Below are 69,634 nucleotides of genomic sequence, written 5' to 3'. Positions count from 1 at the left end.
AGGTCGGTAGTATTAAGTAGCCATCTCAAAAAGAGATAAAGTAGCCCTTCTCAAAGAAGGCAGGTAGTAAGTAGTATATTTCTCAAACAAATGCAGATATAGAACCCCAAACAGAGGTCTCAAATAAAAACTTCAATGATAGACAGGTAGTTTAGGTTATTGCGGACCAGAAAACATCAGGTTGTTGTAGACCAGATAAACAGTATAGGTTAATATGAACTAGATATGCAGTATAAGTTACTATGGACCAAATAACATCCATTGAGTTGTTTTTCTCGTGATGGAGAAGGAAAGCTAAGGTGGTCATGCTGCCGGAGATTTGGAGAAATTTAATAACAATCACCTGTCGCCAAATCTGGTTAGAAAGGAATCGAAGGAGATATGAAGGCTCTAAGCAAGTACCAAGATATGTGGTGAGTAATTGCTTGAGAGATGTTTCAGATGGCACCCGTATCAGTGGCGTGAGGATTAAAATAGTTCAAGAACTGATGCTTCCAAAGACGGTGAATTTCATAATAGATAGCCCCAAACCGAGAAGGATAATTGAGGTAAGGTGGAAGCAGCCCCCAGAAGGTTGGTGCAAATTAAATATTGATGGTTCCTCACTGGGAAATCCAGGGCCAGCAGGGTCGGGAGGAGTATTTAGAGATCATTATGGAGTTGTAGTCAAATGCTTTGTCACTTTCCATGGCATTAAAACCAATTTCTATGCAGAGATGGAGGCATTTTTTATTGGAATCAAAGAGGCTAAAAAACTAACCACCAAGAAGCTGTGGGTGGAAAGTGATTCAACAGCAGTGGTAACAACAGTGCTTTCTGCTAATCCTCCAGGAAGATTTTTATAAGAATGGTGGATAGCAATAGATTATCTAAACACAATAACTTGGAGGATAATGCACTGTTTCAGAGAGGGAAATGGTCCAGCTGATTCCCTTGCAAACCATGTGGCCAACTCCAAAACGTCATGGTCTATGAGCACAATGCCAAGATGGATTGGAAATCAAATCACATGGGAAGCTATGGGGCGACCTCACTACAGGTTTTTGTAATCCCATTGGGAGCAGTTTAATACTCTGAAAGACTTGTAACATCTATTCATTACATCAATACATACTTTGCTGATCTTTAGCAAAAAAAACAACATCAGGTTGCTGGGGACCAAACAATATCAAGTTGTTGTAAACCAAGTAAATATGAATTGTTGCTGAGGATACAAACAAATAAATAATAGTAATCTTCAGATAAAAAATAGTCTTGAACTGATGACTTGAGCAGATAAGAGAATAATAATCTTCAATAGCAGGTAAAAGAATAACATTCTTCAATCTCCCATTTGAACAAAACCAGCTCTAGCGAACCAGATTTGGGGATACAATGAAGATTGGCATCAAACTTTGAACTAGCTCCAGTGAACATGGTGGAGGAATACCAGTAATCAATAGCAACAAACCTTCGACCAAGAGGTGGAAATCCAGCAAGTCAATAGTAGCAAAAAAAACATGAAAGTAGCAAATTGATTAGGGTTTGATAACCAAGGGAACCATCAATAATCGAGAAGCAAACGACACCATGAAATTCCAAGGAATAACCAGCGATGATCTCCCCAAGTACAAGCTCTAATAGCTACATCGACCTGCAGCTAATAGAGATTCAAATCTCTGAATATGTCACATGAGGTACTTGTAGTCTCAGATCTGAAACTTGGCTACAATCTTTAGATAGAAGATGGCGTAGAAGCTGGTACTTGGGGACTTGGGTCGCCTAAGGGATTGTGAACACCCCACAAAATATCAAGATGAAAGGCCGATTAACTCCAATCTTGAGGCTGCTAGTATCGTAGTCAGAACAAACAAAGCAAACCACCATCACGAGATGACTTTTAATGGTAGTAGACTTTCAAAATATCAATCGACAAACTACGTGATCAAGTGAAGAAGAACAACCTCCGTGAGCAGCACATAAGACGATGAGTAAAATACTTCAACCTCTAGACAAAAGAACAAACAAGAACAACACGATGCAGGTAAGCATAAACCGATTTTTTTTTTTCACCACAGTATTCAAACACCAGGCAACATTTTCTTCTTTTTCTTCATCGCTTTGATACCATGTAACGAAAGATAATATAAACCAAAATCTAAAGAAGAAGACAAGAGATGAAGGAGAAAAGGGGACTAACTAGAGAAGAAAGTCCATGCTAATAGTCCCTCCCCAATGTCTTTATTTATACTTATCAGATTACATAACTCTAGACTCCTATATATAATAGGCATATGAGACGAAGTCTAAATACAACTCCAAGCCTAAAATAGAAACTAAACTAAGGACTCACAACTACACCACGATAGGGACACTCCCCCTATCGTGAGTAGTCTTTAACATAATCCTTTTGCATGCACCTCAAGGACTTTGCTCAGGTAACATTCACCTGCAGCTACGATGAAGACTAGATCCTTACATCAACGAGGTAATGCAAGTGTTGTTGCAAGCCAAGAATTCGATGCGAAGAGTTGTTGTTCACCTTCAGATGGAAGCATCCCTCACTCTCTATCCCCTCGTTTCAAGCTATTATGGCAGTGGATTTTATGGACGGGCCTATCTAAAGGTCATCCATGGATAGACCACCTATTTGTAGAACATAGTAGATCTAATGGATGCTCAAATTTTATAGTAGATCTAATGGATGCTCACTTTTTAGTTCAATTGGAGTTGGCCAAGTGAAAAAATAAAGTTTTAAATAAAATCTAAGAATATCAAGAGAGTGCATGGCAATGCTTTTACTACTAAGATGTATAATAACAATTAACATATATGAGAGAATATGATTGAATTGAAGTATGGAATTTGGCAAGTGATCAATCCAGACCATTCTTTACATATCCCTATTATTAGAATGGCCACATCACTACTAATCCACGTGGCAAAACTAAGTTGGTCACGTATAAATACTCTATGGATGGAACCATCTACAATACCTTAGCCTTATATTATTTTGCTTCTATTTGATTCACAATATCAAGGGAAAGACTAGAAAGACATAATGTAAGAATTATTCTCTCCTTTTCAATTGCACCACCATATAGGTTATTTGTTAATGCAAAATTTCAGAATTAGAGAATGTACTGGATTTATCTGTTAATATATATATAGTTTGTAATTAACCAAAAATAAAAAACAAAAAATAGTTTGGTGAACCCACAATGGCAAGGAGTTTCTATGAATTCCCTATCCAATAGCTCCTATTTGAATCATCATGGAACTGGGGCCTGATATATTATTGTGTTTTTCATGTGCTTGACCCGTTGTGAAAGGTTTAGATAAGGGTATTAAACGGTTCGGTTTGATTATGTTCAGAGTGTAGTAAATACAAAATCGAAACTATTAAATTATTTTTTAAATAGTTCCAGTTAGTGAAATTGAAATCATTTATTAAATGGTTTCGATTTCCCAACTTGTAAACGATTTTGATTTCCTTATAACAAACCCGACAGTTAAAACGATTAAAAACTTATCGAACCATTTATTAAATGGTTGCACTTTTTCTGCAAACCAGAATCAAACTATTTATTAGACTGTTTGATGGTTCCAATGTAAACATTTCGTTTTGATAAACAATTTTGATTGACATTTAACATCCTTAGGTTTAGATTTTGTGCCACAATGTGTTTACACTAGTAGAGCCCAAAAATTAAAAAATAAATAAATAAAACAATCCCATTAGACTGAAGAAGAATACCATCTGGGTAAGGGAAAACCCAGTTGTTTGACGCGTACTCTTCAACAGCCAAAAATTTTCTCCCACCAATATGATTTACTTGACTTATTTTTTTGGTTTCTCTGACCATTTTAGTGATATTTTGAGAGAGAGAGAGAGAGAGAGATTGCCAAAGATTAATGGGAACCATAATTCTAAAATGTTTTGGTTTCTCTGAAAAAACATTGAAGGGAATGGCTGTCTTGATAGGCATACTAGGATCAATTTGGATCTTCTGCTGCCGGGCAGCCATGCAGTCGGCGTGCGATCTCACACAGGCAGGGTGTGGATCCCACCCGGGCAGGGTGCTCAGCATGGGTGAGGTGGGTGAGGCGGTCATTTTACCCCGACCTGTGTGAGGCCATATGACTGCCCAGCAATGGAGGATCACGATCCTAAGGTTCAATTTGAGTAATGGAAGCTGATGTGGACCATCCATCATCCATAAGGGAATTCTCGTGAAGTTAACATTTATTTGATTTTCCACTTTATATTTTAAGGGAATATAAAGGGCAAGAGATTGATTGCGTGATCTCTACACTAGAGCAGGGTAATGAGAACGCACATATGGGTATCAACATGGAAGAGATTTATGAAACAACGTTCTTTTTTCTCATATTTTTATTAGAAATTCAAATGTTGACCTTTTAGGCCAGATTTGGTAAGATTTCTATTTCAATTTCAGATTGATTTCATAAGTCAACAAATAGATTTTAGGTCAAGATATTGAAATTATTTTAATTTTATCAATATGAAATATTTCAACAAAAAAAATTTTATTTGATCATTCAATTTCTGTCTATATATCAAACATTAGTGAAGAGAACTCCATTTGCCATTTAGTGGAGTACTTTTGAATTTAAATTGATCATGAATGTAGCAAAATTTTTTTTGTGGGTAGGGGAAGGGGAGATGATCAAGGTTTAAAACCCAGAATTGGGATCCGGATCAATCTTGGCCAAAAGACCCAAGAATCTGCTTGTAGAGGATCTACTCTACCAATTCAGGTGGGATCGGTCCGATCCGGATTGGCCGTAATAGGGTCAGCCTGAATCAATTGATCAATCAGATTTGAATTTTAAATCTCTAGGTAGATGGGGGGAGGGTGGGAGCATGGTTCAAGGAATTGGTGTCAGATCAGTCATATCGATCAATTCGTATTGGAATCAATTGAGAAGTCATAGATTCATGGGAGTGCGAAATGACCCGACCACCCTGCCCTGTCCCAATGAAAAGGCAGCAGAAATCCCGGCTCCCTCAATGATGCCTCTACGCACCTTCTCATTGGCCACCGTGCATGTGCAGGCACTAAAAGCCCAGTTAGGGTTTTTTTATCCCTTTTTTTTTTTTTTCGCTAATGGTTTGGATTTCTCTTGTCTCGCTTTACTTCTTTAAAGAAGGGGCAGAATTCTTGTATGACCATCAGTAGAGAGGGTGGGAGTTCCTCCATGGCATTTTAATCAGTTAATATATTTGTGGCTGGCTCAAAAGAAGATGGTATTCAATGGAAGCAATCCTGATCAGAATATCTCATGAAAAGATTAAACTCTTTATCTGAAGTATGCATCTTTGTTTCATATCAAAATGGCTTGCTTGTGATGAATTAGTCACCCTCAGAAAGCATTTGATCAAATATACAGCAACGAATAAGAACTGGAATCCCTCTTGGGTAGATACAGATAATGGATAGATGAAGATAAATTCTGCTGGGGGGAGGGGGTGTTTAAACAAGAAAAGGTTGGCCTGAGAGGGATTGTAATCTGGAATGGCTCAGGCCATTTCAAAGCAGCAGGCAACTCTGTGGATGGTGAAATGATATTATTTGACCACTGTTTACATAAGCCTACAGCATAACCCTAAATTAATGTGTTTGTTAAACAGGTTACTCAATTGGTGTTGGATTGTTTTGTTAGGCAATAACAGAATTGATAGTCAACCCTAACACGACCACTTACTAATCATGTTTGTTTTAATGGGACTGGTTTAGGGTACAGAAAGGCAAGTTGCCGTGCAAGTAATCACAACCCCTAATCAAGACTGATTGAGAGTTTGGGATGTGTTTGTTTGTCAAGAAATGGATAGAATAAGATTTTTAAAAAAACAAAAAAAAAGCCTGGCACCATAATGGTTTTGTCCTTCAACTCAAACATTTATCCAATACGAGATATTTTAGATAGTCAAATGTTAACCTCGAAAATGGTGTGTTGTCTTGCATGCAAATAGGTTTTATAAATAAAGGTTTAACAGAAGAGGGAAAGAGAAACATAAACTGTTGTCCTTATTCATCATTTTTTTTAATTTCTTTTATCTCCATTTCTTGCCATCAAACACAACCTTGAGGCTCACTGTTGGATTTTGGGACTCATCAAACCTGCTGCTTTATTTGACTTTGGACATTGGAATGTTAGGCCACCCAAATTTTCACTCAGTGGTACAATGCATTAATGCTTTGTTGTTCAGAAACATAGAGCCATTTAGTGGAGTACAGTTGAATTTAAATTATTTGGGGGACTCCCAACAGGGCCTTGTGGTGAAACTAATACAAACCTTGGAACATTGGTGCTCCTATTTTTTAAAGTATACCATGTTGGTGGATTGTTAATTTGGATTCATCTACTTCAACTCTAACCAATGGCACTTGGAGCTAACACCCATTTAGGGCTAGAAATTCCTTTTCCATCAGTGCAAAGAATTGCAGAAGGTTTGGTCCTATTGGCTAAAGTAGAAAACAATGAAAGAATCATAGAACCTTAAAATGGCCCAATTTCAATTTCCCATTCAATTAATAACTCCAGATGACTCCATTTTGCTGAGGAACTTGGGCATCTGAATGCAATAAAAAGCTTAAATGGGATGACTTCATTTCACATGGTTTTTAAATGTAACCTGAAACAAAAATCCATATGCAGACGACCAGAGTGGGCAATTCCCATGAAATTATCAGCACTGATGGATAAAGAGCATACAAATGTAGGTTAATAGAATGAATAACAGAATCATTCAAATTAGATTGCACCGGTTCACGTTGAAGGCTCTGAAAAGACAGACAGGTTGTGGCAAACTGATTTATAGTACTGAACAAGGGCAAGGCCCAGACAAGGATGTTGGCAATGATGAAGACGACAAAAACAATAACGGTGATACAGAGGGTCGTGTCGATTTGTTTATCATAAATTTGTAGCTAATTCAATTTACCATCAATGAAATTACATGCCAAAAAAAAAAGCCTACTGATGTAGCTTGATACATCCTTGTATGCACCAAAAAAAGCACTAGCTTGAGAACAATTGCTTTTCAATCTAGAGGCAATTTAAACTACAAGCCACAAAAGCATCAGTTTGGGTTCTACAATCATGATAAGATAAAAGATAGGCTGGTCTAATAGAATGGACCACAGTGCTGCAATATTCAAAAACCAGCTGATATTATCCTGTCAAATTGCTGTATCAAGAACTTTTTAATCCCAATCTACTCTACTTCATGGTTCAATCCAGGGAAACCTAGGCATCATAAAGAGCTACAATCCTATAATGACTGTGGCCAAGACTTAAGGATGGATATCAGCTGGGTTGGCTAGTTGGATCTTCAGATCAGGCCAACTAATTGATCTTTATCTGAACACACCGATTACACAATACTCAACAAAAACTACGCTGGTTATGTGGGATTAGAATTTCAGGAATTCTCTGGTTAAAACTGATCTTTCTACATGCTCCATTCAGGTCAATCCAATAATGATATGATGATAGGCATAAGCTGCATGAAATGTTGTCTGAAATTGAATATTGATGATATATGAATCTAGAATAGCAATTTGAAAATGGGTTGACTTTCTAGAGAATCAGAAACCAAGCAAGAATTTCAAATTGAGAGAGAATTAACATCCGATACTGTAAACAAATTCATGATTAATGAAATTCAAAACAGTGAAATTTTTGTATTAAAACAAGCACACCAAGGTTCAGCATGAGTCTAAAGAAAAGCCATAACGAGAAAGTCAATAAATAAATAAACAAAATGTAGAACAGAGGGTGAAGAATACCTTCAAACCCTTCCACAGACTACTATGCATTTGTAGATTAAAAAACAAATACAAAAACAAAAAAGAACAAACCTGAAATCCTTTGTACATGGAAGAAAAGAAAAGCTCACATAAGAAAAATGATCAATCGTACCTGCTACACTTCCAAGCTGAAACTGCAAACAGGGCTCGATCTTGCCAGCAAATTACCAAACAGCCGTTCTCTTCTTTAATCTTATATCCATCACAACCATAGGTTTGCAGCAGTCTCTTTGCTTGCAACAGAGCATAGTAGCTCAAAGGCACCCTTCCAAACCCTGCGAAATCCAGCCTCTGGATCCACTTATCAAGCTTCTCATGCCTTTCCTTCCTCTCAGATCCCTCACATGCAATAATATTCTTAATTTCTTCCCCAAAGTGCATCTTCTCTACTTTCATTCGCTCCATTGAAGCCCTCGATAATGTTGATTCCAAGCAATCAAAGAGTGATGCATAATAGTAAAGTGCTTCCAAGTGTCTCTCCATCAAGGTTGATCCATTATGGTTCGATTCTTGCTCGGTAACTACCATTACTTTTGGTGATAGCCCCCAAAGGGCAGTGAGGAAGCTCTCTATCTTTGCTGAACCAGTCCCAGATAACGGAGATGATGATGCTGAATCTGGACTTGGGCTGTACCCATTGGTCAAATCTTTATCGAGCAATTCCCCCACACTGCCCTGGTTCATCTGCAAGACCCTCTGCAGGTGAACTGAATTCAAATTCTTGTAAGCAGTTGGGGATTTCTTCCTGAGGATTTCATCATCGGATGCCAAGAGGGAATGCAGTTGAAGGACAGAGCTGATTGCCAAAGCCTCTCCGGTCTTAACACGCAAGCTTTCAACATCAAGATTCTCTAATTTGCTAACTACAGGATTGAATTGAAATGGGATATCCAATTTCTCAGCTTCTTCAGTCAAACGAAGAGCTGTTTGTTCCAGTACCTCCTTCTGTTCATGAATGCCTGTAATTCTCAAATGGGGAGGGCCTTCCCTTCGTGCACTCAAGACCTGAAGGAGTGCAATCCACTGCGCAGGCTCCACAGCGTTGAGATCAATGATGTGAACCATCTTCTCCCCTTCCATAGCTTCAATGATGGCCTGGTTGGTGATCAAATAGGAAACCTTCAAGAAGGGACAGAGCTCAAAGAACAATTTTCGAACAATAATTCTGTCCGAGAGCGAAGATATTCTTGTGGAATTGAGGGCTTTGTGCAGGCCAGGCCAGGCCTTGAGAATCCGATCAGCAAGGGCCTCGGTAAAGTAGGAAGCAATGCGCTGCATAGTGTCGCCATCAGGTGAGGCAAGGTGTGAGATTTGCTCGAGTGCGATATTCGCATTCTCGAGGCTACCAGAAGCGACATGGTTGGCACAGGACAACAACAGATGGATCAGATACAAGCCACGCTCCTCAGATTTGAGCTCTCTGAGCCATGGGTAAGGTGAACCTAAGCTGGGGGAGAGAGACATCAAGGAGAAGAACTGAAGGGGTGATGAAGTTACAGACGATGATCCCTCATCTTGAGCCATTCCTGCCATCCACCACCACAGAGATTCCTCTGTTCGGAAGAAAGGCAAAGCCCAAGAATTGTCAAATACGTCTAGAATGAATTTAAAGATTGAAAATGAAGATAGAAACAAGTACTGTGTTGCCTGGATGGAATCTTCTTACGGTCTGAAAAAAATTTGCAGAACAATCCCTTCTCTTAATAAAAAATCAACCCAGAAGAAAGGAAGGAGAATTCAAAGAATTATTTATGCCAGAATCCGTACCCCAGTAATTGAAATTTAAATATGCAGAAAAATCAATCGCAAACAGAGAGCAGTCAAAATGAGCTTGACGAAAATGGAAGAACAGGCACAAACGCCTCAAACCAACACAAAGCTTAATTAAAAATAATCAAACCTCGGAGAACAAACTCACATGGGTACAACATCTTTGTAGAGTATGAGATGAAGATCAAACATAAGAAAGAACAGTACCAGAAGCAGCAGAAACAGCCAATAATCTCCTCTCCTATCAGAAGAGCCGACACACAAGCACACTCAAAAACCCAACTGGGTTTTCAAATTCATAAAAAACCCATGAAAAGCCCCATGATAATATCTCTTCTCTTCTCTTGATTATGTGTATATCAGAACTGGTTCTTGAGCTATTAAAATGGGTTTCTAGTTTTATCTAGGGTTTTGTCACGAGAGAAGGTCATTGATGCATTAAAGGCTCTCTTTTGAAGGATCTTCCATGTCTGCATTAACAAACAAAGCAAGTGAGAGGGTGTGTGAATATTTGTCGTTATTGATTTGTTGTCGTTTGAGAGATCAGACTGAGGAATCTGGAATTTGGAATTTGGAATTTCTGAGAGAGAGGGAACCCCTAAATGGGTTAGCTTACAGGTTAATAGGTAATAACCTTTTTTTTCTCCCTTTGAAACTGTCCCTTTTGGGGTTTTTGTCTTGTTGTTAGGTGGAGTGGGAATACTGAGGGTTGGCCAGAGAAGTTTGTTATTATTCCAAACAAATCACTCCCATCCAAACATGCCCTAACAAAACAAAACAAAACCTCTCTCTTTTGTTTTGTTGCTTTGTGGGTGCGTGTGGGGAATGCAAGAAAGACCTTAACAAATACTTCCAAAACTTCTGTTTGTCTTCTCTTTTAACCCATTAGACCATTCAATTGGTGTTATCCGCTTATATTAATCAGGACAAAGAGACAATGAGATTGAGGAAACAGCCAAAAGTAGACACCACATTTAACTCTATCTATGAAATCTGATCTTAGGTGGCAAAAATCCTTAGATAATTCCAAAACCCTAGCTTTCATTCCTTGATCTTTACTCAATCTAATTCAAATTTAAGCACTCATTTTCATATCTTCCCATCTTAGTCATTCATTAATGCTACAATTATTTAGGGGTTTCATCAATTTTGGTTACAATAAGATTTTTTCATATATTTGTCAAGTAATATACAAGTCATTTGGCTTCATGACATGTGTTTGTAGAGAAATGTAATTCTAAAGGAAAGAAAAAGAAAAAAAAAACACATATTTTTTGGACGATTCAAACCACAATTTTAGGAATAGGTCTCAAATTGATCGCGATCGATATTAATACCAAATCGATATAGATCGGTCAATAAGGTATTAATACGGCATTTTTTTTTATGAAAAATGTTGTTTTGATATGGAATTGGTATCGATATAGCTGATATGTGTCGGTGGCTAACGATATTCTTTTATAGCCTTAATATATGCGGCATATAAGATGAAGTGAGATGAGATGAACAAGGTGGGTTTAAGTCTTCTTCAGCGACAACCAACATCCAAGCCTCGTAACCTTCAACCTCACAATAACAAACATAATCAACAAACCACTGAGGCTACGAAGAAGCCGGTTTTAAGCCTTCTTCATATGTCAAGTTTCCATGCTAACAAAATTAATTACATGGGGCCATTGAAGTATGTATTAATAAAGTAGATAGACAATATGTTTCCATTGCTCACCAACTTGCTGGGTTAGCTAGAACAACCTTTGCACAAGGAGATGTTTTATCCAACATCCAAACTTTGTATTACTCCTCCTTTTAATATATATATTTATGTTTCAACCAAAAAAAAAAAATTTATTACATGGGGGTGAACAAGCGATGCATAATTAACTGCTTGATAACCTTACGAGAAACAGTTTCTGGTGTTTTTCGGTTCTGAAGAACTGAAAAACACCTAAAGATCACTTGATAACGAAGTGTTTTTTGTGACTATTTTTGGAAACATAAATCAAAATTTATGCTCCCTGGAAGACTTTTGACAGAACATGTTGGACATGCTCTATCGTTTCTTGGCTGAAAATTGAAAAAGTGTGCCTGATAAAAACTCCTATATTCGTTCACTATGCTCTTTTGTAAAATTGAAAAAGTGTGCCAAACATATCCTTTTGTTAATTTTTTTTATAAAAAAAAAAAGGTTTGCTTGTTTCCAATAACAGGTTTACTAAGCGGGTTAAAAACGGTTTCCAAGCATAGAAAATGAAAAAACTGTTTTGCTGTTTCTCAGCACATAACCAGAACAGAAACACCCGTAACGTTATCAAGCGGGCACGTGGCCAAGAAACCATTTTGGCTAGTGACAAACCCTAGCCTAAATCGAAACAAACATGAAGCTTATTGAATCGATTTTAGATAGGGGTTTTGTGAAATAAAACTCAAATCAAACTGCATTGAAACCAATGAGACATTAGAAAATTGGATCGAAATTGTATCCAAAACCGATATAACCAGATAAGAATCGAATACCAGCCAAAAAACAAAAAATCCCATATGAATGTATGTATATGTCAAGCCAATCTAGCGAATTGAAATTGGTCCAAACTGACCAATTGACATCCATAATTGTGATATAATCAAAACCAAATGGATCGATTGATATCATAATGATATGATTTTTTTTAAGAAAAATATTATTTTGATTAGAAATCAAATTAATACATAAAGAGTGTCCTGCCTTACCCTCTACTTCGCAGGAAAAGCTGTTTCCAAGTTTAAAATCTGAACCTGTTGGATTGTGAATTTGTGATAGTGTAACTTAATAGTTAGGTAAATCAATGGTTCAGACCATAGTTAGCAAAAACGGAGTCTTACGATATAGGTTTTAAACGTTAGAAAATTGCAAACGGATGAGCAAATAAAACGGTGGTAAAAAAACAGAAAACGAATGGTACAGGTTTTAAATGTTTATATTTAAAAATAAATAAATAAATAAATAAAAAGGGCACTTCTCATATAAATTGAGGAATTTTTATTTGAAACTCATGCTTCTAATTTCGGTGTCCCTGCATTGACTTTGAATAGAAGGTGATATCATGAAAACATGTAACCCTTTGAGTCATCTTTACGTTAGTAAAAGAATAAGGTCGCTTAATTCGAGAAAGAGAGATATGATCAGTTAAGTAAGTCATTGTTCAACGAGTCTAAGGTCTTAAAACAAAAAAAAAAACTCAAAAAAAGGAGCATTTTTAAACACGTTTAAAATAGGAATGATTGTCGTTTGCCATTTTTTCTCCTGTATGTTTAGAAAACATACGACAAAACGTGTTTAAAACAGTAAAAAATGGAAACACATAAAACAGAAGTTTTTGCTCATAGAGGTTTAGACCACACTCAAGGGTAGGACATTTCTCATTTTTATAGAAAATTCTTTACCACAAAAAATGGAATTTCCAATTATAGCCCCCTAAAATGTAAAATATATCTTTTCTCATCATCCCCATAATGTATGAGACAAATGTATGCATTTTGATTGGGTTTGTATTCTATGGTTACAATTCTACCTTATATGTTTCATCAAAAAATATTTCTACCCTATATGGATTTTTTATTTCGTCAAAAATAAATTTTATGGCATAGATACTCATGACCTCCCCCTCCTCCTTTATGTCCTGCGATTAACGATGCCTCTGACAATACGATCTTTATCACAACCATGCTATCTATAAATCAAATTATTTCGTGAATTGAATTTCACTTGACTGTTGACGATTCCATTTACGAATCGTTATCCTTTTCTGTCCGTTGCCCGGACAGGACTGTGCTATCCCTTCACATGGGGGCACAAAATGACGACTTAACCTAGTCCAAGCCGAGTGTTCGGGCAGAGGGTTAGATCGTTATTTTACGCCCCCATGTGAGGGGACAGCACGGTCCCATCCGAGCAGCGGACAGGAGAGAAAAAAAATTCCCCCATTTACGCCAAGGCTTGCGCACTAAATCGGACTAATATGTATCATAAATATCGATTGTTAGATATCGATGGCGACCAATAACATCACCGATAGCATGACCTTAAATCCATAAAACCATTTCATTTTCACCAAAAAAAAACCCAAGAAACCATAGCTTTCTTTTCTTAATAGTCCTTAAGCATTATATGCTAAAGTAATCAAACATGTCATCATACGTCATAGGCCCATTTCAATCATGCAATGCCACGTCACTGATTTATGACCTATTTGTTTATATTAAGTTTTAACTTATGGTGGAGATCATTATACGTATCAAATAAAGATCCATAAGAAGGTAAGGGATGAGGAGGGAGGGGTCTTCTCTTCAAGAAATGGATAATGTAGGTAGAAGTACCACGTCGTCTCGTGCTTGCTTGCCTTGGGAATCCACTACTACCTACATACACCATCAAATGCTGTTTCCCATTAAAATTGAAGAACCCCTTTACCTTACGTAGGAACTATTGACAAATTGCATGCCACGTATACCCACATATCTCATCTATATCTAAATTGTTTTTTTTTTTTTTTTTTTTTTTTTTTGAGTGGACAAAACACCATTAAATGTCCACAATAATGTGTCCCTTCCCATTCTGCTAGGGTTTCCATCCACCTTCTCATGTACCCTTTCAACCTTCAAAAGGGTCAGTATACTTGATCCGGTTGGATCCGATGACCCGACAATATATCTTCCAAAACCCAAAAAGGGCATTTCTCAATTTTCACACATAGCTGAGTGACTTTTCTATAGGGATGTAAACGGATCGGATAGTGCTATATCCACATCGGCATCCGATTAGTTTTTTGACGGATTCGGATAGTGCTAAACAGATACGAACACAGATATGGATCGGATATTTTATCCGTTTACATGTAAATTTAGCTTTTCAGATAGCTATAGCTTATCCGTATCCGCATCTGTTTAGCTTTCGAACAGATTCAGATAGTGCTAAATGGATACGGATACGGATACGGATATGAAAACGGATTTTGGCTATTCATTTACACCCCTACTTTTATATATATATCATGGGAGATGGTTTCCTATACTGCCCGAGTGTAATTTTGGATGAATGAGAAAATTTCTTTTGGAATCTGACAAAAGGGGAAGAAACATTTATAACATATCAATTACTCACATGAACAGTGATATGTGAAGGAATGCGCAATTTCAGTTTTAAATTGGAGTTGTATAAAACTTTTTCCCATATATCATATAATGTATTTATGATAAAGTTAATTACTTATCTTAAATTCTTAATATTTATAATGGAGTTGTTGCTCATATAATTTTTAAAAAAAAATACAATTAACATATTATTACTTGAGATATGTAAGTAATTAATCACCGTAGACTATCCTTGTACAAGCCCTCTACAAAAAAAAAAAAAACCTTGTATAAGCCCACTTACTATATTCTTAATATTAATTTTCAAAGATACGAGAAATTAATATATCTTATTATTTTATGATGTATTTGTTGCTTTTTTCCCCCTCATATATTATATCTTATTATTTTATAATGTAGTTGTTGCTTTTTTTTTCCTCCTCATATATTTCATATATTATTACTAGTTTAGATGTGTATGTAAGTAACTACTGTAGACTACTTACCTTGTACAAGTCCATTAAGTATTATCAAATATACGAGAAAGTATTGTATCTTAATATTTTATATGTAATTTTTGTTATTTTTTTTTTTTTTTTCATATAGTTCACATAGTAGTAGTTTGGATACATAATTCAAAGTTTTAGTAAAATGTCATTATCCTTTTTTTTTTGTTGGTAGAAAGTAAAATGTCATTATCACCATCTTAAAGTTAAGTCATAGCTCTTTTGCCCATGAGAGGGTTTTTGAAAAATGGTTGAAATGTCAATTTTAGATAATTTGGTTTAAACAACTAATAGTTCAAGAGAATAAATTCAAATTAATCATCAAAATAGGGTGATTGATTGGTCCAAATTATACCTTGTTCTTGAACTAAAAAAAAAAAGTGTATAGTACCTACTGCACGAGGCTCCCACCACTACGGGTCTGGGGAGAGTCATATGTATGCAGTCTTACCCCTGCTTTTGCAGAGAAGCTGATTCCATATTTGAATCCGTGACCACTTGGTCACAATGGAGTTACCCGCCTCTAAACTTCATTCTTGAATTGTATTAAAAAAAAAAGAAAAAAAAAAAAATGGCAGTAGTAAGGTAACCTTTGAAGAAAGCTTTAAAATTGATAACCCCATTTATACAAGGATTTATTAAAAATATATTAAACAAATATTATACACAATCCAATTATCTAATAGTCAAATAGTCATAGTTAAATGTTCAAAATGGTAAATATTCGGTGGAGGACTAAAAGGCAGTCAGCTGGACCCAGTCCAACCCGACCCGAAGGGGACAAAGTTTTTGACGTTTTGGACATATTTGTCTGTTTAGATTAGTTGATGACAAAACACAAGCAAAAGTTGAGGTGGTAAAATTAAGAGAGCGAGTGTGAGAGGATGACGGAAGTTTGTGAATGGAAGGTTGTGGAAGAATTTAATGGGTAATAGCGGTGGTTGTTCAAACTTTCAAACTTTCAAACTACAAAACAAAACAAATGGTAGACTATTTTGTAGGCTTGTGGGACTTTTAGGCCAAAATTTACCAAACTTTGGAACTTGGAGAAGAAAGACTGGAGAGATGATTTCAGCTCAATTTAGCCGTTTCCTCTGTTATCCCAACACACACACTGACGGGTGTAAATGGAGAGAGAGAGACAGCACTTGACCGAGCTTACTTATTGTGAGGCTGATGAGTTGGGTAACTTGCAGAGAAGATTGAGGAGGATTTTGAGTGTATAGTATTAGGAGGCCAGAGTCCTCTTTCTCAATAGAGATTTTAATTAGGGTTTAAAACTTTATCTTCTTCATTATTATTATTTTTTTTTCTTTTTTTGTGTCAACAAAGAATTTACTGAATAGGATAACTCTATGTACAGCCTAAATCTTCAGACGTATAAAGTCTTGAAAGCCAAGAAATAGAATGTGTCCATTCTGTCCTACACATGATGGACAACGTTTTCCTAGCTAGGGTATCTGCTATACAATTCGCAGTCCTTGGAATACAAGAGAAACTAATGGATTAGAAAGATGACAAAAGTGATTTAATATCCTGTAGCACAATTGTAACCTCCAATGGTGGGAGTCTTGAGGGATCATTGATCAATGATCAATGATCGATCTCCTTATTATCCAATTAGACTTCTAGGATAGTGAAACCTGATTCCAATGCCTCATAGATTGCACTTCTAATTGCAAGGCATTCCTCTTGGCTTGGAGAAGCAAAATGATGTGGCATTGAGAAAGCTTGAGCAAGGCGTCCCTTATAGTCTCTAAAAACAAAACCCAATCCTCCCTTCGCTTGGTCCTGTAGGATGGCGGCATCATAATTGGCCTTCATAACACCAAAGGGAGGTATCTTCCAATTGTCATGTGTAACATTGGCCATAGGCGCTAGTGGTGAAACATGATTCATGTCTTTGGTTTACATCCACACAAAAAAAAAAAAAGAGAGAGAAAAGGAAGGCCTTTAGGGCCTACTGCTCTTTCCCTCCCTAGGGACCATGATCATCAAACCCATCAATCGGTACATCAGAGGTCAAGAAATGTTGCTCCCCTACAATACTAGGCTCCGCACATCCTTGAGCTAAATGTAGCTAGTATCGTAGACTCTCTTTCTCTTGCTAGACGAGCATGTTCTCCATCAGGAAATGTGAAGAGGCGGAAGTTATGCTAAGGAGTGACTTCCGATCTGCTACTTCAACATGGCAATCTCCTCACTCCGCCAAGGACATTATAATTATTGTTACTAATGTTTTCATTATGATAATATTAAATATAGTACAGGAAAAGCAGCGTACTTGTCTTTGCAAAGCTTGAGTATGGGCGAAAATGATAGTGTCTTGACTGTCGATCATCCGCCGCATATCGTTGTAACGAGTCACATGGACCTGCAAAGGAGCTATATATTTGAATAAATTGGTATTTACAAAACAAAATGTTTGAAAGAAAAGAAGCATGGATACTCACAAAGTCATAAGGGATCGACAACGCCATATCCTTGTCGATGGGAGGGTGGGGAAGCTTAATAGCCTTCCTAGGTTCTCGACCATTAATAGTGGTCCACCCAAGGAAACTAGGAATATGGTCCCTGACATGCGCTAGTGAGAGGAATACCAAAAGAAGGGTCAATAGAAGTGGTGCTCTCTGCTATACTCATAGAGGGCAAGGAGAACGATCTGTCAGAAGACCAGAGGATCGTTTGGGATACTGCACCCAAAAAATGAAAATGTAAAATATGATCAAGGCTTAGAAAAGCACAATTTAAGACTCACTTGCAGACTATCACCAGTCAGGGGCACACATACAGTCTCTCTCATAAGGAGCTCGTGGTAGTTCGCCCTCCGATCTAAGAATTCCTGAGCATTGAGTCCCTCCTTTTGGATGGCCATCTCCTCCTCTAGAAGGCACTTTGGCTCATGCATCAGCTCAGGAGGAGGGTAGGGGCCTATACGGACTAGAGATCCTAACCACTGTCAGTAGACGCGCTCTCCCAAGTACCAGGCATAACCATCTGGGCCCTTGAAAAGAACCCACTTATGAGTCAATTGCAGGGCTTTCTCTTCCTCGCCCATATCTGGGAATGAAACATTCTCAAAGGGATGCCACTAAACCTATAAATCAAAAAATCAAAGGGAAACATTTTTCAAAAGAAAGAAGTACACAAATTGAAGAAGTAAGTAAGAGATGCTTACCGAAGAGAGGTTGAGCTCGTTTAGCTGTCTTGCCATGGCCATAGGGATCTTGATGGTACCCTTCACAGAATTGTCACCTAGAAGTGCGAGGAAAGTAAGTCAAATCATTTACTTTCAATTTTGAAGTTAGGAACCCCAGATGCTCATAGGCCCATGCCTGCACAAAAGAAAAAAAAAAACAAATATCAAGACAAGTCAAAAGAAAAAAGAAAGACAAGGTAGGATGAAAAAGAACATACCTGGATAACAAAGGTTGGACCATATAGGTTCAAGAAACTGATGGGAATGATATCCATCATCCTCAGAGAGTGAGCGTATGCAGTCCCAGCCCAGCCATACTCTTGGACACGCTCGAAGAATGTGAAGAAGCGGACAAATTCCGTTGGCATCTCTCCCAACAAGTTGCAAAAACATAATTAGCCTATCATGTAGAATAAAAAATTCCGAGCTGATTGATTGAGCTTCACTGGCGGAGAAGCATTGGTTACCATCTGATGCTCCCAATGCTTTCTCAAGGTAGTAAGAGAAATGAGTTTGTCCTTGACTGGCATGTCAATCAGATCCTCAATACTCTTGGAATCGGGGGGAAACTCTACCTCTCCTAGAATGGGCGAAATGCCTCCAAACTTAAGCCCAGTCAGCCGTTAGGGCATGGAAACATAGGGGAGTAATGGTCATCTCCCTCGTGACCAGGTGGAAAGTGTGGATCCCGGGCCACCAAGATTTAGATAGAAGACGCACGACAGTCGGATCTATGTCAAGAGCATCCAAAGAGGCTGCGTACTCAAAACCGGCCCTTTCAATACTGTCTTTGACCTTGAAATAGAGAGTTTTGTACCAACATTGTACCAATTTAGGGAATCCGTACCTTTTATATTTAAGTGGGGCCTAACAAAGAAAAATGAAAGTGATAGGTTATGGGACCACCAGTAGAAAGCAGTATAAATGCAATTTTTTACAAAAGTAAGGGCATGAAAATTTGGATCATGGGATCATCGTTGAAGGCAACATATACATGCAAGGGCATGACAATTTGGATCATGGGATCATCGTTGAAGGCAATATATATATGTAACTTTCTAAAAAGTGAGGGCATGATAATTTAGATCATGGGATTATCATTAAAGAATCACAGGTGCATGCACTTTAAAGGAAAGTAGGGCTTACCTCATCTTCAACAATATGGCTACAAATATAACGGCTGGAGTGCTGAAGAATGCTCCCATGGTACTAATCCGCTTTCTCCTAAGGGTGCTTGTGTAAGATACTTTTCTAATTTCTTATTGGTTGGTCCAATTGACCAAGTATCCCAATGTTCATGTTAGTTACATTTTGGATGCTTAGTTTTCAATTTGTTAGGGAATTCCTATTTGTTAGGGATTAACATGTTATGGGATAAACCACTCTCCTACTATCTGTTAATATCTAATCGTTATGAGAGGCTAGATATTAACTATATAATAGGAAGACTTAGCTCCCCTCTCTACCTCAGTACGCACACTCATCCCCATTGACGAGTGAGCATACAGCTAAGGCAAGGAAGAGAAACCTAGCTCCATTAAAGTCTTAGGAACGTCAAACAACGACATCAATGGCTTCAGGCAGCTCCGCTGGAATTAACGGATCGTTGGTGAATAGTACTTAGTCTTTTCCTCGTTGATATTTGTGATTCATGAATGCTAGGCAAGATCTTGTTTACATGTGTGTATAGAAGGGAATTAATTCCTACAATTGGTATTAGAGCCATATTTTTGCCTTATGCATTCTTAATTCCATCATGGTGTTCTTGGTACTTTTAACCCGTAGAGACTTGCATAATTTTTATTAAAAAAAAAAAAAGGTTTCTAGGCAGCTAAGGCTGCCATTAAACCAGCAAAGGGGCCAATGGCAAAACCTTTGCAGGTAATTTTTTTTTTCAAAAAAAAGGAGCGTGTTGTAAGCCTTGGGCACTGTAGACACCTGATTTTTACCACCCCCCGGTGATGATTATATGCGGAGTACCGATAATTTTTGTCTCAGACATAAAAAATAATAAAAATAAATATATAAAATAGATTGTCCAGGTCTCGGCACATGAGGTGACCCAGAGATGCAAATCCATTTTAGGGTCATGGACCCTGAGGGGGTGCTACATGACACTTGGCCCATATCTTGAACTAAAATACCTAAGCCTAAGGAACTAAAGCCGTAGGCTTGGCCCATAAAGTTCTACTGGGCCAAGCCCATAAGTATCATTGATGACTTAATTTAGGAGGGGCAAAAAGAAAAAAATAAAAAGGAGAAAGAAATTCCTAAAATAAAAAAGGGAGGGTAAAACAAGGAAAATTTTTTAAAAAAGAGGAACCGAAGATGGGATTCCATCTAAGACTAAAATGGGAAAGAAACAAAAAGAAACCTAGAAAACCTTTTAAAAAATGAAGAACCTAAGATGGGATTTTATCTAACGCTAAAATGGAAAAGAAACAAAAGAAACCTAGACCTAAAATGGGAAAGGGGTATAAAGGGAAAATACCTAAAACCCTAAAAGAGGATGGGGGTGATTTAAAAAGAAAGGGTGAGATATTTTGGGGGGTCGTCATTCTAAAGTGGAAGGGAATTCCAAAAAAGAGTAAAAAAGAAGAAGGGAGAAAACAGAGTGAGAAAAAAAAGGAGAAAAGAAAGGGAAAGAGAGAAGAAAGGTTTAAAAAATGGGAACGAAGTCTACTGAGAAAGATGGGTCGGAACTCCTCTGAGTCCGGGAGAGATAATATCGTTGGTGATGTCGGTTCATGAGTTGCAGTCCTCAATCGGCCTTACTAGCTCCTTCTTCTTCCTTTATCTCCATGTAAAAGTTCATTCTCATAAAACCCCAGTAACCGAAACCTCCCGTTACCTCCTTTCATTACCTGAACCGAACCCATTCACCCTCTTCTATTTTGTTCATATAACCCAAAACCCCAATCTACAACTCCCCACTTTCCCCACTTTCCTTTATTCTTTTCCATCCACTGAAACCTATTTCCCATTTCTAGTCTCCACTGAACCCACCTCTCCATCTTCCATTCCCATTTTTGATTTTCTTCCATATCAGACCCCCACTGTCTCACCTTCTTCCCTAACACCCCCCCCCCCCATTTAAATCTTTTGTCTCTTTATCTCATTTTCTTCCACTCGCCTAAAACCATTTATCTTTCTTCCCATTAATCACAATCGACCCATGGTTTTCTTCTACACTTCCTCCTTCTTCTATTTTTATTTTCTATTTAGTTTCTTTTAGACAACCCATATCTGATTTACTTCCACTGACCTATCTCATTTTTTATTTTTCTTTTGATCTCTGTTCTTCCTTTTCATCAACTCCACCTCCAATGGCAGAGTCTTACGAATCCATTTAAGGAATTCTTCACCTCAGCAGCAGCAAGTGACCAATACAATAGCGATTCTCCTAAAGTTAAAGTGATTAGGATTCTGGATTGCACCACATCGGAGATCCTGGCATCTCTTCTGATATTGGCGAACCAAATGGTGAAGCACATGAACCAGATTATCGATGGAGCGGAGCAAGCTGCAGTCCCTTTTCTTGATTTTTATTATTATTTCGTTTCATTCAGTTTTTGTAATGGTCTGTAATTAAATCCCTTCCCCATCTTAGCTCCCGGTTTGTAATAATTGCCCATCCCTGGATTCGAGTTCACTTCCGATTGTGCCGTGGAGTCACACGAAGACCCTCAGGTAAATTTTTGTCTCTATTTTATTTTGCTCTATTTTATTCTAATTCATATGTGCAATTTATCCCCATTGCCCTGTTTCATTTCCTTTATTGTTGCTCGTTCTTGAATCCATGAATTGTTGTTATTTGCTGATATGCCATGCCCCCACCCTTGTTAACCTCTTGGTAAGACTATTTTTTAGTTTCAGCCATGACCATAATCTCTTGCTTCTGATTTTCTCTTTCATATGTAATGTGCTATCTATTTCCTAAATCTATTTTGTTGATTCTGACTATGATTTGTGAATGGTGGTGTGTTCCCTTGATTGGGTTTTGTTTGAATCCCCGTGGTGATCATCTCCCTTATGGCTGGGCCTTGATTCGTGATTTTTTGTGGTTGTTTGAATACCAAACCATCTCATTTATGACCAACAGACTTTGTGTTATTTAAACCCAAATATTTGGGCTGGGGACCACAATCTATAGCTATTTTCATTTGGAAGGGTTTTGATTAGATTTGGGCACTTGGCCTGCTCTAAATGTATATAATTTAATGAAGGAGAGGCTGGTTACCAATTTTGACTCATTGGTTAGAATTATCTAAGCTATCAAAGTAGTTTGTCGGTCTAGGGCTTTGGGTTTTGTGAGTTAATATTTGAATTGGATTGTGTTTCGTGGGCTGGGCTTAAGTTGCATTTGATACTTAATTGGTTTTGGCTGATTAGGTCCAGGTTTCAATTCGTTGTGGGCTTGATCAAACTTTATTCCAGATTTGGAATTGGGTTTTAGATCATTAAGATCGTGGGTTTAGTTTGGACCCAATGATTTGGGCCCAGTTAATTTCTACTTTGGTTTAGGTCGGTTGAATCATAGCCCATTGCTAAACTAGCTTAGAATAAATGTTTGGTTTTGGCTATAATGATATGGGATGGAATCGGTCCACTTGGTTTCATCTTTGGGTTCTAACACAAAGACATTTTAAAATTGGACCATTTGCTTAGACTTGACGTTTGAGTCTATTTGTGGTCGGGCCCATGTTTGATAAAATTTAAATGGGAGTTTTGGGCCAAACCTGGTTTGTCTTTTAATCCTTGGCCCACATCGGATTGACTCATATAAACCCCATGGGTATGGGATTTAGAACGTGTGCGAAGAAGTGAGGTTGCCCACCAGTGACCCAAGTTGAAATACGTTGCATGTTGGGATCTCGTGGGACGTAGATGTGTAGGACGGGATTTGGGCTAGCCCGTCATCTATCCCATAGTTGCTTAGCAATTCTTTTGTTGCTTACTTAACATATGTAGGATAAGTAGATTTGCTTCAATTTTGTGAATTCCATGCATGTTATGTCTACTAAAATTAGAATAGTTTAACTATATATTTCATATGCTAATGTGATTAGACTGTATGTGCTCACCATGCTTAATTAGCTAATTGTTTGTTATGTTGAATTAATCATTTCAAGCACCTTAGGGTAGAATAACGTAGTAATTTGGTGTAGGGTTACCCATTCTGTACATAGATACCTAGTCTTAGGTGCCCAGTTTTAGGATGACCTGGATGTAGACTAATTAGTTTTAGGGTTGAAAGCAAAATTTATCCAAACAAATGGTCAAAGAAAGATGACCAGCTTTGGCCAAGAGGACTGGGTGCTTAACACCTTCCCAATCTGTAACTTGACACTTACCCAATGACCTGGGTGGACCTCAGCCTTTATCCATTGAGTCATTAGTCTCTTCCCGTCAATGGGAGAAATCTGTGGGTCCTAGACCCTTATCTAGGTGATGGCTCTAGTATTACCTGTTCATCCTCTTAGGAGGATCGAGGTATAGAACTAGAGTTAACCAGCAAGATCCGATTCGCATAAGAATGAAAAACCCCCTGTCGGGGATGTGGATTTTCGAAATCCGTGGTTCTTACAAACACCTGTAACTTATTTAAAAAAAAAAATTTTAGGCAGCCAAGGCTACCATCAATCGGCTGCCATAACCGAGTTAAAAAAAAAAGGGGCAGCCAAGGCTACCATCAAGTGGCAGCCTTAACTGTGATAACCTGTATATTAAAAAAAAAAAAAAAAAACCTACAAGTCTAACTGAATGAAGAAGTAAAGGAAAATTATTACTTTTATTATTTTATTATTCTTTTTTTGGGTTGTTTTTTCGGTGATTGGACAACGACATAAAGGCTGCCGGAGTCATATTGTCCTTCGCAAGAGTTTTCGGAGGCCAAAGCATCTTGGGTGAGGCCACAAACGATGGCTGAAAACTTGGACATAAACCTTGCGTTTCTGTTTGTGAAACCTTAAGGTTGAAGATGAGGATATGGTTGTGATTATTTTATTTTATTTGGGACCTTTAGGTCCATTAAGCTTTAAGCTATTTAAATGAATATCTGATGGGCCATTCATTATGGAGCTCTTTATGTTTTAAAGCCCATATTGGGCTATTTATTTATATTTTTACTTATAGCTCGTATTGGGCCTTAGCCCATTAGCCCATTTAGATATGACATTGAAAACCAATGATTTGGTTCATTAAGAACCAAATCGGCCGAACTAGACCGAACCAAACCAATCAAAGCGAACCGATCTGAGTTGGTCTGGCTGGTTCGGGTTTTGTTTTGCCTATGTACCCGACCTAGTAACTCGTACTTTTAACCCGTCGGGTTGCCGGTCGACCAGTTGGATTTTGGTTGCCGCTGGCAGGAATTTTTTACGTTGACCAATAGTTGACCGACAAAACATAATTTAAAACAAAAATAGAAACAGAAATAAAAGAAGAAATTGGTTTACATTTATTTTTTTATTCTGATTCCTATTTATGATTTCTGTTTATTAAAGTATTCTGTTTATGAATTCTATTTCTGTTTAAAGAAATCAATTTGTCTCTGTTTATTCTGATTTCTATTTATGCCTGATGAAATCAGAGTTCTATGTGGTATGTATAGTATATATACACAAGTCCAGTAGTTAAACTTTATATCCAACTACAGTAAAGTCTATTTACACAAAGAGTAACTATATACAACAAAAGATTGAAGCCTGATCCATCAAGCCACATCACAGGGATGTGCAACAACACAAGAAGGATCATGCTTTTGGGGTTCCAACACCTCATAATCACCATCAATAGCAACTCCTGGGTTAACATTTTTCCCCCACTGAAATATCGCCACCTGCAAAATCGTTTAAAAAGGGAAAATTCCACGAGGGTGACCTCCACTGAGCCCAATGAATGAAAATAGACCACACAAGCAAATGCATTAAATATGAATCCTAAATGTGAGATTTAATTCTGTCTTTTAACTACCTAATAATAAAGACTAAATCACTAGGTAAGAATGTACTACTACAGTCCTCAATACATGTATTCCTGGTGTGAGCTTCTATCCTTTTTCGCAATACACCCATTGATTGTCGGGAAAGCCAGTCGGTTCCAACATCCTTTCCCAAGGTCAACCCGACTAATCTTCTATGTTACCACTATGCTACCACCAACCATATTGACTGATGGGACAATCAACACCACTAGTCCTAATGACCTGATGAGCAATAGCCCTACAGGACATTGGCCTCACACAATTGTGGTATCCAACACCTTAACACCTGTTGGCAAGGGTTCGTAGTATGGGTTATGTTATTATCTAGCTACATGCATTTCTACATAACATAGTGTGAAATGCATAGTGCTCCTACATCCCATACTACGGCATACCATGCCCTTCACTTTCAAGCTAGCTATGACATCTATTCTATCTCAATTTTCATTCAAGATATCCGATATATAACTTAAATTTAGCATCACTATTCCAACATGTTTGGGAATTTTATCCTATCTCCATAATTGTTTTGATGATAACAAACATATTGGGCAAGGTCTTGTGTGTCAATATGTCAACAGGGTTGATGTCAAAGATTTAGAAGACATAAAGCACAAAATAAAGATTTTCGGGATAAAGCCTTGAAGATCAAGATCTCAAAGGCATGCGAAGCTTCTCAAGAAAGAAGATCTTGAATATTGAAAGATCTTTTGAAGATAGAAGAACATCATTTGAAGAAAAGTCAAGACCCTCATCAAGATGCTCGTGCGCACATACATAGATACACATATTGTATACTTGTAAATACATTTGCATAAAATAAATGAAAGTGCACATGCATCATTTAGAGACTTTAGGAGGTTATAATTAAACTCCCTTTGACCTCAAAATAAGCTGGAATCAGTTGGAGAAAGTTCTGAAGAAGTCCCCACAGTCAAACTGGCTGAAACAGTCAAGACAGGGGTCCGAACTGCGATCCGATCGATAGGATCACAGGGTATGTATCGACCGGGTGAAACAATAGCATCACTGGTACGTTCTAAAAAATGAGTCGATCGACCGGATCAAGTGGGACGATGATCCAGTCGATCGGATGGGTTAAAAATAGACCAGCTAGAATATATTTTACACATGTTCTAAAGGTCATTAATGAACCTATAAATAGAGAACATGTCAGACCTTTTCATCTATCCACTACAGTCCAAAATACAACTTTTGTGAATGGTGAAAAAGTCAATTCATGCTCTAATCATTGAAATTCTTTTATCCGCATCAAGATCATTCAAAGATTGACTTCAAAGCTCAAAAGACCTTCACATGCTTGCATTCTAAAGAGAAGTCTTAAAGAAGGTCATCATCATAAAGCATTCATTCTTCATCATTTGACACTTGCAAGGACTACACATCACACTTGTTGTCTAGGTAATCTTTACCTTTATTGTTTTGTATTTGTTTATGCTTTTGAGTTTACAAAGCATTGTTGCATTAGCCTAGACTATACTTAGGCATCGCAAAGATTCTCTTATCCTCAAAAGATTCGAATTTTCATATACTTAAAAGATTAGAATCCTCTTATTCTAGAAAAAGATTATAAATGTGTTCTTCCCACCTACTGTACTGAAAGGAAGAAACTAGTGAAATTCTCTCAAGGTTGAGAGGAGTGGATGTAGGCTGGTTTAGCCGATCCACTATAATTCTTGTGTGTCTTCTATTTGAGCATTTATCTTTCTTTATCTTGTCTTAATTCAAAAAAATTTTAAAAAGGGCAATATTTCACTAGTGATAATCTATTCACCTCCTCTAAGTTTTTCCATACAACACTCCATAAACCAGTAAAAGAAAGAAAATATAATATACTTTCATAAGAAGTATAAATTTTTAGAACAACAATTTAAGGAATGAAAGATAAACATGTAAGCATAAGTACAATATGCATTCTTAGAAAGATTATAGACTTTCAAATAAACAATTAAATGAAGGAAAGATAAACAAGTCCATATATGACAGAATTTAATTATAAGACTTTATTTGTGTTCTTCATGCATGAATGACAAGCAAGGAAAACTCAAACAAAACATTCCTTAAAATAAAATCAATATCTATTCCACTCACCATATTGTGAAATTATCCAAGCTAGGGTTCAAATATGAATCCCTTGTTAAGTCTCACCGAGTAAGTGTTCCTTTTCTAGTTTAGTTGTGTCACACCCCAACCCCCATCCTAGGGTTTTGGTATGACTAGGATGCTTAGCAATATCATAAACTATCGTCAGGATCTTGATGCAGTGGCTCGAATCACAGTCAACTCAATACAACTCATGTATATCAGAGTGTGGGAAGAAATATATTTACAATAAAAGTAAATATAAATATAAAAGTGCAGAAGCGTTTACAATAATAAAAGAGTTTAAAAGTCTAAGTGATAGACAATTAATATATTACATCTTTTCTCAAGAGATTAACTAAAACTAAGAATAACAGTAATATTAAAGAGTTTATACCATACAAATGAAAAAACTTGAAAAGAATAAAGAAATAAGTGTCTTGATCCAAGTGTCCCAGTGGCACAGTCATCAACATCTAATCAACATCATAGATCGAAGTCACCGACTGCACGTCAGCAACACCGAGCAAAATATATCTAAGAGAAAAAGCCACAGAGATTTTCAACAAAACATCACCTGCAATACATCTCAAAAGGTTGCGCAAAAAGGGGTAAGCTCCACTAAGCCCAGTGAGGGGATGGGGAACATACAAACAATAACACATAGTCTATGATGCATGAATTAATTAACAATATTAGCCACCTAGCAAACATGTCTAAGTCACTAGGTTCTTGCTTCTGCAACAACTCGGGAAACATCACAGATCACTTATCTTATCACCGCGATGCAACCTCAATTATTACCTTGGGGCCGGCATCGATCGAAGTCACTTACCACCCAGAGGCAAACCCCGATAACCAATTGTCATCCCTGACCTGGCCTCTTATCACTCCTCAGGCACATAAGGAGCCTTGGTTACCCAACACCTAAACCCTATTGGTAAGGGTCGTAGCAAGGGGTGCACAACCCTAACCGAATACTATATGAACAATCGTATCGAGAGGTATTTCGGATGCATCAACGTCCTATACCATCTAGTACCTGAGTACCAGCACGACACGATGGATGATAAACCATATAACAGCACTAATCGTATGATGCAATACGATATTATCGTATCGAGGGGTATTCTGGGTGCATCAACGTCCCATACCATCTATCACCTGGGTATCAGCACAACTCGACGCATGACGGACCAATTATAAACATGATGAAGACATTAACAAGCCACATTCATAACGTATACATTCACAATTTTCACAAACATGGTTATAATAATGCAAGAATGAGTATGCATGAGAAATGGCATACAAGCATAACATAATGTAAAATACTCTCAAATTAAATAAAATCCACACCCACTCACCTATTAGTTCGAGATTCGTTTGCTAGGGTTCGTCATCGATCAACGTATGATAAGCCTCATCATAAGAGTAATGTTGCCTAAAGAAGCGTGACAAAACAAGTTAGGTAAGGTAGGAGGGTCCCAAAGGGTCTCCAAAGGTTAAGCTTTAAGCAAGGAAAATAAAGTCCAAGTAGACTCTTGAGTGGAGGCACAATGCCTAGGTCTAACCGGGGAAAAATACTCTAAAAACCCAAGACTAGACTCTTAAGTGGATTCTGGTCTGGGTCCACCTACAAACAGAGAAGGAGTGGACTCTTGTTGTGGTTTCTGGCCTGGGTCCACCACTAGGTCCACCTGTAAACAGAATAGGGGTGGATTCTTATAGTGGTTTCTGGCTTGGGTCCACCATTGGGTCCACCTCTCTGTTGAATTGGGCTTCCTAACTCGATTTCACTCGGGTTTTAGTCCGCAAGGACTTGGGGAAAAGGTCTTTAAACCACCTAGGGTTATAATACCCTACCCTTATCAAGGGGTTGCTGGGTTCAATGAATAAATCATTTCAAATGATTCAAATCTAGGCTTCCTCCATTAAAAACCCTAAATCTAAGAAATAGATACCAATAAAAGGTGAAGAGAGGTTTTAGAGGTGAAGCCCCTAATAAGGTAAGATACCCAATCCATAAACATCCTTGGGTTCCAAGTGGAACCCTAGGTCAAAACCCCAAACCTCAACGGCTCCTTTCCCAAACCCAAAAGAAATAAAGAAGAGAGAAAGAGAGAGAGAGAGAGAGACTCAAGGACCTACTTGAGCCAAGACAACAAGACACCAAGGTTGAGCTCCATGAGCCCTAGCCTTCCTCCAAACTTCTTCCTTCTCTTTCCTCCTTCCTCTCCTTTCCTTCCTCTCTTTACTCCAACGATTTAGGTAGGTTAGAGAAGTTATGACCATTAAATGGTCATGACCCCTATTTATAGTTGGCTTTAAGTAAGGGCATGTTTGGTTTGACCACATGACCCCAAAACCCCTTTTTGGTCTCAAGTGGGTCCTTAGGCACACTTTTAAGGCCTAACATAAATATAAAAGAAGCAGGTGGGGCCCACCATGTCTGGGGACACAACGATAAAATTCGAGAGATGGGACAAGTAGGTCCCCATAAGACTCTACCCAAAATTAAGTCTTACAGCATGGGTAGATTCACCCCTATGAATCCAGTCCAGGGTCCAGCCCTGCTGTAAAAGGGTAAACCAAGGGCAATAATCCCTTGGCTTTGGCCCACCTTTCTAGGGTTACGAAGGGAGCACGTACACATGATATTTAAGGATTAAATGCTCACTTTCATACGGTCACATCACCCATCTGGTCAAAATTTCACCTTTTTATTCCAGTTATCCCCTGGACTGCCATGGCCCAAGGTCACAGGTGTTGACCGTTGGCAGCATTGTAATATCTATCAATGAAAGTTCAACGTGGCCCGAAGAATTAGGGAGTAGTTTGGGTGCGGGTATAACATTCCCCCAATCTTATAAGAAATTTCGTCCTCGAAAAGAGAGGGATACCTCATCCACAATTGTACATAAGATGAGTCATAAAAGGTGAGGGAAACAATAAGGAGAACGAGCCCGTAAAATGGGCCAAAACATAGGTGTTGGCCTAATCGTATTCTCGATCAGATCTTCCTGGAATATGATACGATCGAAGATCCAACAAATTTTTGGCTAAAACCCTAATTCCGAATTTGAAGTTTTCACTTTCCAAACCCAATTTTCAACCTTATAAATTTTTTTTGATTTTACTATTTTGGGTTTATTTCCAATTCTGTTTGTTCATACATGTAATGGATTAGGTCCGTGTTTTTCTCTCTTTTAAATCCATTTGCATCTAACATGTTAATGTATGCTTTATATTTGATTTAGAAAAAAAAAAATCCAAGTTATTACATCAAGTTTGAGATAAAAAATTTATAATCCTAAGATGTAGAAAATTCTGTTGTCATGCTTTGTTTATTTATTAAGACATTGTTTGTAGTTATGTCCCGATTTAGTTGTATTATGGAGGCCTGGTTTAGCACTTCACTCACGGACTTTGCCCTTCCAAACCATCAATCTAAGTCAAATTTGGGATACCCCCAACCTTACATGGATTCTCATTCTCTACCCGAATTAGACATGGTCTTGTGTTTTCTTCCATCAATTATAGCCATTGTAAGCATTCCCTTTGATTTTTAAGCATTTCAAACTATGGTCTCAACTTGAGGTCGAGAACTAAATTCCTTGGTTTGCAAAATTTCTTATTGTTGAACTTTATCTGCTATTGGTGCATTGTTTATGATTAAATCTTGATCTATTTGCTCTATGTGTGGTTTGTATAGCATTGACTCCATGTTCCTTGGCATGCTTATTAAGGGTTTCAAACAATTTTGGGGGAAAACCCCCTACTCTAGGTCAAATCTCTCATAATCTTTGCATTTTACTTAAACAATCAAACACAAGTGACATCAATCCTGTCATTAGAGATTGGTATATACTACCTAGATCACACACTCCCTGTTTTTAACGTTTACGCCAAGCAAAATCCAAGTTTTGTTAAAGTTCCTAGCATGTTTTACATTAAATTTTAATTCCTTACTTGGCCTACTCTGTTTTTGTTAATCATAACTCATTCGAAGCATAGCATGGCATCATAATTTTAGATTAGTGTTGACTTTGACCATTACCAAATCAATCTCATCTTCCTTATCTTCTTAAGTGTTTTCTACTTATGATTCAAGGATTTCACCTCTAAATTTACTTCTTTTATTTTTTAAATGGACTTAGAGATTTTGCACATAGGGCTTTTAGTTTTATTTATATGCCTTACTAGGATTTTAGCATCTAAACATGCAAGTTTCATTTGTTCTCTCTATTTATGTCCTTCTTATTGTTATAACAGTGTACCATGTTCGATACATAAAATAGCATTAGAACTTTATATATATGATTCCATTTGGTCATAGTATACATATTTTTCTTTTTAACAAAATTTTGTAGGTCTTACCCCTTTGTAGTTTAAGGATTAAATCCTCGACTTTGCTGTATTTTATGAAAAGATAGAGGAATTAGGCACTTGGGTTTGTATGGCATAGGTCTATACTACTTTTCTTACAAGGATTTTACTCTGAAGACTTTCACTTCTGATTCTCCAACACCTAACTCAACTTTATAATGAATTGAAATATTGATGGAATCCCTACTGTTCGCTCCCAATAACGGAGGAGACATTCGGTGATCCATTACTCGACTCATATCCATTGTTAAGTAAAGTTTTGTCAAATCCTTCAGTTCTAGTTTTCATACTCTTACCCACATAAGACTATAAAATCAACACCCGACACAATACCATACACCAATTAAGCTTTTGGATCAAAAAGTTCTATCCATCGGTTTGCGGGTGTATAACTTTATCGAAACTCAACTATGTGCGTACATAGCACAAAAGAAAAAGGTAAAACCTCCTCTCCAACCACTATACTAAGTAACAAGCCCTTCGGTGAGTCCCTCATCGACAGTCAGACTAAGTACCAAGTGATTCTGAGCAACCTCAGTCGGGGATTAAAAGAATGCAGCCCCAAAAAGACAACGCATGCATAGGTCATAGGTATAGATAAGGTACCTGTTACGGTGTCTGGTGTTGACTCTGTCTTCTCTATAGTCAAGGTGAAAAGCTACCTTGGGACCTACCATCCTATTATGGCTGCTCGGGATCTGTGACATGTGGATCTGGCACATACTTGACTCCACAATATGGGCAAACTCTGGCTGTATTCCCCAGCTGATTGCAGTTGTAATACCGGAAGTTTGGCCTAGATGACTGAGGTGTAACTGTGAATTGTGCTATTTGGTCAGGTTGGTTTGCATCCTTTCTACCAAAGCTTGTTGGAGTCGAATCAGGATAAGGTCCTCTGAGAGCCTTACTAGGTGTATCAGACTCTTGTGAGGTCATAGGTTTCTTCTTAGATCCTTGTGTTTAAGGTGGCGGTACAGGTTGATCCTGAGGTGCATCGCTTGTAGATGGTGCATCAGCTACAAAGGAATCCACTGGCACGATCTGCCTCTGTTGTGCTGATTGGATTTGTGCGTTCACGCTGGCTATGGACTCTTGTTGTTGCCCTCTCATGGGTGTCAACATATCCTCCATATACTTGCCTTGTTGTTGTTGAAAACTTCTTAGCATATCGTTAATTATGAAGACAACCTCATCACTAGTGAGGGGAGGTTGAGCATCAGGTGCAAGAGGTGGTACGTGTGTAGGAAGCATTGGTTGCCTTTCTCCTTCCTACATTATCTCTTGGAATTGGGCATTCATGGTTTGTATGAAGGCCCGCTGTTCCTGTTTCATGACTCGCAACATACTCCCCAGTATTGCCATCACGTCTGCATTGTTTTAGGAAGGAAGGGAGAGTGGACAGCCATGTCTGAGGCATTTGAGGCCTCATTATGAGGAGAGGAGAAATTCTCATCTGAACGGGTGCGGACCATTACAAATACTTGTTCAAGATTCTCAACCCATCGCGCACATTTAGTAGGTTTCATAGCGTGAAAGAGAAATCCAAGTCTATAGAGTCCTCATATATATACATATGCGATAAATCAAAAGTAGTAAGGGAAGTCATAAGGAAGGAGTACTAGAATCTAGAGATGATTTGGCAGTGACAGTGACATGGAGCTAGGCTTAGGGTCCATGACCCACCTTTATTATGTTTTATGCTCTTTACATTTATTAGTTTAAGTTGTAATAGTTTATTTACTTCCTTCAATGTAAGAATAACAAGAAAACTAGCTGAATTTTTGAGAAGTCAACCTTTGTGAACGTCAATAAGGGAGGTCTATGTAATCAAAGCTAAATCTAGGAATGGAACACTAATTCATCAATACTGTGCCATATTATTCTTGTTTTATTATTGATGTTATCGGCTTTCATGCCTATCTAGTCTTCTGCCTAGGTTTTGTTATACAATATCGTTGTCTTGCAAGTCATTTAATTAAAACTTATTTGTGTAGGGTAAATCGATATTCCGCTCGACTGTGATTCCAAGTGCAGAGCATCACGCTCTGATACCATGTTGTCACACCCCAACCCCCACCTAGAGTTTTGGTATGACTAGGATGCTTACCAACATCCTAAACTACCGCTAGGATCTCGATGCAGTGGCTCGATTCACAGTCAATTCAATACAACTCATATGTACATCAGAGTGCGGGAAGAAATACATTTACAATAAAAATAAATGTAGATACAAAAGTGCAGAAGCGTTTATAATAATAAAAAAATTCAAAAGTCTAAGTGATAGACAATTAATATATTACATCTTTTCTTAAGAGATTAACTAAAACTAAGAACAATAGTAATATTAAAGAGTTTATACCATACAAATGAGAAAACTTGAAAAGAATAAAGAAATAAGTGTCTTTATCCAAGTGTCCCAGTGGCACAGTCATCAAAATCTAATCAACTTCATAGATCGAAGTCACCGACTGCACGTCAGCAACACCGAGCAAAATATATCCAAGAGAAAGAGTCACAGAGATTTCCACCAAAACATCACCTGCAAAGTATTTAAAAAGGTTACTCAAAGAGGGGTAAGGTCCATTGAGCCCAGTGAGGGGATGGGAAATATACAAACAATAACACATAGTCCATGATGCATGAATTAATTAACAATATTAGCCACCTAGCAAGCATGTCTAAATCACTAAGTTCTTGCTACTGCAACAACTCAGGAAACATCACAGATCACTTATCTTATCACCGCGATGCAACCTCAATTGTTACCTTAGGGCCCACGCCAGTCAAAGCCACCCGTCACCCAGAGGCAAACCCCTATAACCAATGGTCATCCCTGATCGGGCCTCGTATCACTTCTCAGCACACAGGGAGCCTTGGTTACCCAATACCTAAACCCCTATTGGTAAGGGTCGTAGCAAGGGGAACATAACCCTAATTGAATACTATATGAACTATCGTGTCAAGAAGTATTCCGGGTGCATCAACGTCCCATACCATCTAGTACCCAGGTACCAGCATGACACGGCGCATGATAAACTATATAATAATACTAATCGTATGATGCAATATGATACTATCGTATCGAAAAGGTATTTCGGGTGCATCAATGTCCTATACCATCTATCACTAGGCTTCTAGCATGACACAACGCATGACAGACCAATTATAAACATAATGAAGACATTAACAAGCCACATTCATAACGCATACATTCGCAATTTTCACAAACATGGTTATAATAATGCAAGAATAAGTATGCATGAGAAATGGCATACAAGCATAACATAATGCAAAACACTCTCAAATTAAATCAAATCCACACCCAGTCACCTATTAGTTCGCGATTCATTTACTAGGGTTCACCATCGATCAACGTATGATAAACCTCACCATAAGAGTAATGTTGCCTAAAGAAGCGCAGCAACGCAAGTTAGGTAAAGTAGGAGGGTCCCAAAGGGTCTCCAAAGGTTAAGTTTTAAGGAAGGATAATATAGTCTAAGTGGACTCTTGAGTGGAGACACAATGCCTAAGTCCAACCGGGGAAAAATACTCCAAAAACCCAGGATCAGACTCTTGAGTGGATTTTGGTCTGGCTCCACCTGCAAACAGAGAAGGAGAGGATTCTTGTTGTAGTTTCTGGCCTGGGTCCACCTGCAAACAGAATAGGGGTTGACTCTTATGGTGGTTTCTGGCCTGGGTCCACCTCTCTGCTGAATTCGAATTTCCTAAGGTTTGAGCTTCCCAACTCGTATGGGTTTATGTCATGCCCCCATCCCGTTAAGAAATAAACTAATAATAAAGGGGTGACTAGAACGACATGTGTCATCCCATAAGTCTACCAGCATCACGATTGCAGTGTCCCAACACATAGTCTTAGTCTAATATGAAAATACCATAAAATTTAGAGTACAAAAGGTAAGGAATATTCCATTTCCAACGATCGTAAAAGAAGCGGAAGCATTTACAGTAGTTACCTCATGTTCATACGACTAACTGATACATAAATAGTTTGGATGGGTATCCCGAATGACCATAGCATAACTATCCCAAAACAAGTATAACAATAAATGTTTATACAAGGCACGCGACCCCAAAAAAATAAAAGAAGGGAACAAGTCCTAAGTATCAATACGGCCCGTAGGCGCAGTCGTCACAAGGACACCCATCACCGTGCTCCTTGGTCACGGCCTCAGGGTCCTCTGTACCGATATCATCGTACTCCGAGGCCTGAACCTCGAGTCCCGTAAAATAAGCATCTCCTGCAGCATCATCTAAAAAGGTGTGCACAAGAGGGGTTAGCTCCACTGAGCTAGTAAGGGGGAGGAAAAATGCACAAACACACAATACAAAGCAACAGTCTCTGGTGCATGTGATTATTAACATATTTCCACCTAGCACACAATTCTAAGTCAAGGGTATATGCTACTATAATAACTCAGGACACACTGTGGGTCCTTCCATTCTCACCACAGGAAATCCTTAGTTATTACCTTGGGGTCCGTGTCGGCCATAACCTTATGCCACCCAGAGGCAAACCCCGATAACCATTACTACCCCTATCCTGGCCTCTCAAACTCTCCACAGGTGGCAAGTGCTCTGGCTACCCAACACCTAAATCCTTGTTGGTAAGGGTCGTAACATAGGGAACTGGGCCTAACCACAGATATACTACATGAATCCTATCGTGTCGAAGGGTACATCCGGGTGTGTCAACGTCCCATTCCATCTAACACCCGGGTACCAGTACAACACGGTGCATACAGGCAAGAATGAGATGCAATATACAATTCCACGTATTCTGGGATTCCGGTGCCAGTACTTCCCGGTACCGTAACCCAACACAAAATCCATTACATCCTAATCATCTTCATCATCATCGAATAAAAATAAATATAAATATGCAGTCATACTTGAATGATAATGTAACAATATAATCCATAAATGTATAAATAAGCAATAGTAAATAAGCCCAAACAGTCATCCAAACCCACTCACTGATTACTTGAATTAGGAATTTGATTAAGTGTAACGATTCCCACACGAGATCACCCCCTAGTACAAGTATTGGCGCCTACGGAAGTGAATAAGAGTGTGAGAGAGTGTAGGAGAGGCCTCAATGAAAAGCCCTGTGGTTTGCATAAGTTATAGGCCTTGAAAACCATGTCGGAGGCAACGTCGGACTCAGCAGGCTTGCCTCCGACCTTAAGTTTGACCTTTCCAGTAGGCTCAGACCACATCAGACTCACACAGACTTGCCTCTGACCTTGAGTCTGACTTTCTTGTAGGCTCATACCACATCGAAGGCAACATCGGACTCACACAGAGCTCTGCCTCCGATGCAACCTAAGTGATATTTCAAGGTCTTAAAAGCCCGGGGTTGTCCCATTTGGTTCTCTAAGCCTCAAGGGACTAGGGAGGGGTGTCTTGGAGTCTATTTGGGTCTTAGAAACACCCAACATCCAAAGATTTAAGGGAGTTTAAAGGAGCCAAGTACTCCAACTCCAGATTTAGGGTTCCTAGGTGGTTGGAACCTTTGGTCAAGAGACCCAGTTGGAGATCTCAAGGGATGTAAGGAAAATAGGACAGCATCCTACAAGGGGAAACCAAACATGGTTCAAGCTAACCCTTGGGGTTTCAAAAAGGAAAACCCCATCTTGGGGCTGCAACCAACGAACCACCCAAGCTCAAACGAGCAAGGGGGAAGAGAGAAAAAGGGGGGAAACGAGCACTTGGCTTACCTAGTTTGAGGTACACACGATGTGCCCTCTTTAAAGCTCCAAACCCAGCAGCCGTTTCCTTCTTCTTCTTCCCTTCCTTCTCCTTGCTAACCCTCTCTCCTCATAACTCCCTTCTCAAGCATGGTTAGGTTAGGTAGAAGTGAGCCAAGACTAATGAATAGTCCTACCCTCCTCTCTCTAATAAAAAATCACCTTTATTGGCCTGTTTGGATAATGCCTCATAAGTGCAACCTAGGGTCTGTTTGGGTAGGGTCAAACATGGCAGGGCACCAATAGCACCTTAGCCACAGGGTCTCACCCACAAAAGTCCTTGTCAGCAGCATTGGATACAAGGTCAGAGGTAGCCAATAGCCTTGTATCCGATGCGAGTAGGAAGGTGGTTCCCACCATAAGAGATTAGGGCCTTTGGACCACACTTCGAGGGCTTTGAGAGGGCAGTAAGCACACAACAAAATTTGGTCAACTACTTAACCCTGACACGTCAAGGTGCAACTTCCGTGATCCTGAAGAGTTTTCCTACTGTGACGCTAAGTTCATCACCAAGTAAAGTATCTAAGTAAGGTGATACGGGGTGTACCGTCAGATACTCCTCACTCTTGGGACTGGTACTTGGAGGGTAGTCGATAAAGTCACCGTCGATGAATTTCCCCTACTCTCGGTTGAGGAATCTTTCCTCGACTGGCAAACCCGTGTCGAAGTCAACAATCTTGTAGCTTGGTTTGACCACCATTGTGAACAACTCACTGGCATATATGGCAGCACCCTCTACACGTCACAAGGATAAAAGAAAGAAAATATTAGGATACCGGGTGCGGGTATAACATTCTCCCCACCTTACAAGAAATTTTATCCTTGAAATTCGCATACCCTGTAGGTAACCCAGAGAAGGGTACTTTTCCCACATCTCAACTTCAGCTTCCCAAGATGCTTCTTCTTCCGGGTGATTGCACCATTTCACCTTCACATAGTGGATAGGTCGATTACGAAGGTGAATAATCTTACTGTCTAGAATCCTTTCAGGCTGCTCCTTGTAAGACATATCGGCTGCAAGCTCTGGTGGTTTTTGTGATAGAACATGACTTGGGTCATGAACGTACTTCTGTAACATTGACACATGGAATACGTCATGTACCCCTTCCAAGGATGGAGGGAGAGCTAACCGATAAGCCATTGGTCCGATTCGTGCCAAGATCTCATATGGTCCGATAAACCTCGGACTCAGCTTACCCTTCTTGCTAAAACGCATCACCCCTTTAGTAGGTGACACCTTGAGAAACACCTTGTCACCGACTGTAAATTCCAAATCCTTTCGCCTCAAATCGGCATAACCCTTCTGTTTAGATTGGGCTGCCCTGATTTGTTCACGAATTAAGTTCACCTTCTCACATGTCGCCTGGATCAGCTCGGGGCCAAGGATTTGCCGTTCACCTACCTCATCCCAATACAAGGGTATTCGGCACTTCTTTCCATATTGTGCTTCAAATGGTGCCATACCAATGGCAGCTTGGTAACTATTATTATAAGCAAACTCGATGAGCGAGAAATGCTCATCCTAGCTGCCTTGCAAGTCAATGGCACAGGCCCGGAGCATATCTTCTAGAGTCTGTATGGTCTTCTCCGATTGCCAGTCTATTTGGGGGTGAAAGGCTGTACTAAAATTCAATAATGTGCCCATAGCCTTCGGGAACCCACCCTAGAACTTGGATGTAAACCTGGGGTCACGGTCGGAGATGATACTTACTGGGACTCCATGTAGGCGAACCACATTATCAATGTATAAACGGGCCAGCTTATCCATCTTGTAGGAGACTTTCATAGGGATGAAGTGAGCTATTTTTGTCAATCGATCAATAACAACCCATATGGCATCAACACCCCTAGGGGTATGAGGTAACCCAGTTACGAAATCCATAGTAATATTCTCCCATTTTCATTCAGGGATGGGTAATGACTATAAGAGGCCATGGGGTCGCTGCCTGTCCGCCTTTACTTGCTGACAAGTGAGACATCTTGCTACAAACTCAGCCACGTCCCTCTGTATTCCACTCCACCAATAGTTTCACTTCAAATCCCTATACATTTTTGTGCTACCTGGGTGGATTGAATAAGGGGAGTCGTGGGCTTCTGCCAGAACTGCCTTTCCCAACTGAGCATCACTAGGAACGTATAGCCGGTCTCTAAACATGAGGACACCACCCTCTGTCAATGTAAAGTCCAGATCTCGTCGTGTGTCTCCTCGGATCGCCTCAATAATTTCTTAAAATTTTAAATCAAATGTCTGAGCTGACTGTATCCTCTCCACCAGCGTTGATTGGACTGATATGGCTGCCAAAGATAGAGTAACACCCTCCACTAGTAACTCCAAATCCATCCTTCTTGCTTCCTCGATCAGTTTCTTGCTGACAGCCAAGGATGCCAAAGATAGGGCTTGGGATTCTGGCTTAGCGCATCTGCCACCACATTTGCCTTACCCGGGCGATAATGAATGGTGCAGTCATAATCCTTCATTAGCTCCAACCATTGCCTCTGTCTTATATTAAGCTCCTTTTGTGTGAAGAAGTACTTGAGACTCTTGTGATCACTGTAGATCTCGCTTTTCTCACCATACAGATAGTATCTCCAGATCTTCAGAGTAAAGACCACAGCTGAAAGCTCCAAGTCATGGGTTGGGTAGTTCTTCTCATAATCCTTCAGTTGTCGAGAAGCATAAGCAACTACCTTCCCATCTGGCATCAGAACGCATCCAAGGCCCATCTTCGATGCATCACTATAAACTACCATTCCCCCAGTACCATTAGGAATGGTGAGTACCAGAGCGGAAACCAACCTCTGGTTTAGTCATTGAAAACTCTCCTCATACTCATCTGACCACTCGAACTTCACTCCCTTCCGGGTCAGTCGAGTCATAAGAGCTGAAATTTTTGAGAAGTTCTCTATAAACCTCCTATAGTAGCCAGCTAGGCCTAAGAAACTGCGGATATCTACCACACTCTTGGGAGTCTCCCAATCAACTACCAACTTGACCTTGCCTGGGTCCACTTCAATTCCCTTGGCAGAGACGAGGTGCCCAAGGAATGCCACCTGCTCTAGCCAAAATTCACACTTACTGAACTTGGCATATAGTTGCTTCTCCCTCAGGCGCTGTAGTACTAGGCGGAGGTGATCTGCATGCTCTTCTTCACTCTTGGAGTATATCAGGATGTCATCAATGAAGACAATGACATATTTATCCAGGACATCATGAAAAACTCGGTTCATCAACTCCATGAAGGCGGTCGGGGCACTAGTCAACCCGAATGACATCACTAAGAATTCATAGTGACCATAGCGGGATCTAAATGCTGTCTTGCTAATGTCACTGTCCTTGATTTTCAATTGATGGTACCCCGATCGAAGGTCAATCTTTGAAAACACCTTGGCACCTTGTAACTGATTAAACAAGTCATCAATCCTAGGTAGAGGGTATCTGTTCTTGATCGTAAGCTTGTTGTGCTCACGGTAGTCGATGCACAACCTCATACTACAGTCCTTCTTCTCCACAAACAAGACTGGTGCTCCCCAAGGAGATACACTAGGTCTAATGAAACCCTTCTTCAACAGGTCTTGAAGCTATTCTTGTAGCTCCTTCAATTCTATTGATGCCATCCTGTAGGGAGCCTTAGATACTGGGGCTGCACCCGGTGCTAGGTCTATCATAAACTCCGTCTCACGGTCCGGTGGCAACTATGTCAAATCTTCTGGAAAGACATTCGAAAAGTCCCTTACCACACTTATCTCATCCATAGGCTTAATCTTAGCTTGAGTATCCACCACAGAGGCTAGGTAACATTGGCATCCTTCATCTAATAACTTCTAGATTTGAAGGGAAGAAATGATAGCCTTTTTGGGTTTCTCTTTTTTAATACCCTTGAAAGTAAATTCTATACCCTCTTCTAGTTTGAACAGGATCTTCCTCTCTGCGCATATTAGATTGGCACCCTGAGCGGACAGCCAATCCATACCCAAAATCACGTTGAAATCCTTCACATCCAACACTATCAAACTTGTCGTTAACCCGCGATCACATACACGTACTGGGCAAAGAGCATAAACCGTGTTGAGTTCAATCTTAGTACTCGTTGGTGTACTAACCATCAGATTCTGGGCCATTAGCTTTGGTTTGATCGGTATCTTCTTAGCAAAAGAGGGGGAGACAAACAAATGCGTCGCCCCCGAATCAAACAACAAATAAGCTGGTTGGGAACAAACAGAAATCATACCTAAAGACACCAAAGCAACTAATTATAGCAATAACACCTACATGCATGCAACACCTAAGAATTGAGTGTGATACCTGTGATGACACCTGGATCCGCATAGGCTTCCTTATTGGTGACTGAGTACACACGCCCTTGAGTCTTGCTGGTTGTAGAAGGAAGAGGAGGGCGAATGGTTATCTTTGCTTGAGGTGCCTTAGAAGACACAGTTGGCTGAGAGTTTCCCTGACGGGCACGGGGGCAGTCTCTAATCATATGCCCGACCTCATTACAGTTATAGCACGTAAGAGTTTGAGTGCCATAATGAGGGGTTGTAGCTGTCTTGGGTGCCTGGGCTGCATCAGGTTTGCGGTACTGAGTCGGAGAGGTGGTAGAGTAGGATCCCCTTTAAAACTTACCGGGACCCTTAAAACCGGAAGGACTCATGGGCCTTTTGCCAGCTTGTACGGCCCTGTAATTCTCCCTCTGCTGGTCTTCGATGACCTTGGTGGCTTGCACCACTTTAGCATAAGTGGGGTACTTGTGAAGCACCACCGAAGTGCTAATACTGTGCCTCAAACCTCTCTCAAACTTTCTTACTTGGACATCCTCGGCCTTCATGTGCTCCGGGGAAAAATAGAAGAGATCCTCGAATGCTTGTTGGTAATCAAGGACAGACTTAGATCCTTGACTTAAGGTCGAGAACTCCATCTCCTTCTTGTCACGGAAGTTCCGAGGGAAGTAGTTCTCAAGGAAGGCCTCGGTAAATTGTGCCTAAGTAGCATTAGGGTATTTGGCCCAAAAGTTCTCCTTGGATGAACGCCACCAAGCATCGGCGTCGCCTCGGAGTTGGAACATGGGACACCTTATCTTGTCTAGGTTATTGCATTGTAGAACCTCAAAGATCCTCTCAAGGTCTCTGATCCAAGTCGCCGGAAATAAGGAGTCATGAGGCATCTTATAGAAGGTCGGGGGCGGTGCTTCTGAAATTTCTCGGACAACTTGGGCTAGGGGAACATCAGCAGCAGGAGCCGGTGGAGGGGAAACCACACGTATCGGAGGGGGCACCTGTTGCCTTTCCCTACTAATGTCCCGGAGCTGATCTGCTATGGTCTGCATGAAGAGGCATTGTTCCCTCTATGCTTCCCTATGCTCTCCTTGCATGGCTCGAAGCATATTACTCAATAGGGCGGCGGCATCCGCACTATTGGTGACTGGAGGGGGCACCGGTAAAGCCGCACTCGATGTGTCCCCATTATTGTCTCTCGGAGGGAAAGGGTTCCCATTCGAGCAAGTGTTAACCATGACGAGCACCTGCTTAAGTTTGGGATTTCCACGCACCGTTAGCACAAACTAAACAAAAGAAAGGAAAACAAGACATCTCATCAACGATGCATCCACAAGTCAACCCTAAAGTATGTTGGAGAAGACAACATTAAAGTATAAGGAAGATTTGAAGAGAAAAACACAAGAAAAATCAACCCAAAAACAGATTCTGGGTGGGTCAGAGGCAACATCGGAGGCAGTCACCCTGAGTCCGACCTTGAGTCCGACCCAGCCTGAAGCCCCAGCCTGAAATTCTGGCCATGTAGGAGGCAACATCGGATGCCTCCAACCTTGAGTCCGATGACCCGCGAGGTTTAGTCATCAAAAATTTTTTTTTTTTACTAGTTTGGGCAAAAACATGAGAGGGCTTTAGTAAAAAATACTACTGCTCTCTCTTGTTTGTTTATGGGCCAAGGTATTGAAGCATTCACTTAGGAAATTGGTCATTCACTCACACTCGGCCATGACCCTGCAGATTTTATGAAATTTTATTAATTAAAAAAAAAAAAAATTTATATGATGAGGATTAATGGAAGGGTTTCTGTATATGCATAGGCCCTAAAGGCTATTCATGTTCTCTGTTTGAAATGCCCATAACCCCTCCTTACATGAGTTTGGTAATGAGATTGCTTCACTATTTTTAGCAAAATTTTGAAAGGGCTTTCTCAGCCTAAACATATATATGTCTTGTATTCTTCTTCTTTTTTTTTTTTTTTTTTTTTTTGTCTTTAGTTGGTTGCTTGAAGTTTCACAGTGTTGAAATTTGCCCCATTTGCTGTATTATGTAGTTGGGCATTTGATTGAGCATGAGAGTGTGATATAGGGGAATAATCCCATATCTACAGTAAGCTTTGTTGTTGTATTTTAATAGGGTGCCACTCATTGGGTTTGGGGAAAGTAACCCAAATGTGAGACAATCCAAATGTTTCAGTCTATATGGTTGTTTATCCCCCTTTTTTTTTGAATTGGTTCAATGTAGTGGTCCCATGCAATTGCCCTTGTTTGGTTTTAGTCTTATGTGTTTTTTTTTTTTTTTTTTTTAAAAGAACCCTTTCTTCTATGTGGTTCTAAGATTGAGGAAGGCTAGAAATACCCCTGCTCCAGCAATTGCGCCTGCAGCTTTTGACCCTGACTGGTTTCAGTCCCTAGAAGCCCAAACCCTATACCGGCAGCACCTCCGGATGAGGGAGATCCTAGAGGGCAGAGACATTGCGGTCAGTGAGCTCGAGGCATACAAGGTGAGGGCCAGGTTAGAGGCATTGGGGTGGAGTGCCATGCTCGATCTCCCTCAGTTCTATTATCCCAGGTTGGTGCAGCATTTCTACGCCAACTTGAGGATTGAGCGCGAAGATACTCCACACTGTCGGATCTACAGTTATGTGAAAGGAGTGGAGATATCCTTTTATTCTCGGCAGCTGAGTGAGATCATTGGAGTGTCCATTGGTGGGGTCTTGACTTACCACCAGTCCCATGATGATGCGAACGATTTTCTTAGTGCAAAGGGGTTGGAGGAGCTCTTTCTAGACCTCACGAGCGGGGCCCACCATAAGAGGGTACCGGAGACTCTTTACGGCAAGTCCCAATGGATTCTTAGCTGTCTTGTGTCAACCAACGTACTGCCGAAAGGAGGGCATTGAACAAAGCCTCCTATCCTTGTGAGTTACTTCGCCAACTGCCTCAACAAATCCAAGCTCGTGTGTCTTCCCTTTGCCATCCTACGGACCATGGCTTACCCGCTGGCTTACCTAAAGCTCATTTGCCCTATGGATAACTCCTTACGAAGATCTTTGAGCGGTTTGGGGTGAAACTAGAGAATGAGCTGAAGCTGATGTTTGATGAGCTCCCGCTCGACCAGCGATCTCTTGGCCGTATGGGTGTCAAGACTAACACTTACAGTGACGGGGAACCTCTTCCTCCTATGTTGATTGGTGGTACAAGCACCCCTCGCCCCCACGGCATCGATGTGGCATCCTCTTCTTCAACACCTACTCCTTCCATGAGTGACATCGACAGGATCCTTGCTGCGATGGGACAGTTACGAGTAGACATGACCCAGGGTTTCGCAGACATTCATGAACAGCTTGTCAGGGCGGACCAACGCTATGATAGGTTGGAGAAGGAGGTTCACGACATTAACGCCTATCTATATTACGAGGGTGATGATGAGGACGAGCACGAGGGTGGCAGTGATGCGATGGAGGACTAGGCCTCATCACATCAATCCCATCATTGACTAAGTTAATAGTTCCAGCCTTTACTTTCTTTGGACAGAAGTAGACATTTAAGTATGCAGTTGCAGGTTGTAGTAATTCTCTTTGGTGATGTAAGTACTACTGCAGTTGATGTCTGGAACAATTGGCTTTGAGGGAACATGTATGTATATATATCTATATCTTTTATTCCCACAGTTATCCTCATCATTTGATATTATGTTTCTCTTGGAGGTTTTTTGCTTAATCTTATTTATATAGGGTAACTCAGGCGTTTTTGATAGACTGTGTTGGTGCAAAGCATGATGCTCTGATACCATGTTGTCATGCCCCCATCCTATTAAGAAATAAACTAATAATAAAGGGGTGACTAGGACGACACGTGTCATCCCATAAGACTACCAGAATCACGATTGCAGTGTCCCAACACACAGTCTTAGTCTAATATGAAAATACCATAAAATTCAGGGTATAAAAGGTAAGGAATATTCCATTTCCAACGATCATAAAATAAGCGGAAGCGTTTACAGTAGTTACCTCATATTCATACGGCTAAGTGATACATAAATAGTTTGGATGGGTATTCCGAATGACCATAGCATAACTACCCCAAAACAAGTATAACAATAAATGTTTATATAAGGCACGCGGCCCCAAAAAATAAAAGAAGGGAACAAGTCCCAAGTATCAATACGGCCCGTAGGCGCAGTCGTCACAAAGACACCCATCACCGTGCTCCTCGGTCACAGCCTCAGGGTCTTTATACCGATATCATCGTACTCCGAGGCCTGAACCTCGAGTCCCGCAAACTAAGCATCTCTTGCAACATCATCTAAAAAGGTGTGCACAAGAGGGGTTAGCTCCACCGAGCCAGTAAAGGGGAGGGAAAATGCATAAACACACAATACAAAGCAACAGTCTATGGTGCATGTGATTATTAACATATTTCCACCTAGCACACAATTCTAAGTCAAGGGTATATGCTATTGGAATAACTCGGGAGACACTGTGGGTCCTTCCATTCTCACCACAGGAAATCCTCAGTTATTACCTTGGGGCCCGCATCGGCCGTAACCTCATGTCACCCAGAGGCAAACCCCGATAACCATTACTACCCCTGTCCTGGCCTCTCAAACTCTCCACAGGTGGCAGGTGCTCTGGCTACCCAACACCTAAACCCTTGTTGGTAAGGGTCGTAGCATAGGAAACTGGGCCTAACCACAGATATACTACATGAATCCTATTATGTCGAAGGGTACATCCGGGTGTATCACCGTCCCATTCCATCTAACACCCGGGTACCAGCACAATACGGCGCATACAGGCAAGAATGAGATGCAATATACAATTCCACGTATTTTGGGGATTCCGGTGCCAGTACAAAATCCATTACATCCTAATCATCTTCATCATCATCGAATAAAAATAAATGCAAATATGCAATAATGCTTGAATGATAATGTAACAACATAATCCATAAATGCATGAATAAGCAATAGTAAACAAGCCCAAACAGTCATCCAAACCCACTCACTGATTACTTGAATTAGGAATTTGATTAAGTGTAATGATTCTCGTACGAGATCACCCCCTAGCACAAGTGTTGGCGCCTACGGAAGTGAATAAGAGTGTGAGAGAGTGTATAAGAGGCCTCAATGAAAAGCCCCGCAGTTTGCATAAGTTATAGGCCTTAAAAACCATGTCGGAGGCAACGTCGAACTCAGCAGGCTTGCCTCCGACCTTGAGTCCGACCTTTCCTGCAGGCTCAGACCACATCGGAGGCAACATCGGACTCACACAGACTTGCCTCCGACCTTGAGTCCGACTTTCTTATAGGCTCAGACCACATCGGAGGCAACATCGGACTCACGCAGAGCTCTGCCTCCAATGCAACCCAAGTGCGATTTCAAGGTCTTAAAAGCCCAGGGTTGTCCCATTTGGTTCTCTAAGCCTCAAGGGACTAGGGAGGGGGTGTCTTGGAGTCTATTTGGGTTTTAGAAACGCCCAACATCCAAAGATTTAAGGGGGTTTAAAGGAGCCAACTACTCCAAGTCCAGATTTGGGGTTCCTAGGTGGTTGGAACCTTAGGTTAAGAGACCCAGTTAGAGATCTCAAGGGATGTAAGGAAAATAGGACAGCATCCTACAAGGGGAAACCAAACATGGTTCAACCTAATCCATTGGGTTTCAAAAAGGAAAACCCCATCTTGGGGCTACAACCAACGAACCACCCAAGCTCAAATGAGCAAGGGGGAAGAGAGAAAAAGGGGGGAAAAGGGCACTTGGCTTACCTCGTTTGAGGTACTCACGATGTGCCCTCTTTAAAGCTCCAAACCCAACAGCCGTTTCCTTCTTCTTCTTCCCTTCCTTCTCCTTCCTAACCCTCTCTCCTCATAACTCCCTTCTCAAGCACGATTAGGTTAGGTAGAAGTGAGCCAAGACTAATGAATAGTCCTACCCACCTCTCTCTTATAGAAAATCACCTTTATTGGCCTATTTGGATAAGGCCTCATAAGTGTAACCTAGGGTCTGTTTGGGTAGGGTCAAACATGGCAGGGCACCAATAGCACCTTAGCCACAGGGTCTCACCCACAAGAGTCCTTGTCAGCAGCATTGGATGCAAGGTCGGAGGCAGCCAGTAACCTTGCATCCGATGTGAGTAGGAAGGTGGTTCCCACCATAAGAGGTCAGGGCCTTTGGACCACACTTCGAGGGCTTTGAGAGGGCAGTAAGCACACAACAAAATTTGGTCAACTACTTAGCCCTGACACGTCAAGGTGCAACCTCCGTGATCCCGAAGAGTTTTTCCACCGCGACGCTAAGTTCGTCACCAAGTGAAGTGTCTAAGTAGGGCAATACGGGGTGTACCGTCTGATACTCCTCACTCTTGGGACTGGTACTTGGAGGGTAGTCAATGAAGTCGTCGTCGACGAATTTCCCCCACTCCCGATTGAGGAATCTTTCCTCGACTGGCAAACCCGTGTCGAAGTCAACAATCTTGTAGCTTGGTTTGACCACCATTGTGAACAGCTCACCGGCATACATGGCAGCACCCTCTACACGTCACAAAGATAAAAGAAAAAAAATATTAGGATACCAGGTGCGGGTATAACAGTTTAAGTTCGCAAGGACTGGGGAAAGGGTCTTTAAACCACTTAGGGTCATAATACCCTACCCTTATCAAGGGGTTGCTGGGTTCAATGAGTAAATCATTTCAAATTATCCAAATCTAGGGTTTCTCCATCAAGAACCCTAGATCTAAGAAATAGATTTCAATAAATGGTGAAGAGAGGTCTTAGAGGTGAGCTTTAAGCCCCCAATAAGGTAGAATACCCAATCCATAAACATCCTTGGGTTCCAAGTGGAACCCTAGGTCAAAACCCGCAACCTCAACGGCTCCTTTCCCAAACCCAAAAGAAATAAAGAAGAGAGAAAGAGAGAGAGAGAGAGAGAGAGACTCAAGGACCTACCTGAGCAAAGACAGCAAGACACCAAGGTTGACCTCCACGAGCCCTAGCCTTCCTCCAAACTTCTTCCTTCTCTTTCCTCCTTCCTCTCTTTACTCCAATGATTTAGATAGGTTAGATAAGTTATGACCATTAAATGGTCATGACCCTTATTTATAGTTGGCTTTAATTAAGGGCATATTTGGTTTGACCACATGACCCCAAAACCCCTATTTGGTCTCAAGTGGGTCCCTAGGCACACTTTTAAGGCCTAACACAAAATATAAAAGAAGAGGGTGGGGCCTACCATGTCCAGGGACACAACGACGAAATCCGAGACATGGGACAAGTGGGTCCCACAAGACCCTACCCAAAATTAAGTCTTACAGCAGAGGTGGATTCACCCCTATGAGTCTAGTCTAGGGTCCAACCCTGTTGTAAGAGGGTAAACCAAGGGCAATAATCCCCGGGCTTTGGCCCACCTTTCTAGGGTTACGAAGGGAGCACGTACACATGATATTTAAGGATTAAATGCTCATCTTCATGCGGTTACATTGCCCATCAGATCGAAATTCCACCCTTTTATTCCAGTTATCCCCTGGACTACCACGGCCCAAGGTCATAGGTGTTGACCGTTGGCAGCGTTGCAACATCTACCATTGAAAGTTCAACGTGGCCCGAAGAATTAGAGTGTAGTTTGAGTGCGGGTATAACAAGTTGCATAATAGGTTAATTAGGTTATACATGTAATTTAGAATCAATCCCATTAAGGGTTTCTACCCTAATTCAGTTGTACAGGGTATTAATTAAGTTTCTCATTGGATTTAGAATCAAAACTCAGCAAAAACAAGGCAAAACAGAGTTGACAACAACTCAGGTTGATGTATGGGGTTGATCCACATCGACCCCAGTGATCGACCTGAGCCTGCAGTAGCTAAATTGACTTTTAGGCTTTTAAAGATCATTCTCAGGTTGATGTCTAAGGTTGATCCACATCGACCCTAGTGATCGACCTGAGTCAGTAGTTGCAGTTTTTTAAAAGGGAAAATTGGGGGTTTTGCATGGTTCGATCTAATTATCTCCAGGGATGAAAATCAAAGTTGAAATTAAGCATTTACAACCTAATTCTAGGTTTAGAAGGATGAGAAATTGATGATCCAAACATGGGGATTGGGGCATATGCATGGTTGGGTTTAGTTTTCCAATTACATCAATTCAACAAGCATGGAGTTAGATGGTTACATCCTAACTCCAAAATAGAATTTAGCACTAGGTTCATAGGCCTAGGAAGAGATTAGGGGTAGGAAATTTAGAGTGGGTTTGGCATGCATGATTGGGGTTGGGTTTCCAACTACATATATTCCAGTCAAATCTGCAAGCATGCTAGTTAGATGATTCAATCTTAGTTTAAATCAGAATTTGTACATGGTTTTAGGTCTAGGAAGAATAGATGAAGGTATTTGGGTAGGTTTAGAGATTTACCTTGAAATTGGAGGCAATAGGTGAGTTTCATAGCTTGGGTTCACTCCATTCAAGCAGAACGATGGAAGAAGAGGCTTGGTTCAGTAAGAGTTTGTTAGGAATTAAAGAACAATTCAAGATGGAAAAGAGAGTGAGGATGAGGATAATTCCTACCTCAGTTCAAGAGTTGAGAATTCTAATCCTCCTCCCACTCCTTCAATCTCTTCTTCTCCTCTTCTCTCAACAATTTTAGCTGAGAATTATGAATTTCAGAATGTTTTTAGGATTTTATATTAAGTACCATAAGGGCCCGTTTGGCTGCAATTGCCAAATCACATCATTTTCCCGATTCTAGTGTACACGAGCTGTTATGCAGGTCCCGCTTAACTAAATTGTTGGGGAATTTCACCCACTAGGTTCTTAGGACATGATAACAAGATCCCCAACTCATGGCACCGGGCCCCACACTCACGGGATAGAGATTTACGCAGCATAGTAACTCAGGTTGATTACTTAGGTTGGTCCGGATCAATGTAAGTCAATAGTTGCTGAAATATCAAAAGGAATTCAGAGATTTCCACATGGTTTCCCTAATTACTTCTAGAGATGAAATCATAGTTCCAATTTGAGCATCTACCCCTTAGTTTAGGTTTAGATGATGGGGTTTGATGAATTAGAAGTGGGATTAGTCATGCATGAATGGAATTGGGTTTCCACTTACATTTATTTGAATACATTTAACATGCATGACTAATAGATGATCACATCCCAGCTTGGTTATGAATTTGGTATTGGGTTTTAGTCCAAGGAAGAGGTAAGGAAAGAATTTAGAGTTGAAACAAGAATTAACTTACCAAGATTGAAATTGGGTAGATGGTTCTTGAACTTTTACAGCCTTGGATTCTCCTCTGCAAGCTTAACTCAAGAATTCTAGGTAGGTGTAGGTATCCCAAGCCTTCCCCCTCTCTTCTTCTTCTCTAACATGTACTTGGTCAATGCACCACAAGGCACTAGCATCTATGAGCTCCGGTTCAAGATCTACAACCAAAATTCGAATTTGCCCAGAATTTTGGGCACTGGTGTGACACGTGCTCCCCCATTGGCCCAGACGCTTGTGTAGAGACCATGCGACCAAGTAGAGATCTCTTGCCCTTAATTTATTTAATGGATTTGGTTCAACATTTTATTTATCCATTAAAAGAAAAATAAATAATTATTTTACTTTCCCTTTAAGATTATGCTTCTGGGGATGACAAAAAATACGTTTTCCCCTTTTACCCTTAATTTGATGCACACTAGGACAGGAAGTTGGGATTCAAGTCAACTTGGAGGAGAGAGAGAGTCCGACTCTCATTAAGAATACAAAGGGGGGCTCTTTAGAGCCCCACATATATAAACAACACAGGAGAGGAGCTAGAACCAATTTTTTCTGGCTCCCCTCCCATGGCCAAATTTCTCTCTCTCTTACTCAAGTCTAGAGTTGGAGATTAGGGTTTAGTGAAACCCTAGTATTGTTGAAGATTGGAGTGTTTGGTTTTGAGAACCTTGGCAGCACCAAGAAGGTTCTAGAACATCCTTTCCGATGTGCTCATTGGAGGAACAACCATTATCTGGAGAATAAAGAGCAAACACTCGAGGGTTTTTGGCTTAGCAAATCTTTTTAGTTTTTGTTATGGAAAACTTTGATTAGTAATCTTGGGATGTGAAAGAACCCAAATCGATCTTTTCCGTTGCGCATTTAGGTATGGTATGGTTTCACTATTTTTTATTCTTCGTCCCAACAAATAATCGGCAATATTCATTGGTCCAAGTTACCAGCGTGAAACATGCCCCATCCTTCTCCCTAATTATTTTTTCCGTAAGTGTTTTTGTGTGAGAAAGAACGATGCCATACTGCATAGCATGCACTAGCATCTCCCTATGAATATCTCTTTCTTCTCTGATATGAAATGATATATTTGGCTCCTGCTGTGGGAGGAGAGAGAAAGACACAAGAAGCACTAGTGTATGCTACATAGCCGGACAGCTTTCTTACATCAAAACAAACGTAGCCTTTAGTTATAGGTGTTCCTCTTCCCTGACACTTACCCCTTTAGGCCTAGTGTAGCAAAATGATCTTGTGAAAGCATCAGAGAATTACTTGACTTGCAAAGGGCAAAAAAACAGCAAGGTTGAAAGTTCCTTGTCAGATGGAAAACCATCCCAAACCTTGATCGGAATTTGGAACACCAGCAATATTTTTTTTCCTCAATTAACTCATTGAAAGGAGAAGGGAAAGGGGAAATGCCTAGATCTACCAAATAACAAAAAGATTTACAAGAGATTAGTAAGTAAAAATTACTTTTTACAATCACATGTTAGGATGTTAAAAAGATTCACCAAATCCTGATAAAAGTAAAAGATTATTATAAAATACCTAAACTACCCCCAACATCCTTCTCTTTCTTCTTTCTTTCTCTCCTTGCAACTACTCCTGCTTCCTCCCTCCTCCCTCCCCTGCAACCCCGCCCCATCCTCCTCCCAGCAAACCCCCCCTTGCATCACCACCGCCACCACCCCCTCTCTCCCCCGCAAACCCGCCCCACCCCCACCATGCTCCCCTTAATAAAATGACACCCCTTCCCTCTCTGTCTCTGTCATAGACACAACCCCTAGTCTCTCTCTCTCTCTCTCTCTGTGCACACTAGGGCCTGTATATATGATATTCAAAACCAGTTCCAGTTATACTCAATCCCAATGGAAGGAATTTTAGTGAATTCAATTACCTAATCGCGGCTGGTGATTTATTGTGTAGTCACCCTAAACATGACGACTAAAAGAGAAAAACCAACAAGTTGTTTACTGAAGTTAGTCATTAGTGTCAGGTCTCTTCCGCCATTATATTTGGTGATTTTGGTTACAAAAGAAGAGAGACTGTCGTACCGTTTTGGAATCTATTAACAAGAAGAAAAAAAAATTCCATTTTCCAATATTTGGGAAATGGGTGTCTAAAATTTGTTAGGTTGTGAATTTTGCTCTTATTGCTTCAATCGGTTTGAAGTTAACGCTAGACTTTCTAATTCTCTCATCTTCTCTTACTACCACGGTTAATCATCACCAGATCGGACTCGGGATTGGTCAAGGCTGTTATCGATTCGCGATACTGATCTGGATTTGAGTCAATGAGGCTGAAAATTGGGTTTTGCTGGATCGGTCCTAGAATTGGCCAGTATTTATAAAAGTAAGAATTAAAATAATTTAAGAAAAATAAGAAAAAATCCAAAAAAATCTATCAACCCCTCCCCCCCAAAAGGGGTCAAAATCCCAAAAATTTCACGGGTATCGGATTGGATTTGGGTGATCCAACAGAGTTGATTGATCCACTAAAACAAGGTTGGATCGATCTAGGCTGATACCGATCCAATCCAAGATTACGAACCATACTTGCTACAACGGTCCTTGCTCTCTCTCTCTCTCTCTGTGCCAGTTCCTCTCTGTGCCACAGTTTGAGGAATCGATATTGGATTGGTTGGATCGCCAATTCATATAAGTATTTGCAAAGACCAACGATAACAATTCTTGATCGATCTCGTATTGATGAATTGGTATGAAACAAGGGTAAAACCATACAAAATCCAACTTTTGAAGAAAAAATATGGATAAATCTAGGATCCAGCTCCTCTCCAGGGAGCTCAGCACCCAGGGGGTATCCAAGGGTTGGGTTGTGCCGCTCACATCTCAACACACGTCTGGACGTGCTGGGCTCCCTGGAGAGGAGCTCAATCCATAAATCTGTCTTATCTGGACCGATACAGACCAATCTGAATCCATATATCCCAAATTCCCAATCCAGATTACTAAATCTATGCTCTGTTCATGCAAATAAGGAATTTACAAAAATCGTATTAAAGATGTTTCCCTCACTTGATTTGGGGGGACAGAAACGAAATCAAACAGCAATAATAAAATCATTATGAAGAATTAAGAATACTCTCTAGTAATTTTCCTCTAATGATATTACTTGAAATTTACAAAAGTATAATTAATTAGTAATCTAAAAGAATTTGATTAATCTACTGGTAAAGAAAACGAAGTTTCACCCATAAATAGAAAAAGATTGACAAAAAAAAAAAAAGAGACATAAACTCTCCTAGACTCCTTGCAGGACCCCATAAGCACTAGGACATGATTTTGCGATTTCGACTTGGAATGGGAGTCTGTATTTATTAAACCAAACCGCCGTAGAATCTGGAATTGGTCAGAAATAGAAATCTTATGGAGAAAGTTTCCTATTATTGCCCTGAAATTTTGTAGACAAATAGATATCATTGCTCACATGTCAAAAAGTTTCAAGCTAAATAGAGTTTTATATGAGGCAAAATAAAAACATTGAAAATCTAGATGAAGAATGGAATCCAAATAATTTTGCTTTAGTGGCGAAAATACCTTCCACATTGTTGTATGTAAACCTATCTTTAAATTGCTCAAGAAAGACTAATCAAAAGAATGGAATGAACATTGCCAAGAAGACTTTGATAAAATAAAATAATAGTTGATGAATCTGTCTATATTGGCATCGCCTACTAAAGGGAAGCCCCTGTTGTTTTACCTATTTGTGACGGAAATCTGAATGGGCCGATGTTGTATTGCTCAGATGGACAAAAAAATCAAACTATATATTATATGAGTATGAAATTTGTGAATTATGAGATTAACTCCTCTAATATGGAGAAGACATACACAACATCGAAATCTACTTAATCTTGTGGTTAGTTTAAGAAAAGACCAATTTAAGAAGAAGAGAGGAGAGGACTAGAAATAGATGTTTTTTTTTTTTTTTGTTTTTTGGTAGACAGGAGGGGCATCCGACTTTAGGCCGACTAAATCCCCCCTGGGTTCGTACATGACCCCCCGCGTCACGCACGAATCGGGAGCTTCTGGGCCCTAGTGAGCCTCAGGCGGGTGGCCCCAAGAAATTATACAGCGGCGAAGGTTTGATCACAAGGACTAGAAACAGATGTTGGCCATAGGCATGGTGGTTCTGTTAGGCCAATCATTGCCAAGTCTAGATCGGGAGGGAGGAGAACAAAGATCAATTGAATGTTTATTCTTTTTCGGTGTATTGGATTGGTCTAAGAAACACACTCAAGTAGATAGAGTGGTGTGCTTTTTTTCATTACGGTTGTTATTTCTCGACAACACAGTGGATTTGGATCATGTAGAGTCAAAAAGGAGAAGTGAGATTGGGTTAGGTGGCATGATCAATAACTAACTTTGGGGATTAAGTAAATCTTTTCAAAATTAAAACTAATGAATATAAAACAAATTTAAAACTTACTTATCTTGTAATTAATTTTCTTATCTAGTGAATCTAAGAAATTTCCCCTTATTATTATTGTGGTGTTAAAAAGAATCTATTAAAAAAAAAACTTATCACATGTATTTCTTATTTTTTTTAAATATTTTTATTAAGTATACTATTTTTTTCTTGATAAAAAATGTTTATTGATTTATTTTAAAAGTTCAATTAAAATTTAAAAGGACAAAAGAGAGAGCTGTCTGATCACGAGCCCCTTACTAATATAGGCCTATAGGATCAATGAGAGTGCACACAAAAGCATCAACATGAATGAAAATTTTTTATTTCACGAGGATGAGACAGTAATTTCGTATACTCATTTGTAAATTAGACAACATAGCATCATTGTAGTTGAAAATTTTTATTTCTACGAAGTTGGGAGTTAGGACTGTAATTTTTATTTTTTTGGAATAGTAGGTATCCAGCCTTTGGCCGACTAAATCCCCCAGGACTCATATATGACCCCGCAACACCATAAACTGTGAGCTACTGGGGCTCCATGATCACCGAGGAATTTCCACTCAAGCAGGTGGCCCCAAGTGGGAGGCAGAGTGGAACTCAGTAATTTCACATGCTCATTGTACAACAGAAGTGTTCTTTGTTATGTACTTTCACCCCACCCATGTGGTTGGGCGCATGTGTCTGGGCGTAGGATTGCGCACCCGTGTAGAGAACATCGGCCCTTAAAATAGAAACAAAAGAGAGCCCTAGATTGAGTGAGTTATCAAAACGATCTTACCAAAAAAAAAAAAGTTACCAAAACGAGAAAACCCTAGCTCTGGGAATCTTGATTACTAAATTAAAGGGGAAAGCTTTTTGAAAAAGATTAAAATCATCGTCTTGATTACTAAATTGAAAGAGAAAGCTATTGGAAGAAGATTATAATCATCGTCTGGAACTTCAGCAGCAGCAGAAGAAGAGATATGGCGAAAGAAGGTATTTCTGGCGAGAAAGTGGTAGCTTCCGGCGACTATGAGGCTCTTTTAGAAGGTCTTCAGCAGCTTGGTCGACGGCATGAGATCCTGGAGATGTTATCTGAAGGGCTCTGTACACGGTGCAGGGGTTTGTTGGAGAGTCGCTTTAAGAATCTCTGTAATGGTAACTCTTCTTCTTTTGTAATGTAAAATAAAGCTCCTTTCTGATAAAGAAAAGGAAAATCTTGGATTTGATTTAACTGCTGCTTCCACTAATCATGTCTGATAATAAGCTTTTGAACGAATTGATATTAGGTCCCTGGAGTGTTCATGTGTTTTAACTCTTAGGATTTTCAGTATTTCTTTGAGTTTGTTTAATTTTATTGGTCCACTTGCAGGGAAAATTGATATGACATCATCTTCAAATGTTAATTACTCTAGGAATACGGATGGTTTCTGTTCTGTGGATTCATCGAGCGTGTCTTCACCAGGGAAGAGACTCACATTTTCGAGAAAGAACTCTCCTTTGCATGAGAACTCTGCCCAGAGCTTAGTACAAACTCCAGAGCCCGTCCCTTCTGCGATGAGTTATACTGATTCCTCGCCGGCATTGATAATTGGACGACAACATTCATTGGATGAATCTGAAGTATTAATTGGTAATGAATTCAATGACATGTCAAGGGTTAGTAGGAAGAAAGATTTTGTGCAAACAGAGAGCATTAATGGGAGGCCGGTAAATATAATAAGAGGACTTGAGCTTCATACGAGGGTTTTTAATGAGCTGGAACAGAAGAAGATCGTTGACTATGTCTATAAGCTACAACGTCTAGGACAGGGAGGGCAACTTAAAGGTATCTATATCCTACTATCTTGGTTTCCCTTTTGTCCCTGAATTTGGTAGCATGCCTGTTAATATAGTTTGAGGTTGTTAGTTTTCTTAATGCGAGAAATTGCCAGTATTCTATACAATAGAGTTGCATAACTCTAGTTCATGATGTTTGGATTGAAGATAGAACAAGAAATGATAATTCCTCTAATTACCCATAAGTTTGACTAAACATGTGACAAACCCAAGATCAATAACAAATACCTGCAATAGAAGAGAGACGGCAGAGAGAGAATGTGCTGAAAACCACGATAGGCTCAGTTTATGATCTATCGTGGTCTCTTCCCCTATATTTATAATCTGAATAACTTACAAGCATAGCATAGTTTGAATAGGAAACTAACTTAAGATAGGAAAGCAACTAACTACTAACTCCTAACTCCTACTAACAACCAAAGACTTAACGTAATAAAGGAAACCACGATAGGGGCATTCCCTCTATCGTGGTACATATCTTAACACTCCCCTTCAAGCTGGAGTATACATATATCAAAAGAAAGCTGCAGCTTGGACCAATGAGAATAGAGATTTCCATTGCAATCTCCAAGTGATGCGGAAATCGGGTCCACATACCCAATTGGGTTCGGTGTGGACCACCCAAGTACACAATAGGCAATAACAAGGGTTAATGGCAGAACTGTAATTAACCAGATATGTCCAAAGGGGGTACTTGGTAGGTAACAGGGTGCAATCTGGTAAATAATGGCTGTGGAGAGTGCCAACCTTTAGACTAAGAAAAACATTTTGCTCCAACAAAGGAGGATGTTGAGGGCTCACAAGTCACAACAAATGAGGATTAGGGAAAGTGTCCCCAACCTTTGGACTAAGAAAAACAGGGGTGGTAACCAGTAGCTTGTGGGAGTTCAAACTCATTCCATAGAACTCAAACAAACGATTTCTACAACTCAAATCTAACAGTAGGAGTGTGACCAGATGTGTTCTTCCTTAAGAACTCACTGTTCCAGAAAGGGTTTGATAAACTCCCTGGATATAAGCAGCGGCAAACAAGATAGCAGCAAATCAGAAACGAAAATAAATCAGGGATAGCAGCTAGTATGATCAAAACAGCACAAAACCCTTCTTTTTTTTTTCGTTCTTTTTCTGGCTTGCAGAAACCTTCCCTCTTCACAGACTTGCAGAATTTTTTTTCCTCTTCTGTTTTTTTCTTCATGGCTCTAATACTGTGTGACAAACCCAAGATCAGTAACCAATACCTGCAATAGAAGAGAGACAGAGAAAGGAGAAGAGTGGAGAGAGACCACAGTGAGAGCATATGCTGAGAACCACGATAGGCTCAGCTTAGGATCTATGGTGGTGTCTTCTCCTTTATTTATAATCTGAATAACTTACAAGCATAGCATAGTCTGAATAGGAAACTGACATAAGATAGGAAAGCAACTAACTATTAACTCCAAACTCCTACTAACAACCAAAGACTTAAAGTATAAAGGAAACCATGATAGGAACACTCCCCCTATCGCGGTACATATCTTAACAAAACAGATTCAACTATTTAAAGTAGATAATCAAAAAAAAATTCCATCTATTTTCCACTCAAGACAATAGATATCTAACTTTACACTTCCAAACAAATAAAAAATTGAAGAGTTTCTAAAAAGAAGTAAATTATATGGAGCCCAGAAAATCTCAAACTACATCGATCAAGAATCAACTATGTAGATCAGAAAATAAATCATATGGAGCCCAGAAACAACTAATTTGCATTAAAATAACGGATCCGAGATCAGATAACAGCAAAGAAAATTGATAAAACGTATAATCTCTCTCAGACCTAAGGATTAAGATGGACTGTCAGAGTTGAGTTGGTTACCAAGATGCTTGTTGCACTATGGAGTCCACAATTTGGTGTGCATTGGTCATTTCATTGACTTCCGGCTACTTACAATATTGTTCTACCTTACTGCCAGTTACCGGTTCTTTGGATGTGAGGTTGAAATGGACTGGAGGGTACATGATGAGTGGAAGCCTTTTGTTTTCTTCCCTCTTGCAAGGCAATCAAATGAGCCCTTATTGTTGATATTTATACTTCTATCACGAACATCTTTCATTATGGTGTTTGACTTATGACAGGAACATTTAAAGGGAAACTATTGCATGAATTGCTCTGCTTGTATGCTGCAGATTATACCATGTTTACCTTCTCCACAATCTCTTTGTTTGTGACCTAGAATGGTGCATAAGTTCTCAAATATTGTCGTTTCTAACTTGACAATCAACAATGCAAAACTGTACTAAACTGGGAAATGTTTTTGCCAAATCAACTAGGTAGGTGGTGGATCAGCTTGTCATCAGTTCATGGTCTAAATTCCGAAGAAACAACCATGCTAATTTAATCAACCTACGAAATTGTTAGGAGGATAACATTACTTGGTCGGCATCTCTATATTGTTTGTTAACATTAAGAGGCTAGAACATTTTTCAATGCAATATATGATAACAGTAGATAAAATTTTTCTTTGACTACTGCTTCAACATGCCTAATGCTGGAATTACACTTTTACAAGGATTTAAAATAAAGGAAAAGTTCCTTTACTAGGCCCCATCTTCAAAGGGATTCCTACATGGTCCACCATTTTGAGCCACGTGGACTGATGAGGTGGCAATTCTGACCATTGGATAGAGTAGAGACATGATCTGTATCAGCCACTTGTCAAACTTCAGAGCCTAATTCAATCAAATACCCTCCTATGTATTGGCATGCTTCCCCATGTATGTTTGTGCAAGCCCACAGTACTCCGGCCACTAATGTGCACTCTCCTATAGTACTTGATTTTCAAATTATTGTTCCACTTGGAAACTTCAATTAGGCTAAAACTTGAGAATTGAGCAAAGGACCTATAGATCTACCCATCCACAAAATTTGGTCACCATTTGATCTGCGATGCAGCAGATTTTTGGGGTTGTTTTGCTAAGGCTTCCTAATTGGAGCATGTAGGAAACATTTACCAATATAATAAATGTTCATCTGAACTTTTCTTTGAAAGTACCAACGCTTTTATTATCTTTAGGTACTGGTTGAAGTTACATTTTTACCAGAATATGATAAATGTTCGTCTGACCTTTTGTTCAAAACTTTCCCAGCACGTACGTACTCAGAGCCTAAGAAGTGGATGCCTGGTAAAGGGCGAGTTACAATTCAATTTGGTTGTTGCTACAATTATGCAGTGGTAAAATTTCATTCTCTGCAAGTCTTACTTGCTTTTGTTTTTTATTTGTTTTTCTTTCACACTATCCTCACAAAAGTTTCTTTGACAGGACAAAAAAGGGAACCCTCCTGGTATAATCCGAGATGAAGAAGTTGATCCCATGCCTCCCTTGTTCAAGACCATGATCAAGAGATTGGTTAGATGGCATGTCCTGCCCCCGACATGCATCCCAAACAGTTGCATTGTTAACATATATGACGAAGGGGACTGCATCCCTCCTCACATCGATCACCATGATTTTCTCAGACCTTTCTGTACTGTATCATTCCTAACTGAATGCAACATACTGTTTGGTTCAAACCTGAAGATTGAAGGCCCTGGAGTATTCTCCGGTCCAATTGCCATACCTTTGCCTGTCGGGTATGTGAATTCTCTCAGATCTCAATTTTTTTATTATTATAGTGAGTGAGCCTATTACAGTAGAATGATTTGGGTGGAAAACATGCCTCTTGTAACTACCAATTGCCATTTATTTTATTCTTTTCCTTTCTGATTTTTAATGAAAAAATTAAAGAGAATTTCATATGTTATTGTCATCAAATATTTAAACACAGTTTTATATTAGCGTTTATACCTTTGACTATATTATTTGGTTCAGTGTTTAATGGTAAAAACTATTGGAAGATTGAACTGGGGGTATATTGTAGCCAACTTGGTTATACCATTTGCTTATGGTATTCTATGATATTCGTCTTGCAGATCAGTACTAATCTTGAATGGGAATGGTGCTGACGTAGCTAAACATTGTGTTCCGGGTGTGCCTGCCAAAAGGTAGTATTATGATTACATCAAAACTTGAAGCCTGATCGTGTCTCCTAAGTGGGAGAATGTTGTATTATTTACTAACTAGTTTTTCCACTGCAGGATCTCCATCACATTCAGAAAGATGGATGATAGCAAGCTGCCATTCAAGTTCAAGCCTGATCCAGAGTTGCAGGGCCTTCAGCCTCTTTCTTACTCTTTGATGAAGTCTCCACTTCAGCAGGTTCCACATCGAAATCCTATTTATCAAAATAAGCAAGCTACGAGCAATGAGTCTGAGGGTCATTTGGAGACAGCTGCCAGTTCTTTTCACCTTGTTAAACAAGATTTTCCCCCACTTGGTGGCTCAAACTCAAGTAGCAGATCAAAACCTAACAAGAACAGGTCATAATGACGGAATATTTATTTTTTATTGACTCTCTTCTTTTACTGTACTGGGTCCACCCCAAATCATTTATTTTGTATTAACCCATGTATTAACATAGGAGTAGTTTTTCTGTGTCTTTGTTTTTGTTGGATCATGATTTAATTAGGTTATTTGATCAAAGATTTAAAGCTTAGGAATAAATTGTTTGAATAAATTCACTCTCCTCCAGTATTGGTTTCAGTTTCTCATACATACTCTACAGTTAGCAATATAAAATCCTCTGTATTCATTATGCAAAATTTATTCCCAGTTAGTAACCCAGCCAAGATTCAATCACATATCCGGCCGAACCCTTGATCTGGTATGTAAGCATACTTATTCAGGCGGGCTTGGGTTGATCAACAGCAGTGTGTGCATTTTCAGTGGGAGTGCAACTCAATTATGCCTGGGTTGGGAAATTGATTAGTTTGAACCAGTGAGCCGGAGCCTGGCTGAGAGCAGCCTGATTTAGTTCAAAGTTGAGTCCTGGATTTTGCCCAACTTGCACCCCTAACTTTCAAGCTGAGACATGGCTATTCCTTATCCCAGTAGAACATTCATCGACATTTTGAGGTTCAGGCTGGCAGGTGAAATTTTTCTTCTTTTTTTCTCCATTGAAAATAGAAACATCATGAGATTTTTATTTTATTTTATTATTATTGGTGTCAATTGCCCATTTTCTAAGAGGATTTGACTAGCTAGTCCTGAAGGTTCGAAAATAGAATGAGTAGTAGCAGTTTCTTTTCAAGATTTGATTTTAGACTTGTTTAGAAATAAAGAGTCTTACCGTTTCTATGCGAAGCGGGAGTAAAGCTGCATATATTATGATCCTCCTTAGACCTCACAGTGGCGAGAGCCTCGTGCATTAGGTACGGCCCTTTTAGAAATAAAGAGTTTTCAAACTGATAACTCAAAAAAATTTTAATTTATGGGTTCTATAATTCTATTTTACATATGTCAGGAAAGAATTCAATTTAATAATAGAAGTTCCAAATGCTCATCATTTGATGCATCTCATAATGCATTGGATCTGTTGCCATTCCTTTGCTTTCAACCACCCAGCCAATTGGATTATCATCCTTCTCTTCTGTCTAAGGGCGATGGGATCCAACTAAAACCAACAAGTAGTCACAAACTAATCATCACATATGGTAGTTTCATGGAGCAAATCAATGAAGCTGGTTGGGCATCTTGTCTCTTGCTGGAGAATGACAATTTCTCTATAATTTCTAAATATGGTTTAGGGCTGATGTTCTCTGTGCCGCAGCGCAGGCTGCGTTCAGACACATGGGCCTGCCACTCAAGGGGGTAGGATGGTCATTGCGCCACCCCCATGTTCTGGGTGCAGCATGCGCCCCCGGCACATAGAACATTCTCCCTATGGTTTATTAGGTACCCATCTTTTGACCACCCTATATAAACGGGCGCTAGTGCCCCACATTTTGAGTTCTGGCACGCGCCTTACTCAACCAAGTAATTCTAGAGTGCACTAGCACGGCAGAACAAACAAGCAAGGGTTGAGCCCAATGGAGAGTAAGTTGGTATAAGACCACCCCTGATTTACAATCTACTTGCAGTCGAGCTAATCTACAAGCACTCTCTCTCGGTGGTCGGGCTGATCTACGAGCACCGTTGCCTTGACTCTGTTAGGGGCGCAATAGTTTGATTGCTGGGCATGGGAGCGTGCTTATAGGTTGTGCGTGCCTTACTCAAATAGGGGCCTTTAGCTATGGTGGGGCCCTTGATTCTTGATGTAGCTTATTTGCTCTTTAAATTGTAACCAACAATCATCCAGTGAATAGAAAGTGACCGACATCCTTCAACTTTTGTACTTCTTTTTTACACTCCGCCAATTCAAGGTGGAACTTACGCTATGGCTGTTTGACTAGCCAAATGTCAAGAGATGTTGATAACTTGTGCATTGCCACATTGGGATCTAACTTAGACATTTTGGGATTGCTTTACTTGGAGCTATACCGAAATGCCTGGGTTGCTTAGGAAGATTGGTTCAGGCAAGGAATGAGATGATTCTAAAGCCAGGGCAAAAGAAAACTAAGTAGCCAATGCGAGAAGAGGAGGTGGGTGCGCTAAAAAAGCTATGGTAGCAAAATGGTAGTCCGAACGGAATGTCCTCGGGTAAATTTTCCTAGTTCAATGCCTATGATCAATCACATTTCAGACTCTAGCCGACTGCGTCTTAGTATTGGAATAATTCGATGACATGGTTCATTCAACTAGAAAAAGGAACCTATAAGCTTTAGCGTTCTTTCTTTTGAGCCCTAAATTCACTACTTCCATTCCATGGGATTTATCAAATGATACCCCCACCACTTCAATTGGTCTTTTTTCAGGAAAAAGGGTCTTTTATCTTTAAAGATTTGTACCGTATATGACTTATTTAGCTTTCCTAAATATAGTACATAATTCTTACTATACCATGGGTGCAATCAGACTTTCATTCCTTCCTAACAAGTGGGCTTTTCGCCGCTCACACCCTATCGTCCAAAAAGAGGCGGTCATTGCTAAATCAAAATAGTAGGATTTGACCAAAAATGGAAATTGTTAGACCGAAAGACAGTCTCTTGGGGTAGTTTCCCAAGTATATTTGAAAATGGATTGGTTATCTATAAAGACAAAGAAAGCTTTCTTGTAGGTTTGAGCTATTACACACTCTTTCAAGTGTTAGCGTGTATTAGGGAGATGGACAGCCCAGCTTGATTCCTGGGAAGTTGGGAAGTCTTGCTCATTGTGATTAAGTCCCAACGGTCCATATTGTATCCATTTTATCTTCCTCTCTTCTGTATTACTCATTATAAATAGTAATCATATTCCCCTCTAAAAAAATAAGAAAACTGAAGGGGATTGTTCTACCATGGATGTAGTGCTTCTACAGAAGCATGAACCACGTTAAACCTGTGTTCATCTATTAACTCTTCATCCTTCTTTCTCTCTTCTCATTTGTGCAAGCACTCAGCTATATCGATAACATGGTATCAGAGCATTCTCTATGATCCTGGGAACGATTGTCCTTCTTGGTTGTGGTCTTCGTTGTTGAACCTTTTCACAGATAAGTCTTTCTTTGTTCTCTTTATTTTATTTGATTCATGGAAGCCCCTGCTACCTCCGATGGAGGGAAACTGGTTAGCTCGACTGAGACGAGTGGTCGTCTCTCATCAATTCTTCTTAATGGAAGAAATTACTTGCCTTTGTCCAGGGCTGTTACCATCGCCCTTGGTGGTCGATCCAAATCTGGCCATGTTAATGGCACTGTAAAGGCCCCAGATCTTACTGATACTAAATTTGTCGAATGGCAAGCCACTGATCGCTTGGTAATGTCATGGATCTTTAACTCCATGGAGTCACAAATTTATGAGATTTTTGCTTACTCTGAGACTGCCGAATCTCTCTGGATTTTGTTAAAGGATATGTATGGACATGCTGATAATGCATCTCGTATTTTTGAGTTACAACAAGAGCTTGTCCACACCGAACAAACATTTGATCAAAGTTTTACTGTTCATCTTGGAAACTTAAAGAAAAAATGGGATGAGTTGCATCAATATCACCCACCGGCGCAAACAGTTGATGTCTATGCCCAATGAGAAGAACAAGACAAAATCTTTCAACTCTTACCCAACATTCAACCTGAATACGAAGATATTAAATGACAAATCCTTATGTGTTCGTCTTTACCTTCTTTTACCAATGTTTGCGCCACTATTCAAAGGGAAGAAACCCGTTGGCGTGTGATGAATTCCAACTCCATTAACAGTGGTGATGGAGGTCGACCATTGAAAATTGTAGGTGTTATACCCGTGCCCAAAATACACCCAAAATTTTTTGGGTTAAATTGAATTTTCATTGGTAGGTGTGGCGATGCTGCCAACGGTCGACACCTATGACCTTGGGCCATGGCAGTCAAAGGGAAAGCTTAATCAAAGAATGAAATTTCACCTTGATGGTCAATATCACCACCCAAGGGTGAGCTTTTAACCCTAAATGTTATGTATACATACTCCCCTTAATGCCCTTGAAGTGCGGGCCAAAGCCCGGAGCCAAACAGGAAGTGAAAAGGCTTTTTCTTAGAATCGGCTTAAAGGTCGGATGCAAGACTGTTGTTGCATCCGATGGTACCATTGAGCCTCTAATGGGTAAATTTTCATGTGGGACCCACTTGCCCCATGTCTCGGACATCGCCTAGGTGTTTTCGGCATGGTGGACCTCATCCCCATTCTTCCATTCCATGTGGGGTCAAGTAGATGGGCCCACATGGCTCATTTAAAGCTTTAATGAGTTTTAAGCCTTAAAAACTAATTAAATGGTAGTGGGCCCCACCTAACCATAAGTAGGACCCACCCCTACTTGATGCTAACCTAGTCTAGGGGCTTTAAGGTTAACTTATCTTAAGTGGTGCTTGTAATGAAGGTTTACAGGGGTTATTGATCGGGACGTATATGTGTACGCTACCTACGCCGAGTGGGACCTACCTACTCTACTTAACACTAAACTGGACTAGGAGTTACTAAGGTCTAAATACCTTAAGTATTGTTTAAATTATAAATTTACAAGGCTTAACTAGGCCATTTAAATACATGGAGTGAATAGTGTTAAGGGCCCAACCGAACAAGACTTTAGGACCTTAGCACTTTAGGTTTTAAAGAGAAACCAAATAGGCCCTAAGGTCCATTTCATGTTATAAAAGGGGACTTAGCCCTAAAATCTCATTTCATTCACAAGCCTTAGCCAAATCATGGGAAGAAGAGAAAGAAAGAAGAAAAAAGAGGAGAAGAAGACAGAGAGAAGGGAAAGGGAGAAGGAGGAAGCCTTGCTGCCCTATCTGTCTTCTACGTTATTCTCCCCTTCCCTATTACTGTTCTCCCTTATTGAAGCTCATCTCACCCTCCTCCTCTTGAAGTCCAAGCCAAAGGAAGAAGGAAAAGAAGAAAAAGAAAGAAAGGAAGAGGAGAAGGAAGGAGGCCAAGGGGGGCTCACCTAGCCTTGGTTCTTATTTCCCCTTTGGTTGTAAGTTATCTTCTCAACTCTCCTTCTCCATTTCTCTCTTTGTTAGCTTAGGGTTTTGAATCTTGAGGTTGGGAATAGATTGGGTTGCACTTGGGATTCAATGCTCTTGTGTTGGGGCCTGGTCTTAGTCCCTTTAGGTGCCATTGCAAACCCTTACTCCTCCCATTGAAGTACCATACAATCCAATCCATGAAAACCTAGGTTTTTCACCCAAAACCCAAGGTTATGGTGGATAAATGGGATTTGACCATAGATTCCTTAATTCATTGTGCCATTAGGGTTATTAGGACCCTAATAAACCTTAGTAACCATCCCTACAAGGCCTTGGAGCCATTAATGGCTTTGGGGATTGATTTGGTTGGGTTTTGGGGAAGAAAATCGTATTTTGGGTATCATCGGATGTAACATTTTGCGTAAATCCGATGCTGCATCCGATCCTACCTAGAACTGCCCAGCTTTGAATTTTACTCACTATTTTGATCATAACTTGGTCTATACATGTCGTATCGACGCGATTCAAGTTGTGTTGTAAAGTAGACTTAAAGGGATACAATTATTATCAAAGAATCTTGGACCTAATCAGAGTGGAAGGCCCTAGAAAGTGGGCCCAAACCCTGATGATGTGTTTTGACAGCAATGTTAGAACAAAGTTCACTTCGGTGACCTCGCTTACTTCGGGGGATGCTTATGTAGGACCTTGAAGGTTTATAATGGGAGGATACCTAGAACTTCTAATGACCTCTAAACTAATTAAGCACATGAAAACCCCCCTTTCCCTTTATTTTGGGTGTTGGGAACTTATAATTTCGGAATGGACGTGGGGTTTCATTTGGAACCCAAAGTATGGCCCTAGCTTTGTATGGGACCTCATCACTAATATATTACCCTCTTGTTACACCCATTTAAACACCTACTTGAACCCCCCATTGACTTTAGGGTTTCAAACACCCAAGAGAAACCCTAGTTTTTGAATCCTTGAATCTATAGAATCTCTTAACCTTTGAATGGTTTGTATTTCTGAGACCTTAATAGACCCTAGGTGTCACGCCCCTATTCCAGACAAGGAATATAATATCATATAAAGGGTGACTAGGACGACGCGTGTCATCCTACTAAACCGCCGGATCAGCGACACGGTGTCCCAACGCACGATCATATCCAATATTAACACAATATAACATTAGAATGCGAAAAGAGGAATATTACATTCCAAGGATCGATGAGTATTGCGGAGCGTATAAATCGAATAGTTACAAGATGTTCAAAACTAGATGATAAATACGAATTAGTTACATTTCCAATGACCATCTAATAACTATCAAAAATGGTATTACAGTAAGTATTTCACCATAGGCCTTAGCCTCAAAAGTAATCAAAAAGGGATCAAGTCCCGAATATCCTCACGGCCCGTAGGGCACAATCATCGCAAGGACACCCCGCCATGTTCCTCAAACACGGCCTCCGGTTCCTCCTCACCGATCTCATCGTATCCCGAGGGCTGAACTCCAAGTCCCGAGATATCCGTCACCGCACCATAATCTAAAAAGTGTACGCACGACGGGGGTTAGCTCCACGAGCGTGAGGGGATGGGGATGCACAAACACGCAATTCACATAGTCCAATGATGCATGCACATGTTAAGTCCATTTTCCACCTAACACACAACTAAGTCAATGGCATATGCTACGTGACAACTCGGGAGACAACGTGGGTCACTTAACTTATCGCCACAATGAAACCTCAATTGTCACGTGGGACCTACGCCCGATCGAAGCCTCCAAGACCACTCGGTGGCGGACCCCGATAACCAATACTACCATGGTCGCCTCTCCCACCTCCACGAATCCGGTGTACTAATTACCCAACACCTAAACCCCTGTTGGTAAGGGTCGTAGCATAAGGGTGTGAAATCCTAGCCACAAATATACTACATGCAAGTCCTATCGTCCCAGAGGTAATCCGGCGCATCAACTTTTCATCCGGTTTAGTGCCCGTTACCACAAGACGGCACGGCGCATACGCTTCAACATGACATTCAACATAATTTCTTCATAAATGTATATAGTGTTCGGGTTCCGGCACCGTACCCACCGCACCGAGACCCATCAAGGTACAACATTACCAATCAACATTATAACAAATAGATATAAAATTATGCAATATGCGCAAACATGCTTATTAATTATAATGATTACATAATATATAATGCAATAATAATAACAAGCCCAAGCGACCAAACCCACTCACAACGTATACGCCAAGCACCAAGATTATCGATTATCGCCTCGATCAAGCAAAAAGCCACAAAAGTGAATATTTTAACCTATACAAAGAGTAAAATAAGGTTAAACAGCGAAGGGAACGGATCCCCAAAGGTCTCCCATAAACACTTAAGTATAAGGTTTCAGAACGAAGTGGTTGCGGGAGTGGTTTCATGCCAAAATTCGCAACCACATGTAAATCCTAGGAAACCGGGGTTCGGGACGGTTTTAGTCAAGGTCGGATGCGGATGTGGTTTGGCTGAAACCGAGTGTAAATCCGACCTTCACAGGGACTCGGGACAATTTTGGTCAAGGTCGGATGCGGATGTGGTTTCAAAACTGAAACCGAGTGTAAATCCGACCTTCACGAAATCCTTCTCGGGAAGGTAATTTCGAGGTGGTTTCTTGCAGTGCGAACCCACATGTAAGCCTCACACCTTCGGTCCAAAATCCGAAGGATTCCCTCCAAGGACCCCATTTCAAGTGGTTTTTAAAGCACAAGGACTTCAAGAAAACTCCATCCTA

At 40.0% G+C, this 69,634-nt stretch overlaps 3 protein-coding genes across 3 annotated transcripts; 1 reads left to right on the top strand and 2 right to left on the bottom strand.

Moving 5' to 3' along the window:
• Positions 1-7,671: 7,671 nt before the first annotated feature.
• LOC122672804 (scarecrow-like protein 3) lies at positions 7,672-10,136 on the bottom strand. Its single transcript, XM_043870296.1, has one exon. The coding sequence runs from the start codon at positions 9,348-9,350 to the stop codon at positions 7,920-7,922; it is 1,431 nt and encodes a 476-aa protein (XP_043726231.1). The 5' UTR covers positions 9,351-10,136; the 3' UTR covers positions 7,672-7,919.
• Positions 10,137-34,313: 24,177 nt separating this feature from the next.
• Positions 34,314-39,105, bottom strand: LOC122672337. The gene is made up of 3 exons (XM_043869828.1): positions 38,481-39,105; positions 38,301-38,378; positions 34,314-34,414 (listed from the first exon to the last, which is right to left on the bottom strand). The coding sequence occupies exons 1-3, from the start codon at positions 39,103-39,105 to the stop codon at positions 34,314-34,316; spliced, it is 804 nt and encodes a 267-aa protein (XP_043725763.1).
• Positions 39,106-56,483: 17,378 nt separating this feature from the next.
• LOC122670539 (RNA demethylase ALKBH9B-like) lies at positions 56,484-61,838 on the top strand. The gene is made up of 6 exons (XM_043867464.1): positions 56,484-56,726; positions 56,941-57,396; positions 60,534-60,619; positions 60,708-61,018; positions 61,358-61,429; positions 61,523-61,838. Exons 1-6 carry the CDS (start codon positions 56,552-56,554, stop codon positions 61,809-61,811), a joined length of 1,389 nt encoding a protein of 462 aa, XP_043723399.1. The 5' UTR covers positions 56,484-56,551; the 3' UTR covers positions 61,812-61,838.
• The last annotated feature ends 7,796 nt before the right edge of the window (positions 61,839-69,634 follow it).

Source organism: Telopea speciosissima, chromosome 8 (genome assembly GCF_018873765.1).
Source record: "Telopea speciosissima isolate NSW1024214 ecotype Mountain lineage chromosome 8, Tspe_v1, whole genome shotgun sequence".
Lineage (NCBI taxonomy): Eukaryota > Viridiplantae > Streptophyta > Magnoliopsida > Proteales > Proteaceae > Telopea > Telopea speciosissima.
This window is presented reverse-complemented; position numbering and strand designations above follow the sequence as displayed.

Bases quoted from the DNA above. Each gene is read 5' to 3' on its own strand.
- LOC122672804 (XM_043870296.1), bottom strand. From the start codon at position 9,350: ATGGCAGGAATGGCTCAAGATGAGGGATCATCGTCTGTAACTTCATCA.
- LOC122672337 (XM_043869828.1), bottom strand. From the start codon at position 39,105: ATGGCACCATTTGAAGCACAATATGGAAAGAAGTGCCGAATACCCTTG. The intron at 38,379-38,480 runs GTATGCGAATTT...TGTGACGTGTAG, and splicing joins TTCTCTGGGTTACCTACAGG to AGGGTGCTGCCATATATGCC. The intron at 34,415-38,300 runs GTTTGCCAGTCG...AATACTTTGCAG, and splicing joins GATTGTTGACTTCGACACGG to GTGATGTTTTGGTGGAAATC.
- LOC122670539 (XM_043867464.1), top strand. From the start codon at position 56,552: ATGGCGAAAGAAGGTATTTCTGGCGAGAAAGTGGTAGCTTCCGGCGAC. The intron at 60,620-60,707 runs GTAAAATTTCAT...TTTCTTTGACAG, and splicing joins GTTGCTACAATTATGCAGTG to GACAAAAAAGGGAACCCTCC. The intron at 61,430-61,522 runs GTAGTATTATGA...TTTCCACTGCAG, and splicing joins CCGGGTGTGCCTGCCAAAAG to GATCTCCATCACATTCAGAA.